The sequence below is a fragment of the Carcharodon carcharias genome, chromosome 33 (assembly GCF_017639515.1).
Source record: "Carcharodon carcharias isolate sCarCar2 chromosome 33, sCarCar2.pri, whole genome shotgun sequence".
NCBI lineage: Eukaryota > Metazoa > Chordata > Chondrichthyes > Lamniformes > Lamnidae > Carcharodon > Carcharodon carcharias.
The window spans coordinates 9,514,519-9,566,856 of NC_054499.1; the positions used below are offsets into that span (position 1 = coordinate 9,514,519).

The window sequence follows — 52,338 nt, forward strand, 5'->3', positions numbered from 1 at the left end:
CCTGTGGTCAGATGACCTGCTGGACCCTGTTAAATGCCTCCTCCGATGGAAATAACATCGAGGCCCCCGACCCTGTAAGTGGTAACACACTCCCCAGGGACCCCCTGTAAAAAAACTGACACGCTCCCCGGGGACCCCCTGTAAAAAAACTGACACACTCCCTTGGGACCCCCTGAAAATACTGACACACTCCCCGTGGACCCCCTGTAAATACTGACACACGCCCCAGGGAACCCCTGTAAATACTGACACACTCCCCAGGGAACCCCTGTAAATACTGACACATTCCCTGGGGAAACTCTGTAGATACTGACACATTCCCTGGGGAAGCTCTGCAGACAGCAACATCCTCCTGGGGAACTCAGGGATCCTCCCGCTCCCTATCTCTCGTCTTCCTGGATGCAAATAAAATCAGCCGGAAACCACACTGATGGTCAACAGCTGAGCTAATGTCTCTCACTGTGGTTCCCAGACATCCTCTGAAGGTGTGACTCTGCAGATACAATATGCCACAGCGTGTGCAGCACTACAAGGGCCAGAATTACCGAGCGCTGAAGGGAGCCTGTCGACGGGACAAGATTCTGTTTGAGGACCCCCTCTTCCCGATCTCAAATGATTCCATCTATTACACCCGATCCCCTCCTGGGAACGTCGAGTGGAAACGCCCGAGTGTAAGTCAGGAAGATCCAACCAGTTTCGTTCTTTATCCTGTCATCATGTATTGTAAACCAACGTGGGAACAGGAGGAGGCCATTCGGCCTCTCGAGCGTGTGCCATTCAATTATATCGCGGCCAATCTTAAAAAAAAACTTGAGGCTGGGGAAGAATGGGGGATCTAATTGAATGTCAGAACAGTCTTGAGGGGCTGAATGGCCTCCTCCTGTTCCTACGTTAAACACACCTTTAACCATTGCTGTATGATATCAATAATCTCTGTGCGTTTATTTTCTGTCCACCAACTTCACTTCCTGTTGTTGTGACTTTTAGCGGCATTTCATACATCAATAATAAGTATAAAAAGGTTCCTAAGTCGTTGGTAGCTGCAGCAATTTCCTGCGTGAAGACATCTGAATGTAGTTATGAGCAACAGCCACCAGGTGGCAGTGTAGCCTCACTGCAGTGCTCTCGCACCAGGAGCAATGCCACAGGTTCTTGAATATTGCTGAAAAGAGAGGTAAAGTTGCCAAAGCTTTTCGTCCTGCACTCATCAGGACAAATGCAAGGAAGCCAAATTTCACACGGTTGCAACCACTTTATACTACAGGAGAAAAGGGCGCCGATTGCCAATTGCTGATTAAAAGCACCTGCTGTTAAATGTGATTCTGTAGATGGGCAGAACTTGCTGAACAATCCTGAGTGTGCTAATAGTTACACTAACAGCCAATTGAGATGATCAGTTAAGCTTGTAATGTGGTCCATTTACGCTTGTTAGAAGCAACATATGTTTATACAGAGGTACCCGTACTCTTCAAACAAAAGGAATATGTTCAATTTTTTGAATTACTTGGGAGCTGAGGGAGCTTGTGGTTCACTGTTGCTTTCTCTATGGCAATGCCTAAGCCAATTAAAGTCAACTTGCCAAGCAGTCAGCACCCTTTTTCTCCTGTGGAATAAATTGTTGTGATGGTTTGAAATTTGGCATTCTTGTGTTTGTCCTGATGAGTGCCAGACAAAAAACTTTGACAACATACCTCTCTTTTCATCAAGATTCATGTTCTGCGCTACCAAGCAACTGTTTGCCATAGGCTGTCTTTAGGCGTTGACATGTATAAACTGAACTCATCCAAATAAGCCTCAAGAGTCATGATTTATGACTCTACAACTCTGAAAATAACTCATTAGGAACGTTGGACCTGTGTGACTCAGTGAGTCACACTCGCCTCTGAGTCAGAAGGTCGTGGGTTGAAGCCTCACTCCAGAGACTTGAGCCCAAAATCCAGGCCGACACTCCTTTGTAAAACTGAGCTGCTCACTCGGGTGGATTTGGAAGACCTGTTGGCCGCTATTTTGAAGAGGAGCAGGGGGAGTCCTCCCCAGTGCCCTGGGGCCAATATTTACCCCTCAATCAACATCATGGGAACTGAAGACCTGGCCATTATCACATTGCTGTTCGTGGGAGCTTGCTGTGTGCAAATTGGCTGCTGTGTTTCCAACACTAAAACATGAGGATGTCTCAGAAAAGCACTTCATTGGCTGTAAAGCACTTTGAGATGCGCTTAGGCTGTCATAGGAATGCAGGTTTTAAATTGTTACCCCATCCCTGGTCTTCCTCCTTTCCCCCATTCCTATCCCCGCCCAACCCCGTGACCTTTACCTTTGTTCTTCCTGCAGGAACTGTGCACGGATCCACAGCTGTTTGTGGATGGGATCAGCTCCCGGGATCTCAACCAGGGGAGCCTGGGAAACTGCTGGTTCGTGGCCGCTTGCTCCTGCCTAGCCACAGAGCCCTCCCTTTGGAAAAAGGTCTGGCACTTTCCGTTTCCGGGTACAGACTGGCTGGTTTGGGGGGGTCTTACAGGTGTGTTGCTATGTATCACATCATCATGTTTGACAAGAGAGTATCTAATCCCTTCCTTTTGACATTCGAAAGCGTTAACATCACTAACCCCACCACTATCAACATCCTGGAGGGGGGGGGTGCGGTGGGGGGTGGTTACTATTGTCCAGAAACTGAACAGGAATGGTCAGAAAAAATACTGTGGCTGCAAGAGTAGGCCAGAGGGTGGGAATTCTACAGTGAGTGACTCGCCTCCTGACTCCCCAAAGCCTGTCCACCATCTACAAGTCAGGAGTGTGATGGGATACTCCCCACTTGCCTGGATGAGTGCAGATCCCACAACACTCAAGAAACCCAACACCATCCAGGACAAAGCAGCCCTGCTTGATTAGCACCCCATCCACAAACATTCACTCCCTCCACCACCGACGCACATTAGCAGCAGTGTGTGTACCATCTACAAGATGCACTGGAGGAACTCACCAAGGCTCCTTCGACAGCACCTTCCAAACCCACGGCCACTACCACCTAGAAGGACAAGGGCAGCAGACACATGGGGAACACTGCCACCTGGAAGTTCCCCTCCAAGTCACTCACCACCCTGACTTGGAAATATATCGGCCGTTCCTTCACTGTCGCTGGGTCAAAATCCTGGAACTCCTTCCCTTACAGCACAGTGGGTGTACCTACACCACATGGACTGCAGCGGCTCAAGAAGGCAGCAGCTCACCACCACCTTCTCAAGGGGCAATTAGGGATGGTCTAGCCAGCGACATGCTCGCACTGTGAACAGGAATGAAAAAAATGATTCCTGCAACTATATATTAAATATGAACATAGACAACATCTCAGCTTCAGCCCCACCTTTCCCCCCATTTGTGATATATATATATATATATATGTATATACATATATGGACAGGGCATCTCATCCAAAAACCATCCAATTTTCCAGTAGAGGTGTAGAAAATTATTTCAAACCCAGGCTGATTTGAGGAGTTAAGAAAACAATCTGTGAAACTCCTCTGTCCAAAGCAGTGGAAACTCATCCAGATAGTCGCTCTCACCCTGAGAATTCTGTGCAGTGCACAAATTTTACAAACAATTTGCCTGTTTACTTCAGTCTGGGATATTTATCCTCACGCATGGATTTTTCATTGAGTTAGGAGATTCGTGGACCCCGGGGACTGGATAGCACATTGCACAATCCTTTCATGTTTGGACCCAGGACGCGGTTTATATGGGTCTGATAGGTGGATCGAATCAGTTTTACTGGCTGCTAAGAGTTCCAGGACACAGCACTGGGCATTTGACACCTGCAAACCTCTTCCCTGATCACAGGCTCGTCTCTCGAGAGTTTTAGGAAGATGTCACAAGAGAGCTGGTGCTTGAAAATGGAGCACTGGAAAGAAAACTTAAAGGAGGGTTCATGGGGAATGTGTAGAGGGAGCTTTACTCTGTATCTAACCCCGAGCTTTACCTGTCCTGGGAGTGTTTGATGGGGACAGTGTAGAGGGAGATTTACTCTGTATCTAACCCCGTGCTGTACCTGTCCTGGGAGTGTTTGATGGGGACAGTGTAGAAGGAGCTTTACTCTGTATCTAACCCCGTGCTGTACCTGTCCTGGGAGTGTCTGATGGGGACAGTGTAGAGGGAGATTTACTCTATATCTAACCCCGTGCTGTACCTGTCCTGGGAGTGTTTGATGGGGACAGTGTAGAAGGAGCTTTACTCTGTATCTAACCCCGTGCTGTACCTGTCCTGGGAGTGTTTGATGGGGACAGTGTAGAGGGAGCTTTACTCTGTATCTAACCCCGTGCAGTACCTGTCCTGGGAGTGTTTGATGGGGACAGTGTAGAGTGAGCTTTACTCTGTATCTAACCCCATGCTGTACCTGTCCTGGGAGTGTTTGATGGGGACTGTGTAGAGGGAGCTTTACTCTGTATCTAACCCCGTGCTGTACCTGTCCTGGGAGTGTTTGATGGGTACAGTGTAGAGGGATCTTTACTCTGTATCTAACCCCGTGCTGTACCTGTCCTGGGAGTGTTTGATGGGGACAGTGTAGAGGGAGATTTACTCTGTATCTAACCCCGTGCTGTACCTGTCCTGGGAGTGTTTGATGGGGACAGTGGAATGGAAATAGACAATTGGAGAGGAGGATCTTTATCCCCTCCATCTATTATCCCACTTCTTCAATGTGGATGGTAGTTTTGTAAAAGGCTGTTTTTAGCAAGCTCCCTCTACACATTCCCCATGAACCCTCCTTTAAGTTTTCTTTCCAGTGCTCCATTTTCAAGCACCAGCTCTCTTGTAACATCTTCCTAAAACTCTCGAGAGACGAGCCTGCGATCAGGGAAGAGGTTTGCAGGTGTCAAATGCCCAGTGCTGTGTCCTGGAACTCATAGCAGCCAGTAAAACTGATTCGATCCACCTATCAGACCCATATAAACCGCATCCTGGGTCCAAACATGAAAGGATTGTGCAATGTGCTATCCAATCCCGGGGGTCCATGAATCTCCTAACTCAATGAAAAATCCATGCGTGAGGATAAAGATCCCAGATTGAAGTAAACAGGCGAATTGTTTGTAAAATTTGTGCACTGCACCAAATTCTCAGGGTGAGAGCGACCATCTGGATGAGTTTCCACTGCTTTAGACAGAGGAGTTCCACGGATTGTTTTCTTAACTTCTCAAATCAGCCTGGGTTTGAAATAATTTTCTACCTGTCTGTACCTGCTCTCAAACTAGGGGACATAGTTGCAGAATAAGGGGACGCTCATTTAAAACTGAGATGCGAAGGAATTTCTTCTCTCAGAGGGTAACGAATATCTGGAATTCTCTACCCTAGAGAGTTGTGGAGGCTCGATCACTGAAAGCATTTAAAGAGGAGGTAGATAGATTTTTGAAATATCGGGGAGTTGAGGGCTATGAGGAGCTGGCAGGAAAGAGGAGATGAGGTCTGGGGCAGATCAGCCACAACCTTATTGAATGGCCAGACAGGCTTGAGGGGCCGAATGGCCTACTCCTGCCCCCATTTCTAATGTTCTTATCTCTGCAAGAACAGTTTAGCTGGTACTGTCCCTCCAACCTTCTCCCCATAACACTGAACATTCTCTCTCTTCAGATAATAACCCAATTCCCTCTCGGATGCCTCGGTTGATCCTGTCTCCCCAACACTCTCAGGTGGCGCTTTCCAGATCCTGACTGCTCGCTGCGTGAAAAAGTTTCTCCTCCTGTCGCCTTTGGATTTTTTTGCCAATCGTGTCCCCCAGCTCTCGATCCTATCATCACCGGAACAGTCTCTCCCGATCTACCCTGTCCAGACCCCTCGGGATTTTGGCTGCCGCGCAAAATTCCTCACCCACCTCCTCGAAACCCAGTCCAAGGGGGAACTGGGGATCTGGACTTTGGGATCTGGGAGTTAACGGGAAATGGAGCTTAGCACCAGGGCTATCCGTGAGGCAGCAACTCACTCAATCACTCGCGCCATTTTGCCAGGAGGAGGTTTCCTGCCAAGTTGATGTTTGGTATTGGTTTCTCCAGGTTATCCCGGACCATAAGGAGCAGGAATGGGATCCGAGAAAGCCGGACAGCTACGCCGGGATCTTCCACTTCCGTTTCTGCCGGTTCGGCAGCTGGCTCGATGTGGTGATCGATGATCGCCTGCCCACCGTGAATGGCAGGCTCATCTTCTGCCACTCCGACAACAGCCGGGAGTTCTGGTGCTCCTTGCTGGAGAAAGCCTACGTCAAGTAAGCTGGCTCTTCAAAAGCAGAAGGGGGAAGGCCCCCACCTTCCCCACGTGGGATTGGTCTTGGGGTCCTGACCAATTAGGTTGAGCTTTGGGAGGAGGTCCCTGGCAACCTTGGATAGAGGAGCATCAATAGATGTTGTCCGTATGGACTGCCAGAAGGCATTGGATAAGGTTCCACATGAGAGATTATTGGCAAAAATTGGAGCATGAGCAAGTGGAGTTTGGAAAGTGCTGGAAGGCCATGGAGATTAGGGATAAATTTGTTGAATGGAAAGAAATGACAAGTGGTGCTCCCCATCAATCTGTGCTTTTTAACCATATTTGTCACTGATTTATCAGGGCAAAGCAGCCTGCTTGATTCCACCGCCCCTCCATGCACCGCCTGACACATTCACCTCCTCCATCACCGACGCGCAGTAGCAGCAGTGTGTACTATCTACAAGATTCACTGCAGCAACTCACCAAGGCTCCTTGGGCAGCCTCTTCCAAACCCATGATGTCTGCCATCTAGAAGGACAAGGGCAGCAGACACATGGGGCCACCACAGCCTGCAAGTGCCCCTCCAAGCCACTCACCATCCTGGCTTGGAAATATATTGGCTGTCCCTCCATTGTCGCTGGGTCAAAATCCTGGAACTCCCACCCTAACAGCACGGTGCGTGTACTTACACCACATGGACTGCAGCGGCTCAAGAAGGCAGCTCACCACCACCTTCTCAAGGGGCAATTAGGGATGGACAATAAATGCTGGGCCCAGCCAGTGATGCCCATATTCCAAGATTAAGTAAAAAAATGAAATGACTTGGATGAAGGTACAGAGTATTGTTCATCTGAGTTTACCAGTGACCCTGAATTAGGAGGGACAGAGAGTTAGTGGTACTGGGAGCAGGAAGTTTCAAAGGCTCATAGCCAGATTAAGTGAATGGGGCAAGAACCACAAGGCTCCAGCTTTAAGTCTCGCCCCTGGGCTTGAGTACAAAATCAAGGTTGAGACTCCAGTGCAGTACTGCAGTGCTACACTGTCAGAACTACCATCTTTCAGATGAGGCATGAAGCCCAGGCCCCACCTGCCTCCTCGGGTGGACGTGAGAGATCCAATGGCACCTTGAAGAAGAGCAGGGGAGTTCTGTCTGGTGTCCTGGCTGAGGTTTATCCCCCAACCAACATCATTAAAGACAGATGATCTGGTCATTGTCATAGTAATGTTTATTCGGTTGGTGCTACAGAACTTAGGTATTGCTGAAAAAAGAGACATGTCGAAGCTTTTTGTCTTGCACTCATCAGGACACTTCACAAGAATACCAAAATAAGGGGAAAACAACAATTTATACTGTATGTGAAGAGAGTGCTGATTGGTTGGCAAGTGGACTCTGGTAGACACGTTGCCATGGAGAATGTACCAGTGATGGTGGCTGACAGTTAACTGCCAAGCATTGTTTGAAATTTAAACCAGGCAGCTTGACCCCGATTGGTTAAGGCAGTGCCCTGAGGAATGAGTCAGCAAATGGCTGTCACTTGTTTTGTTTAGCCAAAGCAGGCACAAATGTGTGTACATGTCCTTTCTGTCAGCAAAGAACAGGGCCCTGTGTATTAATTCAGAATCACATGTGCAGCCCTTAAGAATGAATTCAGATCAGGGACTCAAAATTGTGCCGTCTCACGGACTAAATGGCTCAACTCCACATGGGACACACCGGTGTCAACAATGGGGCAATTTCCCTTTCAAATAAAATGGAGTTTCCTTTTCTCTAGAAAAGAGAAGGCTGAGGGGTGACCTAACAGAGACCTTTAAAACTATCAAAGGGGTTCGGTAGGGAAGGTGGAGAAGGTGTTTCCACTTGAGAGGTAGGCCAGAACTAGGGGCCATCAATATAATATGGTCACTAATGAATCCAGTCGTGAATTCAGGTGAAACTTCTTTACCCAGAGAGCAGTGAGAATGTGGAACTCACTCCGACAGGGAGTGGTTGGGGTGAATAGGGTAGATACATTTAAGGGGAAGCTGAGCAAACACATGAGGGAGAGAGGAAAAGACGGATGTGCTGATGGGTTGAGATGAAGGGGGGGGTGGTGAGAGGAGGCTCGTGTGGAGCTTAAACGCCAGCACGGAGCAGATAGGCCGAATGGTCTGCTTCTGCGCTGTAAATCCTATTGGGTCACCAGCGTTGAGAAACCGCAGCGGTGGAAGGGTTAAGTGGGGCCGCTCCAGTGCTTGTACTGACCATGTGCCTTGTCCCTATGTCAGGCTGAATGGCTGTTATGAAGCTCTGGAAGGGGGCAACACGGCCGATGCCTTGGTGGATTTCACCGGGGGGATTTCTGAGCCGGTGGCCCTGGCCGAGGAGAATTACAGCGCCGACCTTGAGAAGAGAAAGAAGCTCTACCAGAACCTCCTGAAAGCTCATTGCAGAAGGTCGCTGATCAGCTGCTCCATTCGGGTAATGGCAAAGCTCCTCCTGTGCTACTCTTATCCTCTTCATCAGAAGGTGGGTGGGTGGGTGGGTGGATGGGGGTGTGGGGGGGTGGTTCAAGTCCCAATCCAGGCACTCGAGCCCCCTAACCCAGGCCTAGTCTCCCAGTGTCAGCACAGGGGGAGCGCCACGCCGATGAGGACATTGAACTGAGGCCCCCAACAGTCTCGAGTGGATGTAAAAGATCCTGCGGCCACTATTTCGAAGGAGAGTGGGGGGGGTTTTCCCCGGGGTTGCCCTGGGCCCATTGTTTATCCCTCGACCGACCGCACTCAGAGCAGATGATCTGGTCCGTGATCACTTTGCCGTTTGTGGGATCGCGCTGTGCACAATTGCAACAGCGCCTGCGCTTTGCAGAGGATTTCATTGGCTGTGAGGCACCTTGGGATGTCCCGAGGCTGTGACAGGGGCGTTACATAAATGTGAGCCCTTCCACTCCCCATGAGCGGGTTTCGAGAAGGCTTCCTATCAACGAATCGGATTCAAGGCTATTGGAGCCCCACCAAGGGAATGTTGGAGATAGGAGGGGCTAGGAGGGCCAAAGGTTCTGCCTGAAACTCTCCACCGCCTTCTCTCCACTTTTAAGACGTTCCTTCAACCCACAACCTCTTTGACTGAATCTTTGGTCACCTGATCCCTGTCCCTAATATCTCCTTATTTGGCTCGAGTGTCCGATGTGGCTCTGGTGAAGCACCTTGGGATGATTTGCCATCTTAAAGGCCCTATATAAATGCAAATTGTTGTTGAGTTACAGTGCCATTTTGAATCGCCAGCGTTCAATCCACGTCCTTGCCATGATTGGTCGGTTAGAGTGTGTGTTGTGAGCAAGTGCACTGACCACACCCTCTCCTCCCCCTGTTTCACACAAACATACAAAATAGGAGCGGAACATAGGAACAGGAGAAGGCCATTCAGCCCATCAAGCCTGCTCCGCCATTCAATACGATAATGGCTGATCGGACACTTCAATGCCTTTTACCCACGCTATCCCCATAACCCTTTACGTTATTGTTAATCAGGAATCTATCAATCTCTACCATAAATACACTCAATGACTGAGCTCCCACGGTCCTCTCAGATAGAGAATTCCAAAGATTCACAACCCCCTGAGTCAAAGAAATATCTCCTCATCTCGGTCCTAAGTGGCTTCCCCCTTATTTTGAAATTGTGTACCCTGGTTCTAGACTCCCCAACCAGGGGAGACATCTTACCTGCATCTACCCTGTCTATTCCTTGAAGTATTTTGTAGGTTTCAACAAGATCACCTCTCATTCTTTGAAACTCTAGATAATACAGGCCCAGTTTCCCCAATCTCTCTTCATAAGTCAGTCTGGCCATCCTGGGAACAAGTCCGATGAGCCTTCGTTGCATTCCCTCTATAGCAATAATATCCTCTCTGAGGTAAGGGGACCAAAACTGCACAGAGTACTCCAGGTACGGTCTAACCAAGCTTCTACACAATTGGAGCAAGACTTTGCTACTCCTGTACTCAAATCCTCTTGCAATAAAGACTAACATTCTATTAGCCTGCCTAATTACTTGCTGCATCTGCATGTTCGCTTTCAGTGACTTAGGGACAAGGACAACCAGGTCCCTTTGTACATCTACACTTTCTAATCTCTCACCATTTAGGAAATACCCTGCACATCTGTTCCTTTTACCAAAGTGGATAACCTCACATTTTTCCATGTTATATTCCATCTGCCATGTTCTTGCCCACTCACTAAGTCTGTCCAAATCCTCCTGTAGCCGCTTTACATCTTCCTCACAACACACATTCCTGCCCAGCTTTGTATCTTCCGCAAACTTGGAAATATTACATTTGGTCCCCACATCCAAATCATTGATATATATTGTGACAGCTGGGGCCCAAGTACTGGGCCCAAGTGGGGTGACATTTGCTACCCTCCAATCTTCAGGAACCATTCCAGAATTTACAGAATTTTGGAAAATGATCATCAATGTATCCACTACCTCCAAAGCACCTCTTTCAACGTTCTTCCTTATACTAATTTCCTTCAACTCCCAGTTCTCCCTAGTGCCTTGGATCTCTAAATCTGGGGAATTTCCTGTATCATCCTCAATGAAAACAGACACAAAGTAATCATTTAGCTTCTCTGCTATTTCTCTATTCCCCATTGTGAATTCTCCTGAAGTAGGCTATTCAGCCCCACTCTGCCGTTCGGTACGATCTTGATGATCTGACTGTGTTTCGAGTTCCAAATTCCCATCTACCCCCAATAACCTTCAATTCCCTTGCCTAACAAGAATCTATCTACCTCCGCCTTAAAAATATTCAGTGACCCCCCACCTCCAGAGGCAGAGAGTTCCAAAGTCGCACAACCCCCTGAGAGAAAACATTTCTCCTCATCCCTGTCCTAAAAGGGCGATCCCTAATGTTAAAACAGTGCCCCCTTGTTCTGGATTCACCCACAAGAGGAAACATCCTTTCCACGTTCACCTTGTCCAGGCCGTTCAGGATCTTGTATACTTCAATCAAGTCACCCCTCACTCTTCTAAACTCCAGTGGAAACAAGCCCAGTCTGTCCAACCTTTCCTCATAGGACAACCCGCTCATTCCAGGTATCAATCTCGTAAACCCTCTCTGAACCGCCTCCAATGTATTTACATCCTTCCTGAAATAAGGAGACCAAAACAGCACACAGTATTCGAGGTGTGGTCTCACCAACGCCCTGTATAACTGAAGCATAACGTCCTTACTTTTATGTTCAATTCCACTCATAATAAAGGACAGCATTCCAATAGGCTTCTTAATTACTTGCTGTATCTGCATACTAACTTGTTGTGACTCATACACGAGAACACTAGATCCCTTTGCAGCTTGGAATTCTGTAGTTTTTTCCATTTAAGTAATACTCTGCTTCTTTATTCTTACTGCCAAAATGAACAACTTCACATTATACTCCATCTGCCAGATTTTAGCCCATTCATTCAACTTATCCATATCCACCTGCCACTTCCTCATGTCTTCTTCACAACATACTTTCCTTACCTATCTTTGTGTCGCCTGCAAACTTAGCTACCACGCCTTCGCTCTCCCCTAACAATGATGTAAATTGTAAAAAGTTGAGGCCCCAGCACAGACCCCTGTGGGACTCCTCTCATCACATCCTGCCAATCAGAGACCCATTTATACATACTCTCTGTTTTCTGACAGCCAGCCAATCTTCTATCTGTGCTAATATGTTACACCCTACACCATGGACTTTTATTTTCCACAATAACCTTTGATGTGGTCCCCTCTCAAATGCCTTCTGGAAACCCAAGTACAGCACATCTACAGGCTCCCTTTATCCGCGGTGTTTGTCACTCCTTCAAAGAGCTCCGATAAATTGGTTAAACATGATTTCCCTTTCACAAAACAATGCTGACTCTTCCCGATTACCTTGAGTTTTCTAAGTGCCCAGCTAAAGCTGGTCGACTCGAACACCTTCCCCACAACAGATGTCAAGCCGTCTGGCCTATAGTTGCCTGTTTTCTGCCTCCCTCCCTTTCTTGAATATTCACTACTTTGCAGCCTGATGGAACCTTTCCAGAATCTAGGGAGTTTTGGAAAATTAGCACCAGCACATCGACTACATCATTAGCCGCCTCTTTTAAGACCCTAGGATGAAGTCCATCTGGACCTGGAGACTTGTCAGCTCACAGCTCCATCAGTTTACTCAGTACCACTTCCCTCGTGATTGTAATTTCACCAAGTTCCTCTCTCCCCTCCACCTCCTGATTCACAGCTATTACTGGAATGGTTTTTGTATGATCTATGGTGAAGACAGAAGCAAAATATTTATTCATTTCATCTGCCATTTCCTTACTATCCACTATTAACTCCCCACGGTCACTCTCTAGAGGACCAACTCTCACTTTACCTACTCTTTTCCTGTTTAAACACCTGAAGAAGCTCATTTCTAGCTAGCTTCCTCTCATGCTATAATTTCTTCCTCCTAATTAACCGTTTAGTCATTCTCTGCTATTCTTTGTATTCTGACCAATCATCTGACCTGCCACTCCTCTTTCTGCAATTATATGCTTTTCCCTTAAGCTCGATGCTTTCCTTCTTTAATTAACCATGGAAAATGGGCCCTCTTTTTAGAATTTTTCTGTATGGTAAGAATATACTCATTCTGTGTATTCTGAAATATCCCCTTAAATATTGCTCTATTGATCTATCCCCTAGCCTAGTATCCCAGCTTAATTCAGGTAGCTAAGTTTTCATCCCCACATATTTGCTCTTATTTAAGCTTGAGATACTAGTCTTAAACGCACTCTTCCTTTCAAACTGGATGTAAATTTCAATTGTATTGTGGCTGCTGCTACCTATGGGTGCCTTTTACTCTGAGGTCATTAATTAATTCTATCACATCACACAACACCAAGTCTAACATAACCCGCTCTCTGGTTGGTTCCAGAACATGCTGCTCTAAGAAACTATCTCGCAAGCATTCTATGAACTCCTCATCCAGACTCCTACTGCCAATCTGACTTTTCCTATTTATATGTAAATTAAAATCGCCCATGATTATTGCCGTCCTTTTATCACAAGCAGCCAATATTTCTCCTTGTATACTTTGTTCTACATTGCGATTACTGTTAGGGCCTGTAGACCATTCCCACTGGTGATTTTTTTCCCTACTATTCCTCATCTCCAACCAAACCGATTCTACACCCTGAACTCCTGAACCAAGGTCATCTCTGACTATTGCACCAATACCATTCTTGATTAACAGTGCTACCCCTCCACCTTTACCTAGCTTCCTATTCTTCTTGAATGTCAGACACACTTCAGTTTTGTTTTATATTTGATACAGCCTGAGTCTGGCGATCAGCTAGAGGCCCAGATGGGCTGTGGTTTGGTAAAAGGTCATGCCTACGGTGTCACGGATGTGCGCAAGGTACGGATTGGTGAGGGCCTTCTGTCCTACTTTAAGAAGGAGAAACTGTACATGATCCGAATGCGGAACCCATGGGGCAGCACAGAATGGAAAGGCCCATGGAGTGATGGGTAAGTATTAAGGTTGGGAGGGACCATTAATCAAGGTGAGGAGTGTTTATTTGGGTCAGGATCCCCGTGATTAAACACTCCCAGGACAGGTACAGCAAGGGGTTAGATACAGAGTAAAGCTCCCTCTACACTGTCCCCATCAAACACTCCCAGGACAGGTACAGCACGGGGTTAGATACAGAGTAAAGCTCCCTCTACACTGTCCCCATCAAACACTCCCAGGGCAGGTACAGCACGGGGTTAGATACAGAGTAAATCTCCCTCTACACTGTCCCCATCAAACACTCCCAGGAGAGGTACAGCACGGGGTTAGATACAGAGTAAATCTCCCTCTACACTGTCCCCATCAAACACTCCCAGGACAGGTACAGCACGGGGTTAGATACAGAGTAAATCTCCCTCTACACTGTCCCCATCAAACACTCCCAGGACAGGTACAGCACGGGGTTAGATACAGAGTAAATCTCCCTTTACACTGTCCCCATCAAACACTCCCAGGACAGGTACAGCACAGGGTTAGATACAGAGTAAATCTCCCTCTACACCGTCCCCATCAAACACTCCCAGGACAGGTACAGCACGGGGTTAGGTACAGAGTAAATCTCCCTCTACACTGTCCCCATCAAACACTCCCAGGACAGGTACAGCACGGGGTTAGATACAGAGTAAATCTCCCTCTACACTGTCCCCATCAAACACTCCCAGGACAGGTACAGCACAGGGTTAGATACAGAGTAAATCTCCCTCTACACTGTCCCCATCAAACACTCCCAGGACAGGTACAGCACGGGGTTAGATACAGAGTAAATCTCCCTCTACACTGTCCCCATCAAACACTCCCAGGACAGGTACAGCACAGGGTTAGATACAGAGTAAAACTCCCCCTACACCGTCCCCATCAAACACTCCCAGGACAGGTACAGCACGGGGTTAGATACAGAGTAAAGCTCCCTCTACACTGTCCCCATCAAACACTCCCAGGTCACGGACAGCACGGGGTTAGATATAGAGTAAAGCTCCCTCTACACTGTCCCCATCAAACACTCCCAGGACAGGTACAGCACAGGGTTAGATACAGAGTAAATCTCCCTCTACACCGTCCCCATCAAACACTCCCAGGACAGGTACAGCACGGGGTTAGGTACAGAGTAAATCTCCCTCTACACTGTCCCCATCAAACACTCCCAGGACAGGTACAGCACGGGGTTAGATACAGAGTAAAGCCCCCTCTACAGTGACCCCATCAAACACTCCCAGGACAGGTACAGCACGGGGTTAGATACAGAGTAAAGCTCCCTCCACACTGTCCCCATCAAACACTCCCAGGACAGGTACAGCACGGGGTTAGGTACAGAGTAAATCTCCCTCTACACTGTCCCCATCAAACACTCCCAGGACAGGTACAGCACGGGGTTAGATACAGAGTAAAGCTCCCTCTACACTGTCCCCATCAAACACTCCCAGGACAAGTACAGCACGGGGTTAGATACAGAGTAAAGCTCCCTCTACACTGTCCCCATCAAACACTCCCAGGACAAGTACAGCACGGGGTTAGATACAGAGTAAATCTCCCTCTACACTGTCCCCATCAAACACTCCCAGGACAGGTACAGCACGGGGTTAGATACAGAGTAAAGCTCCCTCTACACTGTCCCCATCAAACACTCCCAGGACAGGTACAGCACGGGGTTAGATACAGAGTAAAGCTCCCTCTACACTGTCCCCATCAAACACTCCCAGGACAGGTACAGCACGGGGTTAGATACAGAGTAAAGCACCCTCTACACTGTCCCCATCAAACACTCCCAGGACAGGTACAGCACGGGGTTAGGTACAGAGTAAATCTCCCTCTACACTGTCCCCATCAAACACTCCCAGGACAGGTACAGCACGGGGTTAGATACAGAGTAAATCTCCCTCTACACTGTCCCCATCAAACACTCCCAGGACAGGTACAGCACGGGGTTAGATACAGAGTAAAGCTCCCTCTACACTGTCCCCATCAAACACTCCCAGGACAGGTACAGCACGGGGTTAGATACAGAGTAAATCTCCCTCTACACTGTCCCCATCAAACACTCCCAGGACAGGTACAGCACGGGGTTAGATACAGAGTAAATCTCCCTCTACACTGTCCCCATCAAACACTCCCAGGACAGGTACAGCACGGGGTTAGATACAGAGTAAAGCTCCCTCAACACAGTCCCCATCAAACACTCCCAGGACAGGTACAGCACGGGGTTAGATACAGAGTAAATCTCCCTCTACACTGTCCCCATCAAACACTCCCAGGACAGGTACAGCACGGGGTTAGATACAGAGTAAAGCACCCTGTACACCGTCCACATCAAACACTCCCAGGACAGGTACAGCACGGGGTTAGATACAGAGTAAATCTCCCTCTACACTGTCCCCATCAAACACTCCCAGGACAGGTACAGCACGGGGTTAGATACAGAGTAAAGCTCCCTCAACACAGTCCCCATCAAACACTCCCAGGACAGGTACAGCACGGGGTTAGATACAGAGTAAAGCTCCCTCAACACAGTCCCCATCAAACACTCCCAGGACAGGTACAGCACGGGGTTAGATACAGAGTAAAGCTCCCTCAACACAGTCCCCATCAAACACTCCCAGGACAGGTACAGCACGGGGTTAGATACAGAGTAAAGCTCCCTCAACACAGTCGCCATCAAACATTCCCAGGACAGGTACACCACGGGGTTAGATACAGAGAAAATCTCCCTCTACACTATCCTCATCAAACACTCTCAGGACAGGTACAGCACGGGGTTAGATACAGAGTAAATCTCCCTCTACACTGTCCCCATCAAACACTCCCAGCACAGGTACAGCACAGGGTTAGATACAGAGTAAATCTCCCTCTACACTGTCCCCATCAAACACTCCCAGGACAGGTACAGCACGGGGTTAGATACAGAGTAAAGCTCCCTCTACACTGTCCCCATCAAACACTCCCAGGACAGGTACAGCACCGGGGTTAGATACAGAGTAAAGCTCCCTCTACACTGTCCCCATCAAACACTCCCAGGACAGGTACAGCACGGGGTTAGATACAGAGTAAAGCTCCCTCTACACTGTCCCCATCAAACACTCCCAGGACAGGTACAGCTCGGGGTTAGATACAGAGTAAAGCTCCCTCTACACTGTCCCCATCAAACACTCCCAGGACAGGTACAGCACGGGGTTAGATACAGAGTAAATCTCCCTCTACACTGTCCCCATCAAACACTCCCAGGACAGGTACAGCACGGGGTTAGATACAGAGTAAATCTCCCTCTACACTGTCCCCATCAAACACTCCCAGGACAGGTACAGCACGGGGTTAGATACAGAGTAAATCTCCCTCTACACTGTCCCCATCAAACACTCCCAGGACAGGTACAGCACGGGGTTAGATACAGAGTAAATCTCCCTCTACACTGTCCCCATCAAACACTCCCAGGACAGGTACAGCACAGGGTTAGATACAGAGTAAAGCTCCCTCTACACTATCCCCATCAAACACTCCCAGGACAGGTACAGCACGGGGTTAGATACAGAGTAAAGCTCCCTCCACACTGTCCCCGTCAATTCCCAGGGCAGAGAGGTTTCCTGCTCCTTGGTAACTGGGAATGACGCTGAAGCCACCTGGATCCAATCAAAAGCCAGGCTAAAGAGTTGAAAGGTCACGGTTTTGCCTATGGCGCCAATTTGAATTGAGTCCAGTGATGGGTTGAAGCGAACCCAGCGATTGGGCAAGGGATGGTCCCACCTTGAACCGAGGAAGGCCAATCTTGGTTAACCTGATCTTTGACCTCAGTTTCTCTTGAAAATTTTGGGGTGGGAAAATAAGTCCGGGGCGATGGTGGCGTCATGGTAACATCACTGGAGCATTAATCTGCAGGCCCAGGCTACAAGCTCCAATCTGACCACGGGGAGGTGGGCGTCGCTGGCTAGGCCAGAATTTATTGCCCATCCCTATTTGCCCTTGTTCCGAGGGCACTTAATAGTCAACCGTATCACTGTGGGTCTGGAGTCAGTCGCATGTAGGACAAGCTAGCAGATTTCCTTCTCTAAAGGACATTAGTGAACCAGATGGTCATCATCAGTGTATTAATTCCAGATTTTTTTTACTGAATTCAGATTTTGCCACTGGCCCTGGTGGATTTGAACCCAGGTCCCTCATAGCATGACACTGGGTATCTGGAACACTCGTCCAGTGACAATACCACCCATGCCACCCACTTAAATTCAATTAATAAAAAAATTTGGAATTAAAAGTGAGTCTCAGATATGGTGACCATGGCAACTATCATCGATTGGTGTAAAAACCCCATCCGGTTTCACTCACGCCCCTTCGGGGAAGGAAATCTGCCCTCCTTACCTGGTCTGGCCCACACGTGACTCCAGACCCACAGCAAATGCGGTCGACTCCTAACTGCCCCCTGAAATGGCCGAGCAAGCCCACTCAGTTCGAGGGCAATTAGGGACGGGCAAACAAATGCTGGCCTTGCCAGCGGTGCCCACATCCTACGCAGGAATGAAAAAGCGATTTCACTGTCCTCACCGCACTCTTATTTCCGATCGCAATGTGTTTGTGGGAGGGAGGGCGGGGGGGGGGGGGGTCGCTGTCGCATGTGGATGGGGTTTGGAGTCTCTCTCTCTGTCTGAGATCTGGGGTCTGTACCTTGCGTGAGGGGACGGGAGGGTGGGCAATGTGAGGGGCGGAAGAGGGTGGTGAGTGGCACCAGCCTGCAGGGGCCCTGCCTCTCAGGAAGGGAGGGGTAGGGGGGACCATATTTGAATTGAGGCGCCTTGTCTCGGGCCTGTGGCTGATCTCATTGTCCTGTTGAAAGTGTAGGTCTGAAGAGTGGAATAAGATCAGCAAAATGGAGAGAGAGAAAATGGGGGTGACGGTCCAGGATGATGGAGAGTTCTGGTAAGATTTTATAAATTTCAATAAATACCCTGCCCCATCTCTACTCTCTCCCAACAACCCTCTGAAATCTCTGCGATCCTCCAGTTCTAGTCTCTTGAGAATCCCCCGATTTTAATCGGCCCACCATTGGCAACCGTGCCTTCAGCTACCTGGGCCCCAAGCTCTGGGATTCCCTCCCTTAACCTCTCCGCCTCTCTCTCTCTCTCCTTAAAACTGACCCCTGTGACCAAGCTTTGGGCCACCTGTGCCAATACCTTCCTTGATGTTCAATGGCATCACCATCACTGAATCCCCCACTATCAACATCCTGGGGGTTACCATTGACCAGAAACTGAACTGGACTAGCCATATAAATACTGTGGCTACAAGAGCAGGTCAGAGACTAGGAATCCTGTGACGAGTAACTCACCTCCTGCCTCCTCAAAGCCTGTCCACCATCTACAAGGCACAAGTCAGGAGTGTGATGGAATACTCTGCACTTGCCTGGATGAGTGCAGCTCCCACAACACTCAAGAAGCTCAACACCATCCAGGACTAAGCAGTCGCTTGATTGGCACCACATCCACAAACATTCACTCCCTCCACCACCGACACACAGTAGCAGCGGTGTGTACCATCTACAAGATGCACTGCAGCAACTCACCAAGGCTCCTTAGACAGCACCTTCCAAACACACAACCTCTACCATCTAGAAGGAAAAGGGCAGCAGACAGATGGGATCATCACCACCTGGAAGTTCCCCTCCAAGTCACTCACCATCCTGACTTGGAAATATATCGGCCGTTCCTTCACTGTCGCTGGGTCAAAATCCTGGAACTCCCTCCCTAACAGCGCGGTGGGTGTACCTACACCAGATGAACTTAAACAAAAAGAAACCATGGCTCAGTGTGGAATTTCACCCTGTTTTGTTCCTGTGAAGCATCATTTTTTTAATTAATTCATAGGATGTGGGCATCGCTGGCTGGGCCCAGCATTTATTGCCCATGCCTAGTTGCCCCTTGAGAAGGTGGTGGTGAGCTGCCTTCTTGAACCGCTGCAGTCCATGTGGTGTAGGTACACCCACAGTGCTGTTAGGGAGGGAGTTCCAGGATTTTGACCCAGCGACAGCGAAGGAACGGCCGATATATTTCCCAGTCAGGATGGTGAGTGGGCTTGGAGGGGAACTTCCAGGTGGTGGTGTTCCCCATGTGTCTGCTGCCCTTGTTCTTCTAGATAGTAGCGGTCCTGGATTTGGAAAGTGCTGTCTAAGGAGGCTTGGTGAGTTCCTGCACCTTGGGAGCATTAAAGGAGCTATATAAACGCAAGTTGTTGTGCAAGCGTGTCCTTCACGGGTGACTCCTTTCAGTGCAGCGAGATAACACAGTACTCCTGATGTCCAATAGGAAAGTAGCATTATGCGCCGGGGTGGAATTTGAGGAGATTGAAAATGATGAGCTATTCCAATGTTGCGTCTAATTGTTTCCAACCCACCTGAGAGGGAGCTGTAAAATTGTCATTCTGTTCCTCGCTCTCTCTCAAGTGCTTAACTAGCTTCCCCTTAAGGGTGTAGGGAAGGAGAAAGTGACTGAAGGGTGGTGTTGGTTGCAGAGTGAGAGGAGATTTGTGAGCAGCACTGGGACCGGTTCACCTTTGAATTCGATGATGCGGCGAATTAACTCCGGTGCTTCCCTCCCTCCCTCCCTTGTGACCCAGGATGAATTTCGAGGATTTCTCCGCCTACTTCACCGACATGGTGATCTGCCGGCAGATCAACACCTCCTTGCTCAGCTTCCACAAGACCTGGTTGGAGGCCACGAGGTCCGGCGAGTGGGCCGTCTGCACCCACCCGCTTCAGAACCGGAGTGGGGGCTGCATCAACAACCGCGACACCTTCCTCCAGAACCCTCAGGTGTGTGCCACTTAACCGCGCTCCTCGAGACCCCCCTCCAACTTCACTCGCACCCGCTGACCTACGTTAGACTCCCGGCCGAGCATCGCCTCAATCTTCAAAACCCCCATCCTTGTTCTCAAATCCCTCCATGGCCCTCTTCCCCACCTCCTCCCCCGTCTCTGGAGCCTCCTCCAGGCCCACAACCCTCCGAGATCTCCGGCCTCTTGAGCATCCCCTGGTTTTAACCGCTCCACCATTGGCGGCCGGTCCTTCAGCTGCCCCTAAGCTCTGGAATTCCCTCCCTAAACCTCTCCGCCTCGGTCTTGCTCTTTGACCAAACGTTTGGTCACCGTTCCCTCATATTTCTTCATGTGGCTGAAGCTTTGTTTCATGTGGAGCACTTGGGGATTTATGTCAAAGACGGTACACAGGAACACCTAGGAAATAGGAGGAGGCCCTTCAGCCCCTCGAGCTTGATCTTTCACTCAATGAGCTTCTGGCTTACCTGTGACCTCACTCCATCTTTGCCTTTGACCTGTATTTCTCAGCATCTTTGGATAACAAAAGCCTATCAGTCTCAGATTTCAAATTAACTATTGATCCAGAATCAATGGCCAATCGCAGAAAAGAAACTCCAAACTTCCCCCACCCTCTGTGTGTAGAAGTGTTTCCTCATTCCACTGCTGAGAGGCCTGGCTCTATGTTTTTGATTTTTCCCCCAAGTCCTAGACTCTCGAGAGAGTGGAAATAGTTTCTCTCTTTCTCTCACTGTCGATCCAAACTTAATACCTTTAAAATGTTGATCAAGTCACCCCAAACCCTCTCAATTCCAGGGAATCCAACCCCAGTTTGTGTCACCTTTCCTCATGATTTAACCCTTGGATCCCAGGTATCAGTCTGGTAAACCTATGCTGTGGACACAAATCACTCTGCTGAGAATTAGAAATCCTCGGAAGGAGAGATCTTGTGCTTTCAGTTAAGTCCCACCCTCGTTGGTGAGTGTACTCGGTGCCGTGCTCTCACTGTGCTCCCTTGTTCTCTGCCATGCCTCCCACAGTTTGTGTTCAGCATCCCGCGCGATGACTCCGCACTGCTCTCCCTGCAGCAGGAGGACAGGAGGCTGTATCGCAAAGAGGGCTCGGGGCAAAACCTCTCCATCGGATTCGAGATCTTCAGGGTGAGTGGCGAGATGGACTTTCTCTCTCTCCTTCTCTCTCTCTCTCCTTCTCTCTCTCTCCTTCTCTCTCTCTCCTTCTCTCTCTCTCCTTCTCTCTCTCTCCTTCTCTCTCTCTTCTCTCACCCTCCTTCTCTCACCCTCCTTCTCTCACCCTCCTTCTCTCACCCTCCTTCTCTCACCCTCCTTCTCTCACCCTCCTTCTCTCACCCTCCTTCTCTCACCCTCCTTCTCTCATTCTCCTTTTCTCACTCTCCTCTCACATCCTCCTGCTCTCTCCTGCTCCCTCCCTCTCTCTCACTCTGTCTGTCACTCTCCCTCTCACTTCCCCCTCTCTCCCTCTTCTCGCATTCTCTTTCTCTCTCTCGTTCTCTCTCTCTCTCTCTCTCTCCCTCTCACTCTATCTCTCCTCAGTCAAAGAGTGGTGGGATATTTCATAGTGACTTTGGTTGGGGAGTAGATATTGGCCAGGGCAGCAGTGGGGGTTTGGGTGGTGGTGGTGGGTGGGTGGGGTGGGGGTTGGTGGGGGGGGGTTGGTGGGGGGGTGGTTGGTGGGGGGTAGTTGGAGGGGGTTGGGAGTGTTGGCGGGGGGGTGCTGGGAGGTGGGGTGGTGGTGGGGGGGTGAAGGGTGGTGGAGGGGGTTGGGGGAGGTGGTGGGGGGGTGGGATGGGTGGTGGGGGGGTGGGGTGGATGTGGCGGGGGGGTGGGGCGGGGCTGGGGGGGTGCAGTCCCATGCTCTCCTTTGAAAGACTCTCAAATTCAGGCCGCCTTGAAAAGCTTCACGACCAATAGAGTGTGGTCGCTGTTGTGATGTAGGAAGCATGGCAGCCAATCTGTGCACAGCAAGCTCCCACCAACAGCCAATCTGTGCACAGCAAGCTCCCACCAACAGCCAATCTGTGCACAGCAAGCTCCCACCAACAGCCAATCTGTGCACAGCAAGCTCCCACCAACAGCCAATCTGTGCACAGCAAGCTCCCACCAACAGCCAATCTGTGCACAGCAAGCTCCCACCAACAGCCAATCTGTGCACAGCAAGCTCCCACCAACAGCCAATCTGTGCACAGCAAGCTCCCACCAACAGCCAATCTGTGCACAGCAAGCTCCCACCAACAGCCAATCTGTGCACAGCAAGCTCCCACCAACAGCCAATCTGTGCACAGCAAGCTCCCACCAACAGCCAATCTGTGCACAGCAAGCTCCCACCAACAGCCAATCTGTGCACAGCAAGCTCCCACAAATAGCCATGTGGAACGAGCAGACTATTTATTTCTCTAATGTTGGCCGAGGGATGATGTAGCAGGGCCAGGACCCCGGGGAGAGCCCCATTCACCCCCACCCACCCTCCACCCCCCACCCAGCCCCCACTCCCCACCCACCTTGCACCCAGGGGAGAGCGAGGGAGAGTGGGAGAGAGCGAGGGAGGGAGTGGGAGGCGGAGGAAGGGAGTGGGAGGGAGGAAGGGGGAGGGGAGTGGGAGGGAGCGGGAGGGGAGTGGGAAGGAGCGGGAGGGGAGTGGGTGGGAGGGGGTGAGTGGGAGGGAGGGGGTGAGAAGGAGAAAGGGAGCACAAGAGAGTGAGAAAGCATGAGAGAGAGCAAGAGAAGGAGGGAGAGAGAGAGAGAAATAGACAGAGAGAGAGAAATGGACAGAGAGAGAGAGGGAAAGCGAGAGAGAGAAAGCGAGAGAGAGACAGAGAGAGATAGAGACAGAGAGAGATAGAGACAGAGAGAGATAGAGACAGAGAGAGATAGAGACAGAGAGACAGAGAGAGATAGAGACGGAGAGAGACAGAGATAGAGACGGAGAGAGACAGAGAGATCGAGACGGAGAGAGAGAGAGAGACAGGGAGAGAGAGAGACAGGGAGAGAGAGAGAGAGAGACAGGGAGAGACAGAGAGAGAGAGAGACAGGGAGAGACAGGGAGAGAGACAGAGACAGAGAGACGCAGAGACAGAGAGACACAGAGACAGAGAGACACAGAGACAGAGAGATAGAGACAGAGAGAGATAGAGACAGAGAGAGATCGAGACAGAGAGAGATCGAGACAGAGAGAGACAGAGAGAGATCGACAGGAAGAGAGAGAGAGATCGACAGGGAGAGAGAGAGACAGGGAGAGAGAGAGAGAGAGAGATAGGGAGAGAGAGAGAGAGAGAGAGAGATAGGGAGAGAGAGAGAGAGAGAGAGAGAGATAGGGAGAGAGAGAGAGAGAGAGACAGAGAGAGACAGAGAGAGAGAAAGCGAGAGAGAGACAGAGAGAGAGATAGAGACAGAGAGAGAGATAGAGACAGAGAGAGATAGAGACAGAGAGAGATAGAGACAGAGAGAGATAGAGACGGAGAGAGACAGAGAGAGATAGAGACGGAGAGAGACAGAGAGAGATAGAGACGGAGAGAGACAGAGAGAGATCGAGATGGAGAGAGAGAGAGAGAGACAGGGAGAGAGGGAGAGAGACAGGGAGAGACAGAGAGAGAGAGAGACAGGGAGAGACAGGGAGAGACAGGGAGAGAGAGACAGAGACAGAGAGAGACAGAGACACAGAGACAGAGAGACACAGAGACAGAGAGGCACAGAGACAGAGAGGCACAGAGACAGAGAGGCACAGAGACAGAGAGAGATAGAGACAGAGAGAGATCGAGACAGAGAGAGATCGAGACAGAGAGAGATCGACAGGGAGAGAGATCGACAGGGAGAGAGAGAGAGATCGACAGGGAGAGAGAGAGATCGACAGGGAGAGAGAGAGAGATAGGGAGAGAGAGAGAGATAGGGAGAGAGAGAGAGAGATAGGGAGAGAGAGAGAGAGAGACAGAGAGAGAGACAGAGAGAGAGAGACAGAGATAGAGACAGAGAGATAGAGACACAGAGACAGAGAGAGATAGAGACAGAGAGATAGAGACAGAGAGATAGAGACAGAGAGAGACAGAGACAGAGAGATAGAGACGGAGAGGGAGAGAGAGAGAGACAGGGAGAGAGAGAGAGAGAGAGACAGGGAGAGAGACAGAGAGATAGAGACACAGAGACAGAGAGAGATAGAGACAGAGAGAGATAGAGACAGAGAGAGATAGAGACAGAGAGAGATAGAGATAGAGACGGAGAGAGACGGAGAGAGAGAGAGAGACGGAGAGAGACAGACGGAGAGACAGGGAGAGAGAGAGAGAGACAGAGAGAGAGACAGAGAGAGATAGAGACAGAGAGAGAGAGACAGAGAGAGAGAGAGAGACAGGGAGAGAGAGAGAGGGAGAAAGAGACGGGGAGAGAGAGAGAGAGACAGGGAGAGAGAGAGACAGAGACAGGGAGAGGGAGAGACAGAGAGATAGAGACGGAGAGAGAGAGAGAGAGAGACAGGGAGAGAGAGAGAGAGACAGGGAGAGAGATAGAGACACAGAGACAGAGAGAGATAGAGACAGAGAGAGATAGAGACAGAGAGATAGAGATAGAGATGGAGAGAGACGGAGAGAGAGAGAGACGGAGAGACAGAGAGAGAGAGAGACGGAGAGAGAGAGAGACGGAGAGACAGAGAGAGAGAGAGAGAGAGACAGGGAGAGAGACAGAGAGATAGAGACACAGAGACAGAGAGAGATGGAGACAGAGAGAGATAGAGATAGAGATGGAGAGAGACGGAGAGAGAGAGAGACGGAGAGAGAGAGACGGAGAGACAGGGAGAGAGAGAGAGAGACAGCGAGAGAGACAGAGAGCGATAGAGACAGAGAGAGATAGAGACAGAGAGAGATAGAGATAGAGATGGAGAGAGACGGAGAGAGAGAGAGACGGAGAGAGAGAGAGACGGAGAGACAGAGAGAGATAGAGACGGAGAGAGAGAGAGACGGAGAGACAGGGAGAGAGAGAGAGAGACAGAGAGATAGAGACAGAGAGAGATAGAGATAGAGATGGAGAGAGACGGAGAGAGAGAGAGACGGAGAGAGAGAGAGACGGAGAGACAGGGAGAGAGAGAGAGAGACAGCGAGAGAGACAGAGAGCGATAGAGACAGAGAGAGATAGAGATAGAGATGGAGAGAGACGGAGAGAGAGAGAGACGGAGAGAGAGAGACGGAGAGACAGGGAGAGAGAGAGACGGAGAGAGAGAGAGACGGAGAGAGAGAGAGACGGAGAGACAGGGAGAGAGAGAGATGGAGAGAGAGAGAGACGGAGAGACGGGGAGAGAGAGAGAGAGACGGAGAGAGAGAGAGACGGAGAGAGAGAGAGACGGAGAGAGAGAGACGGAGAGACAGGGAGAGAGAGAGACGGAGAGAGAGAGAGACGGAGAGAGAGAGAGACGGAGAGACAGGGAGAGAGAGAGACGGAGAGAGAGAGAGACGGAGAGACAGGGAGAGAGAGAGAGAGACGGAGAGAGAGAGAGACGGAGAGACAGGGAGAGAGAGAGACGGAGAGAGAGAGAGACGGAGAGACAGGGAGAGAGAGAGAGAGACGGAGAGAGAGAGAGACAGAGAGAGAGAGAGACGGAGAGAGAGAGAGACGGAGAGAGAGAGAGAGAGAGAGACGGAGAGACAGGGAGAGAGAGAGAGAGACGGAGAGACAGAGAGAGAGAGAGACGGAGAGAGAGAGAGACGGAGAGACAGGGAGAGAGAGAGAGAGACGGAGAGAGAGAGAGACAGAGAGAGAGAGAGACGGAGAGAGAGAGAGACGGAGAGAGAGAGAGAGAGAGAGACGGAGAGACAGGGAGAGAGAGAGAGAGACGGAGAGACAGAGAGAGAGAGAGACGGAGAGACAGAGAGAGAGAGAGACAGGGAGAGACAGGGAGAGAGAGAGACGGAGAGAGAGAGAGACGGAGAGACAGAGAGAGAGAGAGACAGGGAGAGACAGGGAGAGAGAGAGACGGAGAGAGAGAGAGACGGAGAGACAGAGAGAGACAGAGAGAGAGAGAGACAGAGAGACAGGGAGAGAGAGAGACGGAGAGAGAGAGACGGAGAGACAGAGAGAGACAGAGAGAGAGAGAGAGAGAGATAGAGGGAGAGAGAGAGAGAGATAGAGGGAGAGAGAATGCTTCTCACTAAAGTGTGGCCTGGCCCTAAATTACCCGGACCCCTCCTCTGACCATCAGGTGGAGATGAACCGTGAGTACCGGATGCACGCGCTGCAGCAGAAAGTCACGGGGACGACCTACATCAACTCTCGGAGCGTCTTCCTCCGGGCCGAGCTGAAGCAGGGCCGCTATGTCGCCATCCCGAGCACCTTCGAGCCCGCCCAATCCGGAAAGTTCCTGCTCCGCCTCTTCACCGAGAGGGCTGCCAAGCTCAGGTAGCGGGGGGGTCCTCTGTCACCGCGATCATCCCCACACACCCCACACCCCACACCCCCCCCCCCACTACCCCGGTTTCACCGGCCTCGCGGACCACTCGCTAACGTCTCCCTTTCTCACCCTCACCAGGGAGCTGACACTGGACCAGCCCAAGCCGTCGTTTTGGAGCTGTTGCGTTGGTTACCCGAAGCGCGTGACCTCCGTCCATGTCCACAGCGCCGCCGGGCTGCAGCTTCCGGAATCTTCCAGCAGTAAGTAAGAAATTCCTTGCTCCGGCTCTGCCCGGAGCCCTGGACTGACAATCCAGGTGAACTGACTTCAGATCTCACCTCAGTTTAATTGACGGTTTAACACCGGCCTTTTCCCTTTAAGCCGCCCGGCCTGGTTTGCGGCGCTCCCGCTTCATTTCCCCGGTTACCAATCTCTCACAGGGGAAACGTAGGGAGCGGGAAGGAGGCCATTCAGCCCCCTTGGGGCCTGTTCCCGCCATTCAACCCCAGCATCGGTTACTCCGCACCTCAACTCTCAGCCGCCTCGATAAAAACAGAAGGATGCTGGAAAAACTCAGCAGGTCCGGCGGCGCCTGTGAAGAGAGGAACAGAGTTAGCGTTTCGAGTCTATATGGCTCTTCCTCAGAGCTCTGAAGAAGAGTTTCTGATTGAAACTTACAGAATACTGAAAGGCCTGGATAGAGTGGACGTGGGGAAGATGTTTCCATTAGTAGGAGAGACTAGGACCCGAGGGCACAGCCTCAGAGTAAAGGGAAGAACAGAGATGAGGAGAAACTTCTTTAGCCAGAGAGTGGTGAATCGATGGAATTCATTGCCACAGAAGGCTGTGGAGGCCAGGTCATTGAGTGTATTTAAAACCGAGATAGATAGGTTCTTGATTGGTAAGGGGATCAAAGGTTACGGGGAGAAGGCGGGAGAATGGGGTTGAGAAACTTATCAGCCATGATTGAATGGCGGAGCAGACTCGATGGGCCGAATGGCCTAATTTCTGCTCCTGTGTCTTATGGGCTTATGGTCACATGGACCCAAAACGCTAACTCTGTTATCCCTCTCCGCAGAGGCCGCCAGACCAGCTGAGTTTTTCCAGCATCTTCTGTTTTTATTTCCAGCATCCGCAGTGTCTGGCTTTCATCTTAGTGTCGCGACTGCCCATCCTGGTCCCGCAAAGCTCGATTCCAAAATTTTTCCTGTCTCAGGGTATACTCGCATTGGGGGGCGGTACAGCGAGGGTTCGCTAAGTTGGTCCCTGGGATGAGGGGGTTTGCTCTGTGATGAGAGGCTGAATAAATTGGGTTTATGCTCTCTGGAGTTTAGTAGAATGAGAGACCATAAGACGTAGGAGCAGAAGTAGGCCATTCGGCCCATCGAGCCTGCTCCGCCATTCAATGAGATCGTGGCTGATCTGATAATCCTCAACTCCACTTTCCTGCCTTTTCCCCATAACCCTTCGCTCCCATACTGATTAAAAATCTGTCTATCTCAGCCTTGAATATACTGAACAACCCCCAGCCTCTACAGCCCTCTGCGGTAAAGAATCCCTCTGAGAGAAGAAATTCCTCCTTATCTCTGTTTTAAATGGGTGACCCCCTTACTCTGACATTATGTCCTTTGGTCCTAGACTCTCCCACAAGGGGGAACAACCTCTCAGCATCTACCCTGCCAAGCCCCCTAAGAATCTTATATGTTTCAATAAGGTCACCTCTCATTCTTCTAAACCCCAATGAGTACAGGCCCAACCTACTCAACCTCTCCTCATAAGAAAATCCCTCCATACCCGGGATCAACCTAGTGAACCTTCTCTGGACTCCCTCCAATGCCAGTATATCTATCCTTAGATAAGGGGACCTCATTGAAACCTATAAGGTTCTGAAGGGGTTTGACAGGGTGGACGCTGACAGCTTGTTACCACTGGTTGGGGGAGTTTAAAACACGAGGGGGGGGTGGCGGGGGTGGTGCACAGTCTTGGGATAAGGGGGCCGATCATGTAGGACTGAGATGAGGAGAAATTTCTTCACTCAACGGGTTGAGAATCTTTGGAATTCTCTACCCCAGAGGGTTGTGGACTCTCCATCGTTGAATATATTTAAAGCTGGGGCTAGACAGGTTTTTGGTGTCTCAGGGAATCAAGGGATATGGGGAGTAGGCAGCAAAGTAGAGTTGAAGCCCAAGGTCAGCCATGGTTGCATTGAACGGCGGAGCAGGCTTGATGGGCCGAATGGGCTGTACTCCTGCTCCTATTTCTTGTGCTCTTGAAGTTTTTCTTGGAAGTTTATGGCTGCATCTTCCTTTGAGATTTGAGTTCACCTCATTGTTCCAACTCTCCCCCTCTCCCCCTCTCTCCTCCTCTCCCCCTCTCCCCCTCTCTCCTCCTCTCTCTCTCTCTCTCTCTCTCCCTCCCCCTCTCCCCCTCTTCCCCACACCCCCCCCTCTCTCTCTCTCTCTCTCTCTCTCCGTTTTATTGGACGCTGGAACCAGGATTTTCCACTTGTCTGGCTGAATGAATGACCCTGCTTCCCAATTCCATTCGGTAGCTCCAAGAGACCAGCAACAAGAGCCTGCATTTCTGTAGCACCTTGAACATAGTGTATTGTCCCAAGGTGCTTCACAGGGAATGTCTCTGTCCTGGGCAATAGCCTCAATGGATGATCTCGTGGTTATTGGTGGAATGGCATCTTAACTTGTCGCTCTGCACAAAATCTTAACCCCTCCCTAATGAGACAGAGGCTACATCACAGGCCATTCGGCCCATCTGCTGGTGTTTATGCTCCCCACCAGCCTCCTCCCACCCCCCTCTTCAGATCTCACCCCATCAGCATATCCTTCTATCCCTTTCTCCCTCATATGGTTATCCACCTTCCCCTTAAATGTCTCTGCACTATTCACCTCAACCGCTCCCTGTGGTAGCGAGTTCCACATGGGGGTAAAGAAGTTTCTCCCGAATTCCCTGATGGGTTTATTAGTGACTATTTATCGCCCCTCAGATCATGGGGAGATGGTGACATAGTGATAATGTCACTGGACTAGTGACCCAGAGACTCTGGGGGATACAGGTTCAAATCCCACCACAGCAGCCGATGGAATTTAAGTTCAAATGATAAAATCGGGAATCGAAAGCTAATCTCAGTAACGGTGACCATGAAACTATCGTCAATTATCATTAAAAAAAACCCCATCTGGTTTCACTAATGCCCCTTGAGGGCAGGAAACCTGCCTTCCTTACCCGGTTGGGCCTACATGTGACTCCAGACCCACAGCCCATGTGGTTGACTCCTAACTGCCCCTCCGAAATGGCCTAGCAAGCCCACTCAGTTCAAGGGCAATAAATGCTGGCTTTGCCAGCGACGCCAACGTCCCATAAAAGAATAAAGGAAACAATAAAGCTGGTAAGAAATTAGGAGCAGTAGAGGCTAGTCGGCCCTCTCGAGCCTGCTCTGCCACTCGATAAGATTAAGGCCGGTCTCATGGTCGTGGTCTCTACTCCACTTTGCTGCCTGGGTCACTAGTCCAGCGACATTATCACTATGTCACCATCTCCCCATGATCTGAGGGGCGATAAATAGTCACTAATAAACCCATCAGGGAATTCGGGAGAAACTTCTTTACCCCCATGTGGAACTCGCTACCACAGGGAGCGGTTGAGGTGAATAGTGCAGAGACATTTAAGGGGAAGGTAGATAACCATATGAGGGAGAAAGGGATAAAAGGATATGCTGATGGGGTGAGATCTGAAGAGAGGGGGGGGCTGTGTGGGAGGAGGCTGGTGGGGGGGCATAAACACCAGCATGGAGCGGATGGGCCGAATGGCCTGTGATGTGACTCCCTTGTGTGCCAAACATCCGTTCAAGTCGGCCTCGAATGTGTTCAATGAGCCAGCCTCCGCTGCTCGCTGGGGTAGAGATTTCCACAGACTGACAACCCTCTGAGAGAAGGAATTCTTCTCCAAATGTGCCTCGTGTGGGAGACCCCCATATGTTTAAATGGCACCCACTAGTCCCAGACTCCACAACCCAGCGGGCATGGTTTCTCTCCATCGTACCACCCACCCCCCCCCCGACCCCCCGCCTGTTCCCCCTTAATATCTTGGATGGTATTTTTAATCGTGTCCTTTAGGGAGGGAAACCTGCCAGACATTGCCTGCCCAGGGCCTGCACGTGACTCCTAGCCCACACCAACCTGACCCACTGTCCCCCTCCCCTCAGAGTGACCCAGCGAGACACTCGGTGGCCTCAGAGCTGCAGCCAGCATGAAGGACCCCAGTGCCGCCCCCTCCCAGGGAAACTAGGGGTGGGGCCTTGCCCACATGGCAACTAAACACACCAAGGCGCGGACTGGGGTGAGCGGGGTGAGGTGAGGAAGGGTGTCAGGGCCCCTGTGTCCCTCCTATCTGCAGTAATGCTCTGCTCCCTCTCCCCTCAGACCCTGATCCTTACGTGGAGATCAGCAGCGAGGGAACCAAAGTGAAATCCAAGGTGCATAAGTCAAACTGTAACCCCGACTTTGACCTGAAGGGATTGTTCTACAGGAAAAATGAGAAGAAGCCCATTAAAGTTCAGGTGTGTGTCGTACTGTTCATTGGCCTGGGATCGTTTCAAAGTGGGGAGGTTGTCATTAATTGTGGTGCATTCAAAGCCTAACCTGGGAAGGTATTTTCACTAGGCGCAGTGTCTCTGGGCACTGATCATCATTGGGTACTGTGTCTCAGGGCACTGCTTCTCACTGTGTACAGTGTGTCTGAGCACTGGCTCTCACTGTATACAGTGTGTCTGAACACTGGCTGTTACTGTGTACAGTGTGTCTGAGCACTGGCTCTTACTGTGTACAGCGTATCTGAGCACTGGCTCTCACAGTGTACAGTGTGTCTGAGCACTGGCTCTCACTGTATACAGCGTGTCTGAGCACTGGCTCTCACAGTGTGCAGTGTGTCTGAGCACTGGCTCTTACTGTGTACAGTGTGTCTGAGCACTGGCTCTCACAGTGTACAGTGTGTCTGAGCACTGGCTCTCACTGTATACAGTGTGTCTGAGCACTGGCTCTCACAGTGTACAGTGTGTCTGAGCACTGGCTCTTACTGTGTACAGTGTGTCTGAACACTGGCTCTCACTGTATACAGTGTGTCTAAGCACTGACTCTGTGTACAGTGTGTCTGAGCACTGGCTCTCACTGTATACAGTGTGTCTGAGCACTGACTCTCACTATGTACAGTGTATCTGAGCACTGGCTCTCGCTGTGTACAGTGTGTTTGAGCACTGGCTCTCACTGTATACTGTGTGTCTGAGCACTGACTCTCACTGTGTACAGTGTGTCTGAGCACTGGCTCTCACTGTGTACAGTGTGTCTGAGCACTGGCTCTCATTGTATACAGTGTGTCTGAGCACTGGCTCTTACTGTATACAGTGTGTCTGAGCACTGACCCTCACAGTGCCTCTGGGCACTGACTCTCATTGTGTACAGTGTGTCTGAGCACTGGCTCTCACTGTATACAGTGTGTCTAAGCACTGACCCCCACAGTGTCTCTGGGCACTGACTCTCACTGTGTACAGTGTCTCTGGGCACTGACTCTCACTGTGTACAGTGTCTCTGGGCACTGACCCTCACTGTATACAGTGTCTCTGGGCACTGACCCTCACTGTATGCAGTGCCTTTGGGCACTGACCTTCACTGTATACAGTGTCTCTGTGCACTGACCCTCACTGTATACAGTGTCTCTGGACACTGACCCTCACTGTATACAGTGTCTCTGGGCACTGACCCTCACTGTATACATTGTCTCTGGGCACTGACCCTCACTGTATACAGTGTCTCTGGGCACTGACCCTCACTGTATACAGTGTCTCTGGGCACTGACCCTCACTGTATACAGTGTCTCTGGGCACTGACTCTCGCTGTGTACAGTGTCTCTGGGTACTGACTTTCACAATGGACAGTCTCTGTGAGCACTGGCTCTCACCGGGGTACAGTGATTCTGGGCATTGTCTCTCACTGGGGTATAGGCTCTGTGGGCAGTGACTCTCCACGTTGATGGGTCTCTGAACGTAATCTCTGAATGTCTGTCGATTAAGGTCGCCCCCTGGACTGAAACCTTATTTCCCTCTCTCCTCCTCATGCCCCCAGGTTTGGTCAAGCGGTTTCCTGAGAGACGTGTTCCTGGGACAGGTGACCATTGCAGCAGGCCTGAACGAGAGCGGCTCGAGCTGTGTCCTGCAGCTCCTGGATAAGTCCGGCAGGCAGTACAAGCCTGGCTCCCTCCTCATTGAAGTCTCTTCCAGTGATGACCTCACTGCCTTGTGATGTACTGTCCCTGCGGGAAGCCTATCACAGTTGATCAGTTCAGTGAGTGCGGCTCCTTCCTCCTCCCCATCTCGGGGTGAAGTGAGGGTCTGACAGGATCGAAACTGGCGCCGTTTCTCCCTCAAATGACTCAGTGATATCTGAACTGGGGGGGGGGGGGGTGTGTGGGGAGGGGACTCAAAGTCGATTCCTGCTTGGCGAGCGATTGACCTTTACCCTGTGACCCCTACCGCAAAGCTGACAGCCATTGTGTGGGGGTTGGAGGGGGGGGGAGGGGATTAGGTTTGGAGGGGCGGGATTGGGTTGGGTTGCGATGCCTCCCCAGGTCGACCAACCGCCTGCTCCCGCGGCTGAGGATTGGCCTCCCTCGGAGGGTCTTTGTGCTTTCAGGACCGGCGAGGGTTAAATGTGGATGCACGACCCTCCTGTTTCCGTTGGGTTTCTGTCACCGTCAGTGTTGCACCCCCACCACCCCACACTGCCCCTCCCCCCTCCCCCCTACCCCCACCCCCCCTCACACACACACACACACACACACACACACACACGTGTACACACAATGCACCACCCCCACCCCCTGCGCAACACAGAGCAATGACGGCTGAAGATTTGCACTGAACATGCAAGCTTGCTATTATAACTCCAGCTATTGCTTTTAAAGATGAGGGTCTCCCCCTCCTCCACTCCTTGCAGGACCCTGACAGAGGGGCCCTACTGCCCACCAAGGCAGCCACGCTGACACCAGCTCGGGTGCAGCTCCCCCTGACGAGCAAGGAGGCGCAGGGTGAGTTGTCATAGGCATGGCCAACAGATGGCGCGAGAGAGCCTCACTTTTGTTATTCCTCCTCCTCAGCTGTAGGGGGCACCAGATCTCCTGTCAAGAGCGAACTTGCATTTCTCTAGCGCCTTTCTCGACCTCAGGGCATCCCAAAGCGCGTTACAGCCAATGAAGTTGTTTCTTTTTATTTTTTTCGAAGTGCGGTCGATGTCGTGACGTGGGAAACAGCCACAGCCAATTTGCGCACAGCAAGCTCCCACCAACAGCGAAGTGATAATATACCAGATAATCTGCTTTCAGTGATGTTGGCTGATGGATAAATATTGGCCCCAGGACACCGGGGAGAACTCCCCCCTGCTCTTGTAAGGGAGGGAGTGCAACACCGTCGGAGGTGCTGTCTTTCGGGTGAGATGTTAAATCGAGGCTCTGCCTACCCTCTCAGGTGAAAGATCCCACAGCCGCTATTTCAAAGTAGAGCTAGGGAAGGGGCTGGGTGAGGGGGGCATTCTCCCCACTGTCCTGGGGCCAATATTTACCCCTCAATCAACATCACTTAAAAACAGGAAATCTTGTTCATTCTCACGTTGCTGGTTGTGGGAGCTTGCTGTGCGCAAATTGGCTCCTACGTTACGACAGTGACCACACTCCAGAGAGAAAAGCCTCACTTTGGAGGATCCTGAGGTTGTGACAGGCATTATCTAAACGCAAGACTTTCTTTTCTCTCCAAGAGGCTAGACGGGGCCCTCATCCATCCGAAAGGGCAGCAGCTACAACAGTGCAGCACTCCCTTGGTGGTGCACTGCAGTGATGGCCTTGGTTCTCAAGTCCCTGGAGTGGGACTTGACCCCCACGACCTCCGCACTTGCGGGTAAGCGTGCTAAACCTACCGAGCCACGGTCTGAAGTCTGACTTCACTTCCCCACCTGGGGAATTTAAAAAAAAAAAAATTCACGGGATGTGGGTGTCGCGGGTAAGGCCAGCGTTTGTTGCCCCCATCCCTAATCGCCCTTGAACTGAGCGGCCACTTCAGAGGGGTAGTTAAGAGTCAACCACGTTGCCGTGGGTCTGGAGTCACGTGTAGGCCCAGACCGGGTAAGGACGGCCGATTCCCTTCCCCTAAAGGGGGACATTAGTGAAACCAATTGGGGTTTTTTTTTTTAACCTTTTACAACAATCGCTGATCATTGCCATGGTCATCATTACTGAGACCAGCTTTCAATTCCAGATTTCATTTAGATCGGAGTGAAATTCCACTGGCCGCACCGGTGGGATTCGAGCCCATCATCTCGGGGCATTAGCCTTGGCGGGGGGGGTTGGGGGGGGCGGGGGGGCTGGGGGGGTGGGGGTGGGGGGTGGGGTGGGGGGGTTGCTGTGGGCCTGGGTTAACATGTCCACTGTGACGTTACCAGCACCTCCCCACCCTCTGTGCCCGCGGCTGGTAGAAGTTCAAAAGGTTTCTGAGGTGCGATGAGGGCAAAGCGCCCCCCACCCCCAACCCCCCCCAAAATTTTAATGACCGTGACAGAAATATTGTTGGCCATTTGGTCAGTCACCCACAGCTGGGTAATGGGCACCTTGGCGTTGTCCTGGTGGGGGTGGGGGAGGGGGGGGGGTGGGGGTTGTGTGGGTGGGGGAGGGGGGTTGTGTGGGGGAGGGGGGGGTGGGGGTTGTGTGGGTGGGGGAGGGGGGTTGTGTGGGGGAGGGGGGGGGGTGGGGGTTGTGTGGGGGTGGGTGGGTGGGTGGGGTTGGGGGTGGGGATGGGGCCACACACTGTGGGTGCTCGCTTCCTTCCCCCCCACTCTGTGGTTTCGTAGTTAATGAAATAAAATCATTTTTAATGGCAACGTGTTTTGGCTTTTGTTACCTCGCAACAATCCCGAGTGGGAGCTGGTCAGGGCCTGCGCTGGAGCGCTGGGCCAAATCTTCCGGCCACCACACTTTTGCAAGGACGTCCTTTTCCTTCGTTTTCTGAGGGGGATGTGACGGCATTTTGCTGCCCATCCCCTATTTCAGTGGGGGTGGGTGGGGGAGGGGGGGGTTGGTGGGTGGGGGAGGAGGGGCAATTAAGAGTCAACCACGTTGCTGAGGGCCTGGAGTCACGTGTAGGCCCAGACCGGGTAAGGGCCGCAGATTTCCTTCCCCTCCAGGACTTTAAGTGAACCAGATGGGGGGGGGGGTGGGCGAGGGGTTTGTTATTTTTTTAAACGACCCTGCTCTGCAGGGGGAGTCAGACGGACCAGGAAACGTTAGGTCCCGTTTCCCCCCCTTCCCCGGGCGCTGGTCAGACCCGCTGAGTTTTTTCCTGGGTGTGGGAATCAGCGGGTTGCCGCGCTTTCAGAATATAGTACGATCCAGCTAATGCTCGCAAACACCGGGTGGCCATGACTCACTCCAGAAAGGCTGCAGCAAACAAGATAAGTCCTTTGTTTGTAGAGGGGGTGGGGGGGGGTGGGGGGAGCCTTCCAGCCGGAATCCACCCATGGACCAGCTTGGCGGCTGGCGCCAAGGAACATGAGGATATCTCTCGACCGGTCATCGCCGCAGGTGTCCTCGACGGGCAGAAGGGCGTGAGGTTTATTGCTTGTGGTTGTGTGACGATAATAAAGTCACGTTTATAAACAAAAACAGAATTACCTGGAAAAACTCAGCAGGTCTGGCAGCATCGGCGGAGAAGGAAAGAATTGACGTTTCGAGTCCTCATGACCCTTCGACAGAACTAGGTGAATCCCAGGAAGGGGTGAAATATAAGCTGGTTTAAGGTGTGTGTTAGGGGGTGGTGGGGGGGGGAGGGTGGGGTTGGTGGGTTGGGTGGGGGGAGAGAAGTGGAGGGGGGGTGGTGTGGTTGTAGGGACAAACAAGCAGTGATAGAAGCAGATCATCAAAAGATGTCACAGACAATAGAACAAAAGAACACAGAGGTGTCGAAGTTGGTGATATTATCTAAACGAATGTGCTAATTAAGAATGGATGGTAGGGCACTCAAGGTATAGCTCTAGTGGGGGTGGGGGGAGCATAAAAGATTTAAAAATATTTTTAAATAATGGAAATAGGAGGGAAAAAGAAAAATCTATATAATTTATTGGAAAAAAACAAAAGGAAGGGGGAAGAAACAGAAGGGGGGTGGGGATGGACTTCAAGACCTAAAGTTGTTGAATTCAATATTCAGTCTGGAAGGCTGTAAAGTGCCTAGTCGGAAGATGAGTTGCTGTTCCTCCAGTTTGATAATCACTTGTCTCCTCTGATTCCGCTAATATCGGTCGGGTCCGAACAAAGCATTTCCCGCAACACCCAGCCTTCCCCTGTTTTTGCCTCGGATTCTCAGCATCCTGCTTTGCTCTCGGGGGGGGGGGGGGGGTGGGTTTTAAGGACAATCAACGACAGTAACCGTGCTCACCATTGCCAGCTTCATTCACCGAATTTAACTTTCGCCAGCCGCCTGTTGTGGGATTTGAACCTCCCGGGGCGTTTGCCTGGCACTTCTGGGTTAATAATCCAGCAGCTTAACCACAGCTCCACAACCTTCCCTCACTTCCGTTGTGGCAAAGTAAAATAGCAAGAAAGAAGAGAAGGGGGTGGCACCCGTCAGAATCCTTTCCCACAAAATCAACCGCCAGATGAAGGGTTTAACTGGAGGATAAACTGGAGGGACTTCATTCCCTCACCTTCATCTCTCCCTCCTTGTCCTGCAAATTCTACCTCGCCTCCCTTGCGAGAGTAGAAGAAATCAGCAGTGAACTGCCCGCAGCAGAGCTTGGAATTAAAAAGCAAGGGATTTATATTAAACTTAGAACCTTAGATTGGCCTGCAGCTTTGTTACTTTCAATGTTGTGATGTCCCAGAGAGCTTCAAAGAGAGTGTAACATGACACTAATGAAAGACAAGCTGATTTATCTTTAACAAAAACAAAAATTGCTGGAAAAACTCAGCAGGTCTGACAGCGTCCATGGATAGAAAGACAGGGTTAACGTTTCGAGTCCGTCTGACTCTTCTTCAGAGCTAAAGAGGAGGAGTAGAAATGTGGTGAAATATATTTATTTGAACGAGATGCGATATGAAGTGAGTCTATCCCTGTGGCCACATCCTCGATTGCTGCCTCCGATTTTGGCCGGAGATCGGATGATTGTTCCTGACCGGGATTGGAGTCTGGGCTGGTTCTGCTTTCCATCCATTCAGCTCCCCCATCTTCCTGTTTTTCCTGATTTTTCTGTTCCAGGGTCTGGGTTACAGCGGACCCCCACACCCTCCCCAAGCTCCTTCCTGCCGTGTCGAAATTTTTAACCTTCATCACTCTGCATCATTGTCCACGGTTGCTGCGCGTGGGTTTGATTGCACTTGTTTCCTGCTGTTGTCTAAAGTAAGTGATCTTCTTTCATAAGCCTTATCCGTTAGTTGTAAAATTGAGCACTGAGGGCATGGAGAGTTGCAGGGTTAAAAGCATGTCCTGCTGCAATTATCTTTGTTTCCCTTGGTTCAGTTGATAGCGCACTCTTGGAGCAGTAGGTTGTGAGTTCAGTTTCACACACACAAACTCAGGCTGACCCTCCCTGCCCATTGCCGGGGGGGCACCATCTGCCCTCTCAGGTGGACATAAAAGAAATCGCCAGTTGCTCAGCATTTCAATGAAGACCAGAGTGGGGAGCAGTCCTCTTGCCCCCCACCTCCCACTGCCCCTGCTATGCTGGGGCCAATGTTCCTCCCTCAATCAGCACCCCTTAAGACAGACGATCTGGACATTTATCACATTGCGGGAGCTTGCTGTGCGCAAATTGGGCCACCGCTTTTTTTTTAACAGCACAGCAAGTGGACTACCCGTCAGAAAACGACTTCACTGGCCGTGGGTCACTTTGGGACATCCTGAGGTCATGGCAGGCACTATAGAAATGCAAGACGCTCTTTTTTTTTGGCCTATCTGACCACTTTCAGATCAATCGACCTCTTGGTGCACCCCACGATGGGCCGGTCTGTCTAAACGGACGCTTTTGAACGAGCTGGGTGGATCCGAAACGATTTATTCATAAACTCTGCGAGCGCAAGTTTAAAGGCTTGCTGCCAATTGGAATTGGATGAGTTAAAGTTTATGGGGTGACTGAGCTTGTCAATCGGATCATCAGCCAACTATGGAGAAGGAAATGCCAGTGAGGTGACTGTACAGATCCTGGACGCAATTGTTGAAAGATATGTTTCCAATGAGTTGTCCAGATATTTGAAAATAGTAAGTTTTGTGTGGTCTGCAGGTAAGACCGTTTATTCTGATCATTTCTCTTGAAGTGGCCGTAGACTCATAATAAGATCATAAGAAACAGGAGTAGGCCATTCGGCCCCTCGAGCCTGCTCCACCATTCAATACCATCATGGTTGATCTGGTTGTAGTCTCCAGTCCACTTCCCTGCCTCTGCCCGGTTAACCCTCTGTCAATCAGAAATCTCTCTAACTCAAGCCTTGAATCTATTCAGAGACCTGGCCTCCACTGCTCTCCGGGGAAGAGAATTCCAAACACTAACGACCCTCTGAGAGAAGAAATTCCCCCCTCATCTCCGTCTTAAATGGGGAGACCCCCTTATTTTGAAAGTGCGCCCCCTGGTTCTAGATTCCCCCCACAAGGGGAAACACCCTCTCAGCACCCACCCTGTCAGGCCCCCTCAGAATCTTGTATGTTTCAATAAGATCCCCTCCCAGTCTTCTCAATTCCAACGAGTATAGGCCCAACCTTTCCTCACAAGACAGGCCCCTTCATCCCCAGGAATCACTTGAGTGAGTCTTCTCTGAACGGCTTCAGATGCAAGTATGTCCCTCCTTAAGCAAAGAGACCGAAACTGTCTGCAGGGGGTAGAGTCACAGAGTCATCCTGCCACAGAAAGAGGCCATTCAGCCCATTGAGTCCATGCCAGGCCTCTGGGGCACAGGTCCCATGGGCACCGAATGCCCTCGGGCACCTCACGCCAATGGCCGCACCGTGTGTTGGAATGTAAGGACTGGGTTCTCTTTCCTCTGATTCTGGCCCTTAAACCCCAGGCAAGGCAGATCTCAAATCAGAACTCCCCATGATCTGGATGGTGTCAGAAACCTGGGCCGTTGGCAGGAAGGGGACTGCGAAAGTTTACTCTCTGAGCTCTAAAACTTGGTCACTTTTCTCTGTAGAATATAATCGGGGAGGCAGGGTTCGCTTGGCCTGGGGAGCAGCAGGTCAGGATTATCTAACGGAGTGGGAGGAATATTCTGGAGTTTGCTTGATGTCCTTCGAGGGGGTGTTATGTAGAATTCCCATTCACTGGATTCAGTGGATTGGACCCTAACATTGAACCTGGTCTCTGTCCTGTCTGTGTCTAGCCTCTGTTACTCACAGCATTTTTCCTCCTTTCCAGTAAGGAATAGCAAAAATGTTGCAAACAATGAGATGGATGCACCAGGTAATTAATTATTTATTCATTTCTGTAGGTCTGTATTTGTCTCTTTCTCTGTTTCTGTCTCTTCCCATGTCTCTTTCTTTGTTGCTCTCCCAGTCTCACTCTCTCTCTCTTTCTTTCTGTCTTCTCCGTCTAGTTGCCTCTCTATTTCTTTTTCTCTGTGTATGTGTCCCTCTCTGTCTGTCTGTGTGTGTCTTGCTCTGTGTCTCTTTCCTCCCTCTGATTGTCTGTCTCACTAGCGCTCTGTCTTTGTGTGTGTGTCTCTCTCTTTCTCTCTCTGTGTCTCTGTGTGTGTGTGTGTCTCTCTCTCTTTCTCTCTCCCTGTCTCTCTCTCTCTGACTGTCTGTCTCCCTGTCTCTCTCTGTGTCTCTGTGCGTGTCTCTTTCTCCCTCCCTGTCTCTCTCTCTCTGACTGTCTCCCCGCCGTTCTATGTCTCTCTCTCTCTCTCTGACTCTGTCTCTCTCTTTCTCTCTTTGATTGTCTGTCTCCCTGTCTCTCTCTGTATCTCTCTGTGTGTGTCTCTCTCTCCCTCTTTCTCTCTCCCTGTCTCTCTCTCTCTGTCTTCCTGTCTTTACTCCTCTCCCTGTCTCTCTCTCTCTCTGACTGTCTGTCTCCCTGTCTCCCCAGCACCTTCCAAACCCACGACCTCTACCATCTGGAAGGACAAGGGCAGCAGACGCATGGGGAACACCACCGCCTGGAAGTTCCCCTTCCAAGTCCACTCACCGTCTTGACTTGGAAATACACTGTCGCTGGGTCAAAATCCTGGAACTCCCTCCCTAACAGCGCGGCAGGTGTACCTACACCACATGGGACTGCAGCGGTTCAAGAAGGCAGCAGCTCACCCACCACCTTCTCAAGGGGGCAACTAGGGATGGGCAACAAATGCTGGGCCCAGCCAGCGACACCCACATCCCTGTAAATGAATAATGAAAAAAAACAATGTAAAGCTGTTCCCATTGGCTGATGGGACAAGGAGTAGGGGACACAGACCTAAGGTTTTGGGCTAGAGATACGGGGGGGGGGGGGGGGGTGGTGGGGGGGTATTGGGGGTATGTGTGAGGGAAGTTTTTTTTATATATGGATATAGTGAAAGAGTAATTAGCAAAGCTATGGAATCTTAAGTTCCATAAACAGAGGCACTGAGTACAAAAACAGGGAAGTTATGTGAGTGGTAATGACTTGGATTTATGTATTGTCTCACCAAGGAGGTCAAAGAAACTCACCGGGTGAAGAATGTTTTTTGTCTATTCATTCACGGGGATGTAGGGGTCATGGGGGTGGTGGTTGGCAACCCCAGACTTGGTTTCCTGTGCTTGCTGCAAACTCCTGGGGGAGACGGTGGTGCAGTAGTAATGTCACTGGGCCTAGAGACCTAGGCTAATGTTTTGAGGGACGTGGGTTCAAATCCCACTCCAGCGATTGGTGGAATTTGAATTCAGTTAATAAATCTGGAATATTAAAGCTCGTCTCAGTGATGGTGACCATGACAACCATCGTGGATTGTTGTAAAAGCCCCATCTGGTTCACTATTGCCCCTTTAGGGAAGGAAATCTGCCACCCTTACCCAGTCTGGCCTACATGTGACTCCAATACCCACAGCAACGTGGTTGACTCTTAACTGCCCCCGGAATGGTTGAGCGAGACACTCAGTTCAAGGGCAATTAGAGTCGGGCAACAAATGCTGTCTCACGTTCCATGGAAGAATAAAGGAATGAAAAGTGGGGCTGAATCATCACGGCTTAGAGCTCACCTTAAACCCCAGGGATTGAGATCGATGCATGCTCTGCACCTGGAACCTGCTGTTAAAGGAGGAGGGAGGAGAGGGGAGGAGGGGGAAAATCACCATGTCTGACGCAAATAGAGCAGAGGGGCAGCCGGAAATGGGCAGGTCCCGTTGCGAGAGACTCGAGCACATTAGTCCAGATGCGGTACTGAGGGAGTGCTGCACTGTCGGGGGTGCCACCTTTCGGACGAGACGCAAAAGCTCCCACGGGCAATAATTTCGAGCAGGAGTGTGGTGAGTTCTGCCCCTGGGCCAATACTTACCCCTCAATCAACACCCTGAAAGCAGGTCGCCTGGCTATTATCACTTTGCTGTTTGTGGGAGCTTGCTGTGCGCAAATTGGCTGCCGGGTTTCGCACATCACAACTCCGCAAAGTACCTGTCCGGCTGTGAAGCGCTCTGGGAAGTCCTGAGTTGATCAAAGGCGGCTATAGAAATGCACAGATCTTTCTTTTCTCCGGACAGTTACCATGGACACTGCGTGCATCGCTAACCCAGCCGTCTCCGTAGCTCTCTACACCGTGATGTATCCGACCTTCGGCCAGGTGGGAATTGTTCTGAACCCAGCAAGTTCCTCTGAAGCACGTCAAGACTGTTCATTGGCTGCCCACCCCATCCCCTGCTCACACGGCATGGGAAGATCTCACCACACTCAATGATTGGGAGTCCATTTTCCAGCCCAGCGCAAGATCTGTTTGCGCTTTGATCCTCCCTCGGCTATACCTTGTCTTTTCTCACACGCAGGCCATAGCTGGCTATTTGGCTACGTGTGGTCTCACAGCACCCACGACAACCCCCCCCACCCCTCCACCCCCTCCCCCCTCCAAGCCTCATTATTTACACATTGGGCCTCCCTGATGCTGGGAACTCTGGTGTCATCGAGTCTTAGAGCACAGAAAGAGACCCTTCGGCCCATTGTGTCTGTTCCGGCCATTGAGCTGCTATCTACACTAATCCCATTTTCCAGCACTGAACCATAGCCCTGTATGCAATGTCATTTCAAATATTCATCTAAATACTTCTTAAATGCTCCCCCCTCTACCACCCCCTTAGGCAGTGAGTTTCAGATACTTCCCCCACCCTCTGGGTGAAAAGAATCTTCCTCGAATCCCCTCTAAACCCCCTTACCTTAAAACTATGTCCCCTGGTTATTCACCCCGCCACTAAAGGGAAAGGTATCCTCCTAACTATGCCCCTCTTAATTTTGTCCACCTCAATCAGGTCCCCCCTCAGCCCTCTCTGCTCTAAGGGAAACAACCCCAGCCTATCCAGTCTCTCTTCATAGCTGAAACACTCCAGCCCAGGCAACATCCTGGTGAATCTCCTCTGCACCCTCTCCAGTGCAACCACATCCTTCCTATAGTGTGGTGACCAGAACTGCACACGGTTCTCCAGCTGTGGCCTAACTAGTGCTTTATACAGCTCCAACATAACATCCCTGCTCTTGTATTCAATGCCTCGACTACTAAAGACAAGTATCCCATATGCCTTCTTAACCACCTTATCTACCTGTGCTGCTGCCTTCAGGGATCTATGGACATGTACACCAAGGTCGCTCTGATCCTCTGTACTTTCTGGGGTCTTGCCATTCATTGAGCACTCCCTTGCCTTGTTAGTCCTCCCAAAATGCATCACTTCACACTTTTCAGGGTTAAATTCCATTTGCCATGTTCTGTCCATCTGACCAGCCTGTCTATATCGTCCTGTAATCTAAGGCTTTCCTCCTCACTATTTACCACACCACCAATTTTTGTGTCATCTGCGAACTTACTGATCATACCTCCTACATTTATGTCTAAATCATTCATGTACGCTACAAACAGCAAGAGTCCCAGCACCTGTCCCTGCGGTACACCACTCGTCACAGGCTTCCAGTCACAAAAACACCCCTCGACCAACACCCTCTGCTTCCTGCCACTAAGTCAATTTTGGATCCAATTTGCCAAATTGCCCTCAATCCCATGGGCTCTCACTTTCTTGACCATTCTCCCATGCGGGACCTTGTCAAAAGCCTGATTGAAGTCCAGGTACACCACATCCACTGCACTACACTCGTCGACACAACTAGTCACCCCCTCGAAAAATCCAATCAAATTTGTTACACATGGCTTAGTGGGTTGATAGTCTGGAGGGCATATTTTCAAATTCTCACCTGGATGGTTTGAGAATTTTAGTTCAGCCGGGACTCAATTTATGTTGGGGTGGGGGGGTGGGGTGGCGTTGGGGTGGGGGGTGGGGGTGGGGTGGGGTGGGGTTGGGGTGGTTGGGGTGGGGTTGGGGGGGTGGGAACGGTCAGGTGGGTGGGAGGGGAGAAAAACACGACTGGTCCATTCAGGGAGGGAAACCTGCTGGTCCTTCACCGGGCCGTGCCTACACGTGACTCCCGTCCAACACCTCACCTGGCCGCCTCTTAAGGGCTGCCTCTGAATCCCACTCAGTAAACCCACTCAAAAACACTGCAAAGGGAGGTTACGGTGGGAGCACCTTCAAGATAGCCCAATCCCCAGGGCACCTAGGAATGGTCAAGAACTGTTGGCTTCTTGACCATTCTCCCATGCGAGGCCTTGTCAAAAGCCTTACTGAAGTCCAGGTATACTACATCCACTGCACTACCCTCATCACCGCTCCACCACCCCCCCACCGCCAACTCACTCTCCTCTGCAGATGGATTAAACCGTGGCTTGGCTGATTTACCCCCCCCACGCCACCTCTGATGCCCTGATTGAGGTCACCAACACTGTGAAGGGGTTTGATAGGGGATGGACGTAGAGACGACGTTTCCACCAGAACTTTGGTGGGGGGTGGGGTGCCAAGGGGGGCAGTGGGTGGGGGAACCACAATACAAGACAGTCACCAATCGGGGAATTCAGGAGAAACATCTTTACCCAGAGAGCGGTGAGAAAGTGGAACTCACTCCCAATGGAGAGGGGTTTGAGGCCAATGGTTGTGGAGACAATCAGAGGTTGAGGCCTGACTGCCCCTCCTGCCGCGCTTGAGGAATCCCTGGGATATGGATAAGCCTAACAATGGCCCGGCCGCCAGCGCACACCCCCACCCCCCCTCCCCCTCTTTCCCCACCGCCTGCCCCCACCACACAGTCCAATTTCCCCTGAGAAACCCCATGGGACCAGGAGAAATGTGGAGGGACTTCATCCGGTCAGCTAACATTAAAAAAGAATGAGAAACCACTCTACTCCTTAGGCCTTCACTCCCTCCATCACTTCCAGGCCACACTCCATACCTCACCCCAAGGCCTCGCTCTCTCTACTCTGAGGCCTCTGTCTCTTACTCCCTCTGTCTCTTGAGTACCTCACTCCCAGCCTTTCTCTGTACCTCAATCCCAGCCTCTCTCTGTACCTCAATCCCAGCCTCTCTCTGTACCTCAATCCCAGCCTCTCTCTGTACCTCACTCCCAGCCTCTCTCTGTACCTCAATCCCAGCCTCTCTCTGTACCTCACTCCCAGCCTCTCTCTGTACCTTAATCCCAGCCTCTCTCTGTACCTCACTCCCAGCCTCTCTCTGTACCTCAATCCCAGCCTCTCTCTGTACCTCAATCCCAGCCTCTCTCTGTACCTCACTCCCAGCCTCTCTCTGTACCTCAATCCCAGCCTCTCTCTGTACCTCACTCCCAGCCTCTCTCTGTACCTCAATCCCAGCCTCTCTCTGTACCTCAATCCCAGCCTCTCTCTGTACCTCAATCCCAGCCTCTCTCTGTACCTCAATCCCAGCCTCTCTCTGTACCTCACTCCCAGCCTCTCTCTGTACCTCAATCCCAGCCTCTCTCTGTACCTCACTCCCAGCCTCTCTCTGTACCTCACTCCCAGCCTCTCTCTGTACCTCAATCCCAGCCTCTCTCTGTACCTCACTCCCAGCCTCTCTCTGTACCTCACTCCCAACCTCTCTCTGTACCTCACTCCCAGCCTCTCTCTGTACCTCAATCCCAGCCTCGCTCTGTACCTCAATCCCAGCCTTTCTCTGTACCTCACTCCCAGGACACTCTCCTCTACGCCTAGACCTCTCTTTGTACCTCACTCCCAGGCCTCTATCCCTTACTCCCAGACCTCTTTGTACGCTCCCAGACCCCATTCTTTACCTCACTCCTAGGCCTCATGGACCTCACTCCCAACCTTTCTCTCTTCCTCACTCTCAGGCCTCCCTCCCTCACTCACAGGTCTCTCTCCCTCACTCCCATACCTCTCTCTGTACCTCAATCCCAGCCTCTCTCTGAACCTCAATCCCAGCCTCTCTCTGTACCTCACTCCCAGCCTCTCTCTGTACCTCAATCCCAGCCTCTCTCTGTACCTCAATCCCAGCCTCTCTCTGAACCTCAATCCCAGCCTCTCTCTCCCTCACTCCCAGCCTCTCTCTGTACCTCAATCCCAGCCTCTCTCTGTACCTCAATCCCAGCCTCTCTCTGTACCTCACTCCCAGCCTCTCTCTGTACCTCAATCCCAGCCTCTCTCTGTACCTCACTCCCAGCCTCTCTCTGTACCTCAATCCCAGCCTCTCTCTGTACCTCACTCCCAGCCTCTCTCTGTACCTCAATCCCAGCCTCTCTCTGTACCTCACTCCCAGCCTCTCTCTGTACCTCACTCCCAACCTCTCTCTGTACCTCACTCCCAGCCTCTCTCTGTACCTCAATCCCAGCCTCTCTCTGTACCTCACTCCCAGCCTCTCTCTGTACCTCAATCCCAGCCTCTCTCTGTACCTCAATCCCAGCCTCTCTCTGTACCTCAATCCCAGCCTCTCTCTGTACCTCAATCCCAGCCTCTCTCTGTACCTCAATCCCAGCCTCTCTCTGTACCTCACTCCCAGCCTCTCTCTGTACCTCAATCCCAGCCTCTCTCTGTACCTCACTCCCAGCCTCTCTCTGTACCTCACTCCCAGCCTCTCTCTGTACCTCAATCCCAGCCTCTCTCTGTACCTCACTCCCAGCCTCTCTCTGTACCTCACTCCCAACCTCTCTCTGTACCTCACTCCCAGCCTCTCTCTGTACCTCAATCCCAGCCTCTCTCTGTACCTCAATCCCAGCCTTTCTCTGTACCTCACTCCCAGGACACTCTCCTCTACGCCTAGACCTCTCTTTGTACCTCACTCCCAGGCCTCTATCCCTTACTCCCAGACCTCTTTGTACGCTCCCAGACCCCATTCTTTACCTCACTCCTAGGCCTCATGGACCTCACTCCCAACCTTTCTCTCTTCCTCACTCTCAGGCCTCCCTCCCTCACTCACAGGTCTCTCTCCCTCACTCCCATACCTCTCTCTGTACCTCAATCCCAGCCTCTCTCTGAACCTCAATCCCAGCCTCTCTCTGTACCTCACTCCCAGCCTCTCTCTGTACCTCAATCCCAGCCTCTCTCTGTACCTCAATCCCAGCCTCTCTCTGAACCTCAATCCCAGCCTCTCTCTCCCTCACTCCCAGCCTCTCTCTGTACCTCAATCCCAGGCCTCTATCCCTTACTCCCAGACCTCTTTGTACGCTCCCAGACCCCATTCTTTACCTCACTCCTAGGCCTCATGGACCTCACTCCCAACCTTTCTCTCTCCCTCGCTCCCAGACCCCTCTCTCTGTACCTCACTCTCAGGCCTCCCTCCCTCACTCACAGGCCTCTCTCCTTCACTCCCATACCTCTCTCTGTACACTCCCAGGCCTCATTCTGCACCTCACTCCTAGACCTCATCTACCTCACTCCCAGGCCTTTCTACCCCAGGCCCCACCTTAGACCTGATCCCCAGGACTCACTCTGTACCTCTCCCTAGGCCTCATGCACTTACCTCACATGAAGGCCCCTCTTCTAACTCACTCCCAGGCCTCTGAGAGTCACTACATTAGGATAACGCTTTACGTGTAAAGGCAGTGAACATGCTGAGAATATTCAACACCAAGACATTGAAAAAAACACTTTCAGCAAAAAACAGAAGCTGCAAAAAATGTATCACAAGCTCCAGATAGATTTATTTCAGCATTGAATAATTACACTTCAAACCGGGATCATACCATGCAATTGATAACAACAACTTATAATTATATAGTGCCCTTTACAGAATAAAACACCCCAAAGGCGCCTCACATTATCCTTACAAAGCAAACTTTGACCCCGGGCCACTTAAGGAGGTATTAGGATCAGGTCACCAAATTCTCAGCCAAAGAGGTCATCTTAAAGGAGGGGAGAGGGAGAGAGAGAGAGAGGGGGGGTGCGGAGAGGTTTAGGGAGGGAATTCCAGAGCTTAGGGCCCAGGAAGCTGAAGGCACGGCCGCCAATGGTGGAGCGATTAAAATCGGGGGCTGTTCAAAAGGCCGGAATTGGAGGAGCTCAGAGATGTCAGAGGGTTGTGGGGCTGGAGGAGGTTACAGAGATAGGGAGGAGGGAAGGGGAAGGGGTTGGTGGGAGGGGGTGTGAGGCCATGGAGAGATTTAAAGACAAGGATGACAATTTTAAAAGTGGGGCGTCGCTTGACGGTGAGGCAATGTGGGTCAGCGAGCACAGGGGGTGATGTGTGACCGGGGCTCGGTGTGAGTTGGGACACGGGGGCAGCAGAATTTCAGAAGGGCTCGAGTTTATGGAGGGTCGGATGTGGGAGAGCGGCCAGGAGGCTGCTGGGACAGTCAAGTGTAGAGGTAACAAAGGCGTGTGTGAGGGTTTCTGCAGTCGATGAGCTGAGGCAGGGCAGAGTCCAGCGATATTACATGGATAAAAATAGGCAGCCTTGGGGATGATGCAAATGTTTAGCTTATGTCAAAATCTTTGTTACAGCATCAATTTCAATTCTTATTAACCCAAGGTACAATTTTCAGTCTTTGAAGGGTCACATCAAAGGAATCGACGCTGGGTCTCACCGAAGGTATCACATGGGCAATTCCTCCAGGGCTCTGGCAAACCTGCACCAACAGATTGATCTGGTGAATGATGTTAAGCGCATCGACAATCACACTGGGATCCCTGGCAGAGGCAACAAGGGCTCTGGTGAAAACTCTGTCACGGGCTCATCCTGAAAGGCAAAATCCGGTCCGCATTTTCTTGTCAGCCCCACCACACTGACCCAGATGTTCTGATAGCACAATGTTTGGGTTTGGAGCAGGATATGTCATTCAGCAATCGAAATTGGCTTGAGTCAGCACCAACACATAAACTAAACAATAATCCAGCCCTGAGAAAGAGCGGGACCTCTTATCCTACACAGTGCAGCTGAGTGTCTCGTGAGGCTGTTGCCAACCCTCCCAGGATGATTCTGTTTGACTCTTGTGGAATCCTCCAGGGACACATCCACCAAGAGTTGGCACCCTGGGGTCTGGTACTGCAATGCTGCCTCCTATTGCTCTAACCCAGAGACGGGCAGTGGGTTGTTTTCTCTGAAGGACGTTGGTGGACCAGCTGGGTTTTTACCACAATCCAACAGCTTCACCCTCACTTTTATGTTATTTCCAAATATTTAAAAACTGAACTCAAAACGCTCAAAGTGCCAGGATGGGATTTGAACTCATGTTCTCTGGATTACTGAATGTCGGTCGTGGCTCAGATCTACCTCTCTCTCCTTTTTTTTCTCGCTCTTTTTCGCTCTCTCTTTTTCTCTTCCCCTCGCTCTCTTTTTATCCCTCTCTCTCTCCCTTTCTTTCTGTCTCTCTTTCTCTCATTCTCTCTCTCTCTCATTCTCTCTCTCTCTCTCTTTCTCTTTCTCTCTTTCTCTTTCTTTCTTTCCCTTTCTCTCTCTCCCTTTCTCTATCTCTTTCACTCTTTTGTCTCTGAGTCAGAAGGTTGTGGGTTTGAGTCCCACTCCAAAGACCTGAGCACAAACTCCAGGCTGTCACTCCGAGTGCAGTGCTGAGGGAGTGCCGCACTGTCAGAGGTACCAACTTTCAGATGAGATGTTAAACCAAGGCTCTGTTTACCTCCTTGGATACATCTAAAAGATCCTGTGGTCTCTATTTTGTAGAGAAGCTGCTAAGTTCTCATTTGTGTTCTCAATCAACAAAAACAGGATACCTGGTCATTATCATGTTGTTGTTGCTCATGGGAGCTTGCTGTGTACAATTTGGCTGCTGCATTTCCTACATTCCAACAGTGACTACACTTCAAAAAGTATTTCATTGGTTGTAAAGTACTTTGCAATGCCCCGAGGTCGTGAAAGGGGCTATATAAATGTAAGTCTGCCTTTTACCTCAGTCACATAAGCACTGCACCTATTACCTGCTGATTTTAACCTGACAGCCGTGTCAGTGAAGACTGTAAAATAATTAAACCCAGCAAAAGTTGGGGGCAGGAGGTGGGGGTGGGGGGGGTGGTGGTTGCTGGGGGGCATAACACACAACTCCAGTGCCTCCTGGTGGTGGTGGGGGGGATTATATTTTTAAAAATGAAGTTTTGAGCTGAGAGAGGGGCACAGCCTGTGGGGTGCTATGCCTTCTGCAGTTGAATAGCCTATAGCCGCTGGCCTTCTAGACCCATGAGAAATGAATGGCTGCCCAGGTGGGGACTACACTTGACGAGGGTACACCAGCGAGTGTCAGCTCCCAAGAGTGAAGTTAACGAATAAATAATGGGTACAAATCTCACCCCTGGTCCCTGAAATACTTTTCAAAATATCACTGAAGGCTTTGGAGGCGATGGTAAACTCTTTCTCCCAGTGGTCGAGCTCCTACAATGGAAATAAGATCTCAAACTGGCAGTCGGAGTATTGGAAAAACACAAGAGAGAGGGGGAGACTTCAGTATAATATTCTGGGATGCCGTGTATCTTTAGCAGTAAAATAATTTATAATATGCCTAATTGTAATACCGGGGTTTACTGGTGGGTTATTACACAGGAGATATGGCATAGAGACAGGCCATTCAGCCCAACCAGTCCATGCTGGTGTTTGTGCTGCAACCAAACCTCCTCCCATCTTCACTCATCTAAATCTATCATTGTAACCCTCAATTCCTCTCTCCCTCATGTGTTTACCCAGCTTCCCCTTAAATGTAGCCAAACTATTCACCTCAACCACTCCGTCAGGTAGTGAGTTCCACATTCTCACCACTCTTTGGGCAAAGAATTTTCTCCTGAATTCCTGACTGGATTTCTTGATGATTATCTTATATTGGTGGCCTCTAGTTATGCTCTTCCCCACAAGGATATATTCGCTTGGTAGCCACTCAATCAAATCCTTTCATCATTTTAAAGACCCCTATTGAATCACCCCTCAGCTGCCTTCTTTCAAGAAAAAGGGGACCAATCTGTCTAGCCTTAACAACAACAATAATTCATTTATACATACATTTATATAGCACCTTTATCATAGAAAATCAGCCCAAGGTACTTTAAAGGAATGATTATTCTGATGTCCAATGGTGTGATTGATCTGTGTTTGATCATGTTATTCTGGTAACTGATCCATGTTCACTGTGCTCGATTGATTAAGCCTGTGGGTAGAGCCAGCGAGTTGAGAAAACTGAAAAGATTCCAAAAAGAACTGAGGCTATGAGCTGAGACCACGTGTATATAGAAATTCCTATAATTTCTGAGATGCTTTAAAGTATTATGAATAAAACTGTTGTAGATTTGGAACTGGTGCCACCACTGCTTTGCTCTGAGATAATTCAGACATCTTAAAGGAGGATAGAGGGGCGGAGAGGTTTAGGGAGAGAGTTCCAGAGCTTGGGACCCAGGTAGCTGAAGGCACGGCCACTGATAATGGAGATGAACTACATCCAAACCCTTAACACTCTGTCTATGCCAGCAGCACAGGTAGACAAGATGGTTAAGAAGGCCTATGGGATACTTGCGTTTATTAGTCGAGGTGTTGAATACAAGAGCAGGGAGGTTATGTTGGAGCTGTATAAAACATTAGTTAGGCCACAGCTGGAGTACCGTGTGCAGTTCTGGTCACCACACTATAGGAAGGATGTGGTTACACTGGAGAGGGTGCAGAGGGGATTCATCAGGATGTTGCCTGGGCTGGAGTGTTTCAGCTATGAAGAGAGTCTGGATAGGCTGGGATTGTTTTCCTTAGAGCAGAGAAGGCTGAGAGGGGTCCTGATTGAGGTGGACAAAATTATGAGGGGCATAGTTAGGAGAAAACTTTTCCACTTAGCGGAAGTGTCAGTAACCAGGGGGC

The 52,338-nt window shown here is 50.7% G+C and overlaps 1 protein-coding gene and 1 long non-coding RNA gene across 3 annotated transcripts; both read left to right on the plus strand.

Moving 5' to 3' along the window:
* The first annotated feature begins 506 nt into the window (after positions 1-506).
* LOC121272317 (calpain-5-like) lies at positions 507-33,408 on the plus strand. Of its 2 annotated transcripts, XM_041178925.1 has the most exons (12): positions 507-671; positions 2,332-2,463; positions 6,039-6,247; positions 8,494-8,686; positions 13,546-13,739; positions 18,604-18,681; positions 20,374-20,569; positions 21,609-21,728; positions 26,782-26,978; positions 27,109-27,230; positions 31,407-31,543; positions 33,102-33,408. In XM_041178925.1, the coding sequence occupies exons 1-12, from the start codon at positions 507-509 to the stop codon at positions 33,276-33,278; spliced, it is 1,920 nt and encodes a 639-aa protein (XP_041034859.1). In that variant the 3' UTR covers positions 33,279-33,408. The 2 variants fall into 2 exon arrangements, with proteins under 2 accessions (XP_041034859.1, XP_041034860.1); XM_041178926.1 differs by lacking the exon at positions 33,102-33,408 and having other exon boundaries at positions 27,109-27,234; positions 31,407-31,481.
* A 4,388-nt stretch (positions 33,409-37,796) lies between these two features.
* Positions 37,797-41,144, plus strand: LOC121272378. The gene is made up of 3 exons (XR_005941878.1): positions 37,797-38,410; positions 40,419-40,463; positions 41,088-41,144. It is a non-coding gene; the product is annotated as an uncharacterized LOC121272378 (long non-coding RNA).
* The last annotated feature ends 11,194 nt before the right edge of the window (positions 41,145-52,338 follow it).

Excerpts from the sequence above, each read along its gene's own strand:
- LOC121272317 (XM_041178925.1), top strand. The coding sequence starts at position 507 with ATGCCACAGCGTGTGCAGCACTACAAGGGCCAGAATTACCGAGCGCTG. Across the intron at positions 2,464-6,038 it reads AGCCCTCCCTTTGGAAAAAG|GTTATCCCGGACCATAAGGA; the intron begins GTCTGGCACTTT and ends TGGTTTCTCCAG. Across the intron at positions 13,740-18,603 it reads AAAGGCCCATGGAGTGATGG|GTCTGAAGAGTGGAATAAGA; the intron begins GTAAGTATTAAG and ends TTGAAAGTGTAG.